Source organism: Macadamia integrifolia, unplaced genomic scaffold (assembly GCF_013358625.1).
Source record: "Macadamia integrifolia cultivar HAES 741 unplaced genomic scaffold, SCU_Mint_v3 scaffold1208, whole genome shotgun sequence".
NCBI lineage: Eukaryota > Viridiplantae > Streptophyta > Magnoliopsida > Proteales > Proteaceae > Macadamia > Macadamia integrifolia.
Genome location: NW_024868120.1, coordinates 36,577 through 108,665, shown reverse-complemented (window position 1 = coordinate 108,665; position 72,089 = coordinate 36,577). Strand labels below are relative to the sequence as shown.

The following is a 72,089-nucleotide window of genomic DNA, read 5'->3' as shown; positions in this document are numbered from 1 at the left end:
AAGAATCACTATAGTGAAAGCTGATTTCAGAGTACAAATAGCTTCTAAGAACAACTAACTTTCTTTTTATGAAGAAAGCATGAAAACCCTACGTAATGCCCCTGAAAGTTGAGGTCCTGCATTGAATGGTCCCCGAGCAATATGTGCTCTAGTTGGTATTATAGGGTTAAATAAAGGGAAGGCAGGGGTCCTTCAATCACATTTTACTCATTAAAGAATAGATGCCCAAAACGGTTAAAGAGATTGCCATGGAGTGGAGTAAAAGGGACCACTCTAGTATCAATGACCATGGAGGAACTTGCTTATTCAACTCTGTGCCATGATAATCAGAATAAGAACAATGGGTGGATGCTTGCATCCTAGCATATTAGGGGGTTATCCTTCTGTATGGTTATGGATCTTTTGATTCTTTGACAAGTCATCCTGATTTTTTTTTTTACCAGTGAAAATTATTTTGGCATACTTATATTATTACTTATTCTACTACATTCTCATTTACTGCTCTAGGTCAAGCCCAAATTATAATGCAGTAGCCAGTAATAGTAGTTTGTGAGAGCTTCCAAATCATAACACCTCTTTGTGCAATGTAATTATTCCTTTGTCTATATGCCAATTGCTAGCAAACTAGTTATTAGCCATGCATTCTGCATACACTTTATGTTAAATAGAGTCCCCACCTTTGTTGATTCTCCCAAACTAAATAAAATATCAGAATCAATTCATCTTCTTTTTTAAAATACCCAATATACATAGACAAGAAAAATGAACTTGTTACTAAAACAGGGGGAAAGGAACTCTATATCATTGTTTTCCATTCCCAGTGATCTTTCTTTTGACCTCACAAGAACTTCCAGATTGAGTGGGTGTATATATACATAACTTTCTTCCAAATTATAACACTATCTTGAGTAACTTTGTTATTTATCCAGTTATATTTTGGAAGTCTTGGAATGAAAACAAAGACTCAAGCTAATAGGAATACTATCGTTGCATCTACGGGTGGTATGGGTCAGGTAAAACTCACATGCTCAAATGAACTTTTGATGAAGTATTTGATGTTTAAAGCTATTCTAATATGTATTGCAATATAGGAGGATGAATTATGCATCAATGAACAAAGGAAGAACATCACGTGGACTGAGCAAATGGATGAAACAATGATTTGATGCTTCCAAGTCCAAGTATGGGAAGGAAAAAAGATAGGAAATTCTTTCAAAGAGACGACATACAATTTTCTTGCTAAAGAGGTGAATTCAAAGCATTCACAACACCATAAGGAAGTAACAAAAGACAATGTGGTCAATCACTTTAGGACAATTAAGCAGACCTTTAGAAACCTTCTTTTTTGTCTAGAGCAAAGTGGGTTTAGTTTTGATCACACAGAGAAGAAGCTGAAGGTAGAAGACCAAATATGGTTTCCATTTGTTGTTAAGGTATATGTCTTAATGATTAATTGCACAAGTATTTAATTGATTTTGTGGTTCACTGATATTATTATCATACATTAATATTTGATTTTCTTTTCTTTTGATTCAGAAAGGAAAATAGTTCATGAAGTTGAGAAACATGACTTGGCCCCTATTTGAAGAACTTAAGGAAATTGTGGGTGAAGATCACGCCACAGGGGAATTTTCTCAATCAAACAGAGATTCTTTCCATCAGAGAAAAGATAGGGAACAACTTCTGAAGAACCTAGATCATACATCCATCCAGTGGATCATATGGAGATTGATGAGACCGATGGCAGCGAAGATTTAAACACCCAAGTCCCAATGTCCACATCGCATTCTAGAGAGGGGAGTGGAGTTGGTGCACCTCGAGAGAGAAAGACAACAAAGGTAGCATTGGATGGCCAAATATCTATTGTTGCCTCTTCTATAGATCATTTGGCAACTGTGGTTCGAGAGAGGCATGTCTCTCCTAAAGCATTGTTTGATGCTATACTAGAAGTAGATGGATTTAGCAAAGATACACTTGATATCGTCTTTGATTTCCTCATAGTAAATGAACCTCAAGCAAAGGCATTTTTAGTTGGGGATGTGGAGCAACGGAGGAGGTGGGTCTTGAAGTTTCTTGATCAAGGCCATTGATGTGGTAAGATAAATACAATCATTAGCTGTTTCATTCAGGTTTAGGATGCGATTGGTTGTCACTTGGAACAGATTGACCTGTTTTTAGTTGCCATAGCATTAGAGTTCATATTGTTTACACCGAAATGAACACATATCCATTTATCAATTATATTTGGATGAGTAATAGAATTTGTTTCATTCCCTAAAAATGTAGAATGAATTACTTTTTACTAAACTACTAGCATGTCTGAGATGATTCTATTTGCAATGAGAAATTCGAATTCAAATTCTCATTTTCAGAGTGGCAAAAGCTGTCTCACCTTAAGTTAAGAATCATGGATAAAGAAATGTTCACTAAGGGTGGTTTTGTTGGTGAAACCTTGTACTTATGTCCTTTAACTTGAACAACGTTTAAATTCTACTTTTTTATGATCAGAAAGAGTTCTCACAGTACATGAAAATTGTCTTTGTAATTTAATAGCTAAATCCTTGCATTTCTTAAGTGCCTTCCTCTTCTTTTTCTTCTTCTTCTTTTGTTTGTTTGTTCTATGCAGAGTTCATCTAGGAGGGATACTAATTGAAGGAAATGACAAGGGATTCATAGAAGTGCAACCAAGTTTATATAATGTTGTGCTTGAAGATGATCCTTACAAGGGCGAGATCAAAATTGGCTTTAAATTCAAGAAAATGTATGCATTTCTGTTTTTCAAATCCATTTATGCATGGGTTTATGTCAACCCTTTGAATCTAAAATTAAACAAAAGTCAACACTAATGATCTCTTAATTTGCAGGTAAAAGTGCAAAAGGAAACAAGAGTATGTACTGAGTTGGACAAGTAAATACCGGAGTCAATATATGGAACACTCTTTAGTTTCAGGAGAATTCCTTGGTTGAAATTTTGAGTGTATATACATATAAAGGACTGGTTGCTAATTTTTATTTTATGATCAAACGTGATTAGATGAAAAGGGTGTAACTGGTTACAATTTAGTAAGTTTGGTTGGATTACTAGTTTTAAAAAATTTTACATCTATTTTACATCAAAATTTTACATCCAATCAAACAACTCTGGAAAATTAATTTTCACTTCACTTCTGTTGCAACCAAACGACTCAAAAAGGAAAAAAAAAATTCCTTCACTTCCCTTCCCTTCCTTTCCCCATTTCCCTTGCAACCAAATGTAGCCTTATTGATTTTCTATGACAAACGTTAATGTCCTAAAGTATCGACTTCTATCAAAGGAAAACTAGAAGACAACCTCCCTAGACCATTTTATGGTTGTGATAATGAGTCTATTATTTATTTATTTATTTCTGGTGAGTTTGCTGCTAGAATCTTGACTTTGATGTGTTAATGGGCTGGGTTGGGCTGGGGTTTAAACTACCCAAGCAGGTGTCTTAACTCAACTCCTGTCTAACCCTAAGTCGGGTTAGGATATCTCAGCTCAAGCTCAATCCCGTCGGGTTTAGTCCGACCCAGTCCAACCCTGATGGACCCTAATTGGACCAGATTTAACCCAATTCTACCAACCAATTACTATTGATTACTTGGTTGCTTGATCTTGATCCATTGAAGAGAACAAAGACCAAAGTTTTTGTATATAATGTAAATTGTGGAAAACGAAAGTCAATCTGCAGACCTATTTCTATAATTACCCAATTATAATTATTAACATATTTATAATATCATTTACTTAATAATGGGTTGGGTTGAGACCTCAACCCAAGCCTAGACCAACTTGGCGTCGATCCTGAAATTCTCAACCCTAGCCCATCGTATGGGCTGAAATCTCAGCCCAGGCCCTATTTGGGCTCAGGGTGGGTTAGGGCGGGTTCGGGCTAATCTGGCTTTTTTGACACCCCTAGTGTAAACTTTAACAGCTGTTATTAAACAGATTTTTCTTCATTCTCATTTAATCAATATGACATTTCGTGGTGTTTCAGTTTGTTTGCAATGGCAATCTATATCTTATGGTTGCACAGAAATAATTTTATTGAAAAAGAAAGACTGACCTTGACTGGTTCATGATTCAAAATGTAAACCAATAGATCTCGGATCTCAACCCATCTATTCACTTTGATAAATTGGTTGTTCTATTATAGATCATCCAGAAAGCATTTTAAGATGTCCATCTCTTCCTTTTTTGAATTATCCTGTCTTGGTTTGTGCTGGTGTTACTACCATTTTGGAAGCATAATCAGGATTGGATTCTGGTATTCTTCTCCAAGGGTGCTTTTCAGATAATCAGGTTAGGCTTCTCAACAACTAAGAAATAGGTGGAGACAGAAGCTTTTGGAATCCTTCAAGGCCTTCGGGTGGCAGATAACGAGGGATAGAATATCACTAAAGTCTGATTCTGTCTCAGGATTTACTTCAGCTTATTCCAAAGCCTTCTAATAGTTCCTGGCCATGACAATCCTTTTCTACTTTTTGGGAAATATATTCACACTTTAGTTGTCTCATATTATTATAAATTTATCACATCTAATCTTGCAATGCAATGTATGTTTGCGCTTGCTGATAGTGCCAGATTAGAAAGAAGATCTCATGAACTTCATGGAAATGATGTTACTTTGCCCTTGTTTTTCAATGAGTATTTTTCCTTTTCTCATAAAAATAAAATAAATGAATAAAACCTCCCCAAACCATAATGATGGCAAAAGACTATCATTCTCAACCTAAATGTCTTATGGCACTCAAAGATCCCATGACCATAGAAATTGAAGGAAAATCGATTTAACGAGCCAATCAAAGTTCCCATAGGTGTTGCTGCAATAGCAGCATTGTGGGCTTGTTGGGCCTTTGTGCTCATCCCTTAGTGGGCCAATATATTTATAAAGTTAAAGATATATATATATATATATTTATTTAGTTTTTCAGTTTGGCTAGCCACGCTTAAAACTGCAAATTTTGAACCTGTATTTTAAACGTGTTTTAACTAACAAATACCCAAACCCCAAATGGGTGGTAACTTAAGCTATTAGCTTTCCAAGTTTAACTTCTCCTTAGGTTGAAAAGAGATCTATTCCAATCTTACTCATTTGTGGGTTGTCCAGATGGTTAGGGCGAATTGGGGATTGTGTGAATAGGCATACGGTCTCAGGTTCCAATCTTACCTATCTGTGGGTTCCTGATCTGTGTATTTGCGATTTAAGTGGAGACCGTGGCGATGGGTTGTTGCGCTATTTTCTCCGAGGATTAGTCGAGGTACGCGTAAGTCGGTCCGGACACCTTGGTTAACAAAAAAAGAAAAAAAAAAAAAATCTATTCCAATCTTAAAAACATGACTACTTACCTTGGCTGTGTTTAGTAGGCATTCTTATAATAGATTTTGGGTATATAGCATTTTAAAACTCTATTTTCTCTATTTTTTGCTTCAAAATGTGTTCTAAACCTAGAATCTATTCCAAGAAGATATGCATACCAAACACAATCTTAGAATATAACATTGGATTGAGATCCCACTCCACACATTGCCTCTCCACATATTTCTATCAAAATATTGGGCAAAAATCTGATTGGCAAATTAAGCAACTATTCCCTTTAAACAAAATCTTGTCAATTGTTCAACAAAGAAAAAAAAGGGGGGGGGGGGGGAATAATTATTTGTCCATGAGGTTGGTTAAGAATCTCTAATGCAAGCAAGGTATCAGCTATTGGATCGTGAGAGATTCTTAATAATCGTCGGATCAAAATTGTAAAACTATATTACAATACGCAGCATGAAGAATAAATGGTCTAGAAACCAGTCTTTACCTTTACCCTCGTAAGCCAGAGGGAATCTTCATTCTTCAAAGAGATCGAGAATGAGATTTCGGAAGAAACAAAGATGGCAATGCGAGGAATTCAAAATTTTGTTTCTTTTTGTCCAAGTGAAATCTGTTTATGAACAATTTTTTCTTTCTAAGTTTTTAATCGCTCCAACATTTCTGTGTGTCTTCACTCCGCCGTTTTGTGCGAGTCTCTACTCCACCATTTATATGCGTAACTTTATTCCATGATTTTGTGTGTGTCTTCTACCTCGCTGATTACATGATGATTACAATGTACTTATATCTGTGATATTTTCGAGAACGATCAAGTCCTCGTACGAGAATCATTCTCATATGGAGCTTATCTGTATATATGGAATCCACTCAACAACCAACTCTGTGGTGGACTCCATCTATGTGGATCAACTCGTATAATAATGATTTTCAAGAACCTGATCCACATTCGATCTTTTCAACATTCTTCTCCATATCTGTTACATCCCCAATCATCGTCCTATCAATCTCTCTTTCTACAACACCTCCCAATCTCTCCCATCCCCATCTATGGTGTTTTCTTTTCCACTTTTTTCATTGATTCACATCCAAATCATTTCACCATCTTACCCAATCCATACCCAATCATTTCACCCTCCTTTCCCCACAATCAATACCCAAACATTTCTTCATCTTTTCCCATAATCAATAACAATTGTCATTTTCATTCTCTTTAAACCATTTCCATGCGTTCTGTAAACCATTACCCTATAGGTCACAAAGCTGTGCGTGACAAGATAAACCCTATTGGTGCAAATAGAGAGAGAGAATGGTTATTATTTGCTGATTTCAATTCTCATCTAAGTTAGCATGAGAAGCATGGTGCCAATAAAACTTGGTAAAGAGATATATGATAAATTTTCGATCAATGGTGCATATATACATTCCAATTATTGGATTTGGGAAATCATGGACCTACATTTACTTGGCGTAATCAGAGATATGGTAGTGCTAACATAAGAAATCTGATTAGATAGAGCATTATCTAATAATGCTTGAAGGACTAAATATGGTGATGTAATAGTTTTTGTCAAACCAGCAATTGGTTCAGACCAGTCACCATTATTGATAGATACAATGGGTGGTATATTTTATGGGAGAAGACCATTCCACTTTGACTTAATGTGGTTTTATCCATCCTGTTAATCTATTTCATCCAGTGCATGGTCAAGATCTTTCTAAGGATCACATTTGTCGATTATAAATGACTAGCTGGATACATGCAAGAAGAATAATGTTGAATTTGGGAATGTCCAAAATAACATTCAGTTACCAAAAAAAAATAACATTCAGAGATTAATGGAAGAAGTTGATTGTCTCCAACATTTAAACATTAGCAGGATTGGTTTCTTTACAAATTGGTATACTGCAAAAATAATTGTCCGCACATTTAGCTAGTGAAGAAATGCTATGGAGATACAAATCCTGAATCACTTGGCTTAAGAAAGGGGATAGAAATACCAAGTTTTTCCATGCTACCATACTTCAAGGAGAGGCAACACAAAATAAATTACAAAACTTATAAACTTCATGATGGTACTTGAATGGAAAATGAGAAAGAGGCATATGCTAATATTCTTTTAAATTTTGGGAGGGCTTTCCAATCTGAAGGAGTTGATTTGGACTCTCTTGCCACTATACTTGATGTTATTCCACAGTATTTCTCAAGACACCAACACTAGGGCTCTCTGTATGGTAACGTTGTAAAAAATCAATTATGGTGTTCTTCCCTCTTTTTTTTTTTAATGAACGGGGCACTTGGAACAGTTTTGACCCCCATTTGAGAAACACTGATTTGGTGATTTTGTATATGAGAATCGGCACCTGGTCAAATAATAGAAGAGTTGGGAATGTTCAAGCAATGCTTGATAGGAGTTTGTGCAATGAGGCATGGGTAGATCGTATCTCAGGTTATTCCCAAAGGGTTAAACCTCGCAGGTATTTTGATCAGTCGCCTATTATTATCTCTTGTAATGAGGTTCCTCGGCCAACAAACATTCCTTTTCTAATGCATAGATTTTGAGCTGACAACTGCAATTTTAAGGGTGGTGTGAGAGCCTCTTGGGAGGTCCTTGTGAGGGGCACTCCTATTTTCATAGTGAAGAGGAAGCTTAAGAGATTTAAAGGTCCCCTAAGGGCTTGGGCTTGTGAGCTTTTCCCCAAGTGGATCTCGAAGTTGCAAGAACTAACGTTGGTTTGGATCAAATTCAGAATTCAATGGAGGTAGATGACTTTTATGAGATTCTTTTTGACTAAGAGCAAGCTGCCAGAAGGGAATATGATTCAGCTATGAGTCTTTATGAGAAGATTTGGGCAAAAAAATCTCGCATTAAATGGGTGAAAGAGGGTGATCGTTGCTCAAAAATTTTTCATCTTTCAGTCAAGATGCGTCGAGGGTGGAATACGATTTGGGAGTTACAATCTGAGGATGGGGTGGTTCATGCAGACCAATTGGTCATTGGTGAGAAGCTAGTTGAACACTTTGAAAATTTTGCACAAGCTTGGAAATTTCACCAGAGTTGATGATCTAATGTCGGTCATTCCTGAGCTGGTTACCCTGAAGATAATGCTATGCTGACAAGGTTTCCTGACTCTGAAGAAATTAAAAAAAGTTATATTTGATTTGGATCCATCTCGCATTCCAGGTGATGGTATCCCAGGTACACTCTTTCAGATTTGCTGGGATTTTATGGGGAGGAAGGTATTGTTGTTTTATGATTGTCCTTGTTGGCAATCCGACCATGTGGCGGTGATGACGTGGCTAGTTTGGGTGACATTGATGGAAATGATGATATGATAGTGTCTAGTGTCACCGATAAGATAACAGAGCCGCTTGGTATGCATGGAGTGGTTTAATATATCCTTAGTATGTGGTGCTGGTTTTTGAGTCAAAACTAGTAAAATTGGCCTATTTACGCTCGGGGGGCATTTTCGGCAGTGATTGAAAGATTATTTCTTCATGAAAAAGATAGATTGTAATTTATTTAGTTTATTGCATCTAATTTTGTCATATTCTGATACCATATGAAGAAATTACGACATTTGTGGCAGTCGAGGAAAATTTTGGTATTGAAGATGAATTTTTTAAAGGAAGTGTTCTCCATGTGACTATACGACAAAAATCCGATCTTTCCAACGGTTCTGATTTCATCGCGTTCTGATTCCTTATGAGAAAGATGCTTCATTGGAAAGGACTAGGGGCATTTTGGTTTTTTTACATGGTTGAGTTAGATGATCGAGTCTTCTGGAAAGTCGTAGAGCGTCCAGTCACAATTCCAACGCACTTCGTTTCATCTTGAACAGATATCGTATGAAAAAGTTATATGTGTTTCTGTGAAGCCGGTTCGAAAATCCAAACTAAAAATTCATTAGTTGCTCTCGGTGGGGTGGATTTTTCAGAATTTATTTTTGAAATTTGAAGGGCTTTTATGTAATTTCAAGTTTTTGAAGGTCTGAGTTGTAGGGGGTCTTTAAGTATTGAAATATATGAAGGCAGGGCCTTGATTGTAATAAAGAGGAGTAAAGGGAAGTGAAATGGATGGTCCAGATTCGACCACATAGGCTTGATTCCCATCTAAGAGTGCTCACAAATTGGCACTGGATCGGATGCTTAATATGCTTGCACGAGATTTTCCATTAGTCGAATTTATCAAGAACCATATGCTGGCACTGCATAGGATCAAGGTTACTATGGTGTTACGCACATGCAAAAAAAGGCATGGATAGATGTTGTTTCTCATGATCTCATGAGATCTGATTTAGACCAGATCTGAAGATCTCAATCTAAGGGCTAGAAGCCGCCTATACTTAATGAGACGTAGCTGACAATCCATCATGAATCATGCCGATCTAACCAATAGGATGTCGACAACATTTTTGACCGCTGACGCAATTGTTGACCGCCTACATCATCATGACGTCATATGATCCTAGATCTATGGTTCATGTTCACTATCAGTTATGGGAATCCGATGACTCATATTATTAGATACTTTTTGATGAGATCTACGGCCAGATTTGCGCCCCCTATTATGCGTGCCGCCGGCATAGCCTATGCCACTCATACGAAGATTCCATTTTAGGCTATCTCATTTTCAACTTCAAATGGTCATATCTCTTTCATTTTAACCTGGATTTAGGTGAACCAAGTTTCTACTTCTTCGTTTATTCAAGCCTTTACACCATAGTAGCAGGATAAATTAGTTTTTAGTGAAGGAAGGTTACGGTTTTGGCAAGAGAAGCTTCGTCCTCTTTGTTGGTCCTTGAATGAACATGAATACTTGATGATAAATGTTTTTAAGCCATTAAAGGAGGTAAAAGAGGTGGTTGAGGTGTATTAATGATACATTAACTCAAAACCAAGGAGGAAGAGAAGAAAGCAAGGATGTGTTTGCTTTAAAGAGCAAGAAACCCAAGAGAGAGAAGGTGTGAGTACCAAACTTGTCAATATAAGTTTCCAGTCATCCTAGGCAATCGGTTGTGAGATTCTCTAACCTTTGATTTACATTATATACATGTATGTATGTTAGGGTTAGTTGTGGATGAATGTTTACATGCTAGGTTAGTTGTGGATGAACTGTAAGTATACAAGCTAGTTGTGGATGTATTTGCTAGGCAAGGCTTAACTATAGAGCATTGATATAAGCCTAAATTTACTGTATTCTTTATTAAGTGCTTAGTGGGTGCTCCCATGTAGTGGATGCTATATATTGTACTGGAATTACGAGTGCTATCTTAGCTTTGGCTTGAGAGAATTGGGTGTGGGTGCAGTCAAAATTAGTATATTGAGTAGGTACGAAGCCTTTACAGGCACTACTCCGGGGATGTAGGCAAAATGCCAAACCTCATAAAAATCCTGTGTTGTGGGTGCTTGTTATTTGCATTTTATATTGAAGTACGTGGAATGTGGAATGGGTGAGCATACTTGAAAGTGCCTATGAGAGGCTGAGTGTGCATACGACTGTGTGCAAACAGGGATAGGTATATCAAGTTTTTCTTAGCTAGACATTGGACAGGTATTTGAGGATCAGAATTAGACTCACTGATTCACCCCCCTCTCGGTGACTGCCGGGTTACAATAGGTATGTCTTGCCATTAAGAATTTTTTTTACTAAAGAAGTGATTACCAAAGGCATAAATTATAATTTTTTGACATTAATCCCAAAGGTGGATGATGCACAAAAAGGTTGGGCAGTATCATCCTATCTATTTAGGGAAATTTTTCTTTAAAATAATTCCCAAGATTCTTCTAACTCGCCTTTCTTTGGTTTTGCATAAGCTGATTTCGAAAGAGCATGGTGCATTCCAAAAAGGAAAAGTAAAATTTTTTAATATTGGAATGGAGGTCCTTAGGGCTCAAACTAGATGTTCAAAAAGCATTTGACACTGTGAAGTGTGATTCTTATTCGATGTGCTTCAAAAATTTGGGTTCTCTCAGGTATAGATCGGCTAGATCCATCAGATTCTTGCATCATCTAAGCTTTTAGTTCTTGTAAATGGAGGTCCGGCGAGTTTTTTTGAGGTGGAAAGGGGTTTGCGCCAGGGAGAACCTATTTCTCTATTGCTATTCATTCTTGCAGAGGAGGTATTGTGTTGTGGTTTGAAAGATCTTCGTGATAAAGGAGTGGTGAAGAGCATTCCTGGTCCTAGAAATGTATATACTCCTTCTCATCTTCTATATGCAGATGACTTGCTGATTTTTATGAATGTTGAGCTAAGAGGAGTCAAGAAGCTAAAGGAGTTCTTGAATTCTTATCAATCTTATTCTGGACAGTAGATCGATATTGATAAAAGCAAGATCTTTTTAAATGTGATTCAGCCAAACAGGAAAAGAAGAATCAAAGAAGTTCTTGGAATCCCTAAGTGTGCATTCCCCACTTGCTACTTAGGGGTGGATATTTTTAAAGTTTAGGTAAAGAAAGATTTTATCATGCCTTTAATGGATAAATTTAAATCAAGACTCGCTGGATGGAAGGGTCATATTTTATCAGTGGCAGTTGATCTGGTGAAGTCTGTTATATGCAGTATTCCTGTTCACACATTTTCAGTATATCTTTGGCCTAGTTCTTAGATTTTATTAATGGAGAGGTGGATTCGGAATTTCATTTGATGTGGGGATGTGAAATCTTCTAAGGTTATTAGAGAGAAATGGAGTTCACTTTGTAAGCCTAAACAAGAAGGGCGTTTAGGCATTCGTCGATTGAAGGATATTAATCATGCTCTCTTATCTAAACTTTGCTGGTTTATTAAATCTGAATGTTCTATGTTTACTTCCTTTTTGTGGTAGATTTGTAGGTAGCAATGGGACCCTAAGAAAGACGGATATCTCTTCTTCAATCTTTCCTGGGTTAAAGGTATGGGCCTTTGTCTGTGCCTCAGAAAGGTGGATTATTGGTCACGGTATGTCTGATAGTGTCTAGTCATCGCTAGTTTAGTGATAAATACCCATATGATATCATTTATGATGGTCAATCATTCTCTTTTATTTTAACAGTGAAAGTTTTAAATTTTATAGATCAAGGCAAATGGTCACTTCCTCAAGTATTCTCAAATGAATTAAGGACAATATGTGATCTTGTAAAGGAAATTCCTCTCCTAGCGGTGGTAGCTCGTGACGAAAGAGTTTGGGCTCTCTCTGAGTTAGGAAAGTTTTCTGTTGTCTCTGCCTGGGAAAGCATTAGAGAGAAATCTCTTGGCCAAGCTTGGACAAAGCTAGTTTGGAAAAATGGACTGCACCCAAGATCATCTATTTTTGGTTGGAGGTTATACCATGAAAGCCTCCCAACTTATGACAAGGTTTCCAAGCATAGTGTGCCATTGGCGTCTCGATGTCATCTCTGCCTCAATAATGTGGAATCTATTCAGTTTTTGATCTTGGACTGTCATTTTTCAGGTCTGATTTGGTCTAAGATATTGATTTTTTTTTTGGATCTGAAATGGAGTGGTTTTTCTTCTCTAGAAGAGTTATTGTGATACCCTACTTTCTACACCTAGTCTAATTAACCGCATTGACTTGGTTTGATCATATAGGGGCTAAACCGGAGAGAACCGACCATACACCCTCTTCTCCGGCTAAACTCCTCTTCTGACCATCCCTCTCCTCTAGTTTGAACCTGTTGTAACTAAAGATACAGCCTAGGCCACGTCCTTTTGCAAGTAATCCCTGCTTATGGTTCCTACTGGCAGAAAAAGACCCTTGAGCATTGTGGGCTTTTAGGCTAAGGATGCCGTTTAGTGCCCTGTTTAGCTCGGGTTGCTTTGCAGTCAGGTACTATGATCAGGGGGTTCTTGATCGGCCTTGCCTAACTGTGTCTTTACCTACTCCAGTTTCTTCAATGAGTGGTGATGGTTCAGATCTAGATTTTACCACCTCTTTTGCCTTGTTCATGGCCTCCCCGTCCTCTTCTTTGTTTTCTTCTCCCCGTCGATCTTCTTCTTCTCGATCGTCTTCTTCCTCTTTACATTATCTTTACGAACTTTCATATGTTCCTGATGATCAAGTGATCCCTACTACCCCCACTCCACTCCTTAATCCTTATACTGTCTTTCCAAAAACACCTACCCCATCTAAGTGGACTGCTCTTCTTAAACCTAAGAAGACTCCTCCTTTAAAGGAATTGGCCCAAGCTTCACGTTTTGATCAACTTCAAGTTCCTGCTACTGATAAAGAGCAGCTTTTTACCCTTGAGATACCTTCGAATCTCATCCCCCAATGGATCCAACAAGGTTATACTCATCTCCATCTAGGAGCCATCAAGTTTGCTCTCTCTTTCCATGGTAGAAAATGACTTCTAGTGGTCTCTAGAGTTGCCCTGCTAGACAGTCGCTTTTTACGATATCAACATGCCGTGATTGCCATCGTCCAGACTACGTTAAATGCTGGAACAGTGTTTTTAACGCTGTATCCAAACTTTAATATTCCTCTGTCTGACCCTCTTCTTCCCACTGCCCTAAAATTCCAGATTCACATTACTGGTGTCCCTCAAAATCCTATTATAAAGGCTGCTACCTTGCACTAGCAGATGGCTTATCGTTTGCAAAATCATGCATTGTAATGCGTTGTTCATTACAATGGACTCCAACCAAGTCCTTTGCTATACCTATGTCCCACGAAAAATCTCTAGAGATGAACTTCTTCGTCTCCTTCCCTCTTATTGGGTTACAGGGTATGAACAACAAGTTTTAGCTTCCCAACCTCAGGCCCCTCCTGACCCAGTCCAGTCTATGGATCTGGAATATATCACTCATCCCAATGGTGAGGTAGAAATCCATTTTCCTGCTCCCTCATCTCTTTTAGTATGATTCAAGAAAAAATCCTTATCAAATCTTTTGATTCAAAGGGTAATCCGATCTACTTCTTTCAAGATCTAGTTTCTGGTCATAAATACTTTGACATTTGTGACTGTGATGCTTGTCTACAAGACTCTGAGGATGATTTCCCTGTTTCTCATCGTTCTTCTAGACGAAAGTCTATCCAACAACAGTTACAAGAACGATATGAGGCAGGTGATTCTTCTGTTGGACCCCTAAGTACTGAATCCAAATATCCTTTCTTTGTTAAATATGGGAACCCCAAGATTTCTTCTCAATCTTCATCCTCACCTTGTAAACCTCCTCCAAAACCTGATATACCTCCCCCAATCATTCCCCCTTGTTGTATGTATACTCCAGGCTCTTCCTCTTCCTCTCCCCATAAACCTTTTCCTGGTTTACATGATACTGGTCCAGATGTTTATGGTATTCGCCAAGTCTGGAAGGTTAAACCTTCTGTCCAAGCTACAGGTCGCTCTGACCCGATTTCTCCTGCTGAAGCAGCTTTGAATTGGTAGGCCAAAAATGCTACTATTCAAAATCAGTACCTTGAGCGAATCTTGGCTCAGACTTAACAAACTCATGGCACTTTGTCCCATCATGATCACCTTCTCCAATCCCTTCGACGAGAAATTGATCAGGTCCATATTGAACTTATTGAAATAACTTCTAGTGTTGTTGATACCACTACAGCTTTTGCCCTTATTGGTAAAAAAGAAAAGCACTTTCGGTACCTTGAAGCCCAACTTCATCAGATGCAACAACAATTACCTCGTGCTCCCTCTTTTGCTTCTTCTCATAGGTAACAACAACCACTTCCAGTAACTGTGCCCAGTTTTGTTTCTCAAGATCCGTTTGCTATGTATGCCTCTCCTGCACCACCTGTTGTCTCTTCCTCAAGGATTTTTCCTACTGAAGAATTAAAAGAACTTCAACGCCAACAGCGTGCTCTTTCTAAAAGAACACGAGCAACCAGAGGCCATGCTCGCAATAGATTACCACCAGCATGGACATCCACTGCTACACTTATGGATCTCAATGACTATGAGGATGAATTTGCAGATGCCCTACCAGCACCACCTCCCTTTACCCCTTATCCTATGTCAGTTTCATACCCTGCACCTCCACCGCCTAACCCTCTTAGGACAAGTGCCCCAGTTCCCCAATCTACTACCCCTATACCTGCAACAACTCCTCCTAAATCCATCCATACCATCATTTCTCCTCCAGAAAATACTCTCTCTGAATTTCTCACATCTCTTACTATCCCAAACCCTCTTCCTTCTTTCATGAATGAAGGACCCCAACCTGCAACCCCTTATGTCTCTGAAATGGATGATGATCCTGAAATCCAGAATCCTGATGAAACACCTAGACGACCCCCAGTCCCTCCTACTTCTTTTACCCCTTATCAAAACCAAGACCCAAAGCAGTTTTTATCTTGGATGATATTCTTGTTTCGAAATGGGCGTCTCGGATTGCTGATTTTCATGCCTGGATTAATGCTGAACTCCTTCAGGAAGGAGCTTCATCTGTTATTGTTCTGTCCAAGTTTATTGCCCGACTCCAAGGAAAACTCAGGGAATGGTATTTAGCTCTTGGTCCTTACAGACAACTGCAGATTGTCTAGCTTACTGAGAGCCAGTTTGTTACCACTCTCTATCAAGAGTTTCTTGGTCCTATTTCAAATGATCTCTCTAAGGCCAGGGATGAATTCCTACAGATGAAGTGTTGTTCTCTTTTTCGACCAGATCTTGATAAGCATTTTTCCAGAATAACCAATTGATTTCATAAAATTGGTGGTATTGATGATGAAAATTTAAAGCAAGTGTTTTTGAACTCCTTGCCAGAACCACTTGGCGCAGATACACAACAGTTCTTGAAGAACCAAAATATTCCATTAGCCTCATACATTATTGGTTCCTTATACAACTATGCTCTAACTGCCCTTGACAAACTTTGCAACATCAAAAAAGTCTGGAAAGATTTACAAGATCATTCTGATAAGGTCTTCTTTGCCTGTGATACTTTGTATCTCAAAATCAAATGCAAAGGTGACAAATCTTGTGACTGTACTACCAAGAAAACTTCTCATCACAAAAGGTTTCCCCCTTTCTCTCAGAGATGGAGGCCCCGACTAAAAAAGAAGTTCTCCTTTCGTTCCTCAAAGAAAACATGGAGATTTCTCAGAAAAAAACAATTTAGGGGAAAGAACAAGTCAACAGCTTGTTATGTCTGTGGACAAAACAACCATTTTGCCAAGACTTGTCCTTTGTCTCGAAAGAAAGATAAGGTCATGCACATGCTCTCTTCTCTTCACCATGAAGATCTTCAAGACGGTGACCTGGAATCTTTATATTCTCTTGATGAGACTCCTATAGACCTCTCTCTATTTGCAATAGATTTCCCTACCACAGACTCAGACCCAGAGTTTTCTCTTTCAGAGTCCGAGGAATCTGATCCCCTCTACCAGATGATACCTTTCCTTTCTCCTACCCAAACTAAAGTCCAACCCCCTCTCCTCTAAAGTCAGTCAGTCTCCCTTCCTCATGTCTCAGTCCAAATAATCCCTGAGCTATATGCTAAACCCATACACCTTATTGCTTTTCTCGACACAGGAGCTGTTACAACAATCTTGAATCCAAAGGTTCTTCCCAGACCTTTTTGGAAAAATCAAGATCGACCCTTACCTTTTATTGCAGCAAATGGTGAAATCTTTCATATCACACTCGTGTCTCGCCATCCCATAAAGATCCAACTTCTTCCTACCCTGTCTGTCACCCATACAGTACTAAGAACACATTTTCTCGAAAAAGACCTCATCATAGGTTTTGATATCCTTAGCCATCTTCCTCTCAGATGGACTCCCCAAGGCCTTGTCTATAAACATCAGCTTCTCCCTTGGTCCCTTATTTCTAATCTCTTTTTTGCAGGTCCCTCTCTGTTTGATGAAATTAAAGCACACATCTTCACCACATCTTGTGCAGAATCTCATTCGGAGTTCCTTACAGAGTGTTCTCACCCTTTACGGCAGAATTCTGACTTCTTCATTACACTTCCATTCAAGAAAAATGAATATGTCAATCCGACAAAAGCCAGCCATCCAGGTCTCAATCCGGAGCATCTCTCCCTGGCTATCCAAGAGATTCAACAACTTCAGTCCCAAGGTCTTTTGGAATCAACCTTCTCTCCATGGGCATGCCAAGCATTTTATGTCAATAAAAGAACAGAATAAATTCTTGGAAAGTTGAGAATGGTTATGAATTATCGACCTTTAAATTTCTTTTTGGTTGATGAAAAATTTCCTCTCCCAATAAGTCCGGCGTTGCTTCTTCAGTTGGCCCATGCCATTGTCTTCTCCAAGTTTGATCTTAAAGCAGGTTTTTGGCAACTTGGAATTGTCCCCGAAGATAGGCCAAAGATAGCCTTTTGCATTCTAGGCTATCATATGCAATGGACATTCATGCCTTTGGTCTCAAAATAGCACCTTCTATCTTCCAGAGAGCCATAATTAAGATCTTTGCTCCCATCCAAGACCATGTTCTTATATAAATTGATGATATTCTCCTCTTCTCCAAGAATGAGACTGATCATCTTATGCTTCTCCAACAATTCCATCAAATTGTTCAAAACTATGGTCTAATGCTCTCTCCTAAGAAGATACAAATTGGCGTCCCTTCTATTGATTTTCTCGGTGTTACCATCTCCAAAGGACAATATCATCTGCAACCACATATTATAACATCTTTACAGTTATTTCCAGATGGTCCTCTCACCAAAAATCAAGTTCTCCAATTTCTTGGGATTGTCAACTATATGACAGAGTTTCTTCCACAACAGACCGTACATACTTCTCTATTACATCAACTTTTGCATAAAAAGGATCCTCCATGGTCTACGGTTTATACTTCTGCTATCCAAGCATTAAAGAAACTGTCTGAGAATCTCCCCACTCTTCAGATTTCATCCACAGGAAAAAGAATCTTACAAACAGATGCCAGTGATACTCACTGGGGTGCAGTCCTTCTTGAAGAACAGACTCCCTCTATAAGAACTGTTTGTGTTACAAAAGTGGATCTTTCAAGCCTTCTGAAGCTCATTATCATTCTACTTTTAAAGAAATCCTAGCAGTCAAGCGTGGTATCGAGAAATTCCAATTTTATCTAATTGGCCATCAGTTTCTTATCGAACTTGACATGTCCAGTTTCTCGCACATGCTTGAATTTCGATAGAAGATTCTCCCTCATGCACAACTTCTTCGATGGGATCAGTGGTTCTCCCAATGGTCTTTTGATGTTAAACACATTAAAGGAAAAGAAAATGTCTTGGTAGACTTCTTCTCCTGACCTACCTCAACCTTTGCCATTATACCTTTACTTTTCCCTATTACCGTTGGTGCCTCTTCCTCCCATCTTCCACTACCTGGCCATAACCTTTGCTATTCCCTTCCTCTAGATCTTCCACCAGAAATACTCCAGGACCTTACTTTAAGAACAGTCCTTTCTTATAGCAAGTCTACAACCCTCTAACTCTTTGAAGTTTCTCTTCGACAATATGGACTTCCTATCTTAGGCCTTTGTTTCCATCCTAACTACCCTTTTTTAACCATGTTTACCTTTACCTCTCCTGCTGAACTCTCAGACTTTCCTCTCATATACAAGTGTATTTTCTGGCACCTCTGTTCCACTCACACCATTGCCCTTAACTTCCCCCTTATGACCCTTCATTGGTTTTTAGGACGATGGACTGATCCTCTTCACCACCATCAACCAATTAATCCTATCCTTTAGTTTCTCCAACTATTTGCTCCACCAGAGCATTGGCTTGACCTCTTATCTAGTTATCTTCCTTCTTCTGATAACCCATACCCGAATATCCCCCACATCATAATCCTCTTTCATCGACCCCCTATCATTCACCAAACCTTTAACCAATATCAACAACCCTACCATCACATTCAATATGTATCTGATTTCCATATCTATGGCCTCAAACCATATGACCCCTACCAAACCCGCTTCAACCATCAAGACGAATGGCAACGTTTTCTTCTCACCATGTGTCGTGCCAATGACATTCTACCCTAACAAGTTTTGGCTCCACTCCTTGATCGTCTCGATAAGGCTTGGGATCTCCATCAAACTGGATAACTCACTGATCCTCGAATCGAGCGTCTCCTCGATGCACACAATGACTGGCTCATTGATCATGCTATCTTTTATCCAGCCAGTAGCACTGATAGTTCTGACAACTACTAAGGGTTATCTTCTTGTGCGTCGTGTGATGTTATCTTCTCGTATGTTGTGTAATTTGTGTTATTTTCTTGTAATTGGAATCCTATGTAAAGTGTCGGTAGTAAGGCCTACATGTTTTAACCATGTGACATATGGCCCACATGTTTTATGCTTGTTTTGTGCTACTGTACTCTTTTCCCCTATAAAAGGGGCTAAGTTAATGAAGATGGATCATCAAATCCTTGGTACCATATGGAATATGGTAGCAAGGGTGACCTTGAACTCGGGTTGGCTTGACATGACCGAGCGGGTCCCAAGTGTAATACGTGCACCCAAGCCTTGAATTTGCACATGCCACGAGGTCATGTACAAAAAGTAAAGGTACATACTAGTATTTGTGGGTGCTAACGTAATCTAATATCATGTGGGAGTTTATTCCTATTGAAGCTCACCTGAGATTTAGCCCAACTGAGATGTATCCACCTGAGATATACCCACATGAGATCTACCCACCTGAGATGTACTCACCCAAGATATACCCACCTGAGATTTAGCCCACCTGAGATCTCAAAGATATTTTGGGGGGCCCAAGTATTAAAGGGGGAGACATTAATTGTTTTTTCCCTCATTAATGTTAGTTGGTCGGTGGGAGAGAAAAGAAAAGAGAGAAAGAAGAAGAAAGGAAAAGAGGAAGAAGAAGAAGAAAGAAGATGGGAAATCGACCGTAAAGCTCCACCGGAGCTAGGTCTTGATATTTTGAGCCTAGATTATGAGTAGCTCATCGAGCTCTTCGATTTGAGGTAGGTATTGCACACATTCCAAGGATTCTTAGGAAAACCCCATCCTTAAACCCTTTTTTTGATTTTTGGGAAAGAACTCACTTGGATCTTACTAATCCTACTTGGATAATCAAATCTAAGGTCTAATGGAAAGTGTGTATAATGATTTTGAAGGATTTGAAAGGAGTGTTGGTGAAGATCTAGAGTATTTGGAGGTTCTTGAGCAAAAGAAGTGAAATTTGGGGTTTCATTGGCCATCTTAAAAAAGAGGTAGGAATCTTCATTTTCTTTTGATTTGACCTTAGATCTAGGTTGAGACTATGTGATTGGACCTTAGATAAGTGATTTGAGTCGTCAGATCGTCCCCAAACAAGTTCCCCAAGCTGGAGGAAAGTTGGGAATAATGTTGAAAAAATTTCGTTCAAAGGGCAGGTATTTTTACCCCACCTGTCTTCTGGTTTTAGCTCACTTGAGTTTCCAGAACTCAGATTCTAGGCTCTGGAGTAATTAGGGGCTGAAACCATAGCCTGTCGATCTTCTGGTTTTAGCCCAGAGTGTCAGAACTCAGTTTTCAGGTTCTGGAGTAACCGGCGGGCTGAAACTGACGGGCTACATAGCCTATTGGTCTTTGGCTCTAGCCCACCTGTCTTTCCAGAAATTTCTAGAATTGGTCCAAATTTGATGGGTAACCCCCATTTATGATTCACACCTCAACTTTATTATTCAAACATGATGATTTTGACCCCAATATAGTGAAATGATAAACCATTATGTTCATGATAGGTTACACTCAATATACGCATACCCACACGTCAGATCTTTTTTGTACCGGGTACAAGCACCATGTACACATATATGTAAGTGGGGAGTGGACTTTGATTTAAATTCAAAATGTTATGCATCATTTGACATGTGTTAGCCTAGCCATGTCATCATATTACTTTTGTGTAGACAAGACATCACATATGCCATATCACGCATTGTATGTGCATTTTTATAACATGCTATGCTTTGCTTTATGATGAATATCCTTTATGTCTTAATGTATGTGATGGAATAATTTCATTTGGACATAATGTATATACTAGACTAGATCCTGTAGTCAGCTTGAAAACTAGTGCATGGTGGCTCGTGGTATGGGATGTGATGCCATTGTGTAATCGTACTATGCTCATATAGAGGCATGTGACTAGAATGTGATTTACCCTTGTGCTACGACCCTTCCCAATAGGGGTTTACGTATTGGGGGATCATTGGAGAGAAGCATCAGGTTACAGTTGTCGAACTCTTACAATGGCTAGAAGTACACACGACTGATCGCTAGGACAGTCGGTAACCCTGGTGATATATTTAGAGAGGCGATCGTATTACTTTTATTTTTGGTGGAGTCACTCATTTACTTTTTGTCATTTAAATTTGTCAGGAGCCAGCTTGCATTTTAAATTCTGGTACCAACGGTGGACCTTCTCTGACAACCCTATGGACATATTGCGGGATGGGGTTCGCTGCTCGTACTAGGGCTATACGTGCACTGTGGTTGTGAGTAGTACAAAACCTATAACCTAGTAATGCTGTTAGGCTAATAGGGTTAAAATGAATTACATATAGATGCATCTATTTGGTGACTGTTTGTGTGGCTTACCTTGTGTGGTCTTTCTTTCCACTTACTGGGCTAGTAAGCTCATCCTATGTGCACAACTCTTTTTAGGTGATTTTGTAGGTTATCCGCTTGGGGATCAGGTGTCAGGCCCACTATGGAGTTTCCATCTGAGAACTGGTGGGTCCTTATTGAATTCGAGCATGGTGCCGATTGCACATGCGAGGATTGTGTTACACTGTAGCTGTGACTTCTAAGTGATTCTTTTTTATTCTTTTGATGTACTCCCTTTTGTTACTTGATGCTTAAATTGTTGTATTCTGTATATATATCATGCCTTCGGGCCCAAATGTATATAACTTTTACAACTCAATTTGGGTATCAAGTATTTGGGAAACAATTACAGGTATTATTATGAACAAGTCTTCCGTTGAAAATATAGGTCCTATCTTAGATTGATAGATGTATGTTGTATGACAGTTACTGCATTGTTAATACTGGCAGGTTTGTGAGTTAACTGATGTTAACTCGATCACCGGTTCAGTTTAGTGTGAGCGGGGTGTGACAACGGTGGTATCAGAGCGTGATGCTCTGCCTGCCTATAGCATACTACTTCGACCCCCTAGAAACTATAATAGATCTGGGGTGGGTGAAGATAAAAACCTTATGAAAAGTTAAAAAGCCTTAAATTTAAAATGTAAAGAATTATAACCATTGCATTCATGGCATGCATGTATTGTTAATATGAATCTTAGTTAACTAGTTTCTGAATTTCATAATTGAATTACTTGGTAATGGAAGTTTTAACAAAATTTTAGCAACATAACCGCGTAAAATGAGAAAACAAAAAATTTTCAAACATAAAACCTGATAGATAACAAGTATAATAAGATAATAACATATAAAGGTCGTGTCGCCAACCATTAAACCACACAGTTTAATATAAGCAAACCATTCAGGAATCCACAATTTCTATCAAGATCACAACTCAAACTTTAAATACACAAAATGAAATAAATTACAAAACGAATCACATATGCCATACCAGTTCGATCATATAAGTAAAGCATAAAAGTCAGCTATGAAACCCACAATAGGTAAGGCTATCGAATAAAGTAAAAAAAGTCAAATGGAAATGACAAGTAAAAAGGGCAGGAGAAGATAATAGGTCATCAGTCTAGAACACTAGTCGGAGTTGTCGCTAGATACATCGAAAGGCTCTCCTAAGTGGACCCGAGAGTCGATGCTGAGGCGTGTGTCCCAATGAGTGAATCGATCATGGAGGTGCACCACTCTCCTCTATACATGACGAATATCCATAGATATCACCCTAGAAGAGTGGTACATAACTTAGGTAAGTCGCTGAAACCTGGGCTCCATCTCTCCAAACTACCTCCACATCTGGAACTCTCTACTAGTGTTCTCCTCCACCCTCCTGAGAAGCTCCTGCTCCCTGGCTGCACTCTCTCCAAGATGACCTCTAAGCTCAGCCTGACTCTCTCTCAGGGACCTCAGCTCTGATAGGATATTCTGTAGAATAGGTGCCTCTCTAGCAGGTGGCGGTGCCAAAGTCTGGGTGCCAGAAGCACTAGGCATGTCCGAGCCACTGGCTCTGGCTGATCTGGAACTACTAGCTCCATGGAAGACGGGATCTGCCGCCCTTCGCCTTAGTGTCCAAGGGCACCTCCTCCATAACCTCCTCCTCTCTGATCTCTCCTAGTACGGGAAGGACTCCCATCATCTCTGGTACGCCCATCCTCCTCCATGGGCTCACCCTCCTCTTGCTCTACATCCTCTTTCTCCTGCTCGCTAGCCTCCCGTGGCTCTATCATCAAGGCATACAGGTTCATTTGCCTCAAATTCTTGGTAGCGAACATCCCTCGGGACCGATCCCTCCTCCCAAGTAAGGTCGACTGCGAAGTGCTCAAAGACTAGAGTAAGAGCTTTGCCATATGGTAGGTTGGCATCCTCGGGATGTAAGGCATAGTGATGCATGGACCTCAGTATGAAATAGGGGAGGCATAATCTAGGCACATTGCCCTTAAGGGCAGATAGCAGGCAAGCAAGTAGGTATGTGGGCATGAAACCTACCTAGTTCTGGTGACCGCTCCTAGGAGCTAAGTTGAACTACACCAACCTAGTAAACACCCTACCCTCAGGGGAAAAGTCTAACTCCGATGCGTCATTGCTGGTGAACCACTAATCACCTCATAGATGTGCTCCAGCATGTCCCGGCTCATTTGTGGGCCTATGCCTTTGGTCCTGGGAGGACTGTAGTAGTGCATGCCCTTTGAGGAGATATTTAGAATCTCTGCCAGTCTGTTCGTAGTAAGGATGACCTCTACACTCTTCACCATTTTGACTATAGCGAACTCCCCCTCCTCCTCTGTGGCCTCCAGGTTGTAGTAGAATCTCCTCACCAAATCCTTATAGTATGGCCGGTCAAGGTTGAGAATGGACTCCTAACCCAGGGCAGAAAACCTCTCCAAGAGGTGAATGCAAGAAAAGTGCCCCACATTCACCTGTTCCTCCAATATTACTGATAGTGAACAGAAGGTACTCCATGATGATGTAGCTCTTGCACTATAGTAGACCATCTCATCATAGTCGGATGAGTCCTCCCATTCCCTAGATGGTGATGGGGCTAATGAGCTAGACGCCACCTCTCTCTTCTTAGCCTTGGAAGTCTTTCTCTTCCTTGATGGCTCTATGGGTTCTTTGCCTCTTCTTGGTGGCATCCTGAAATTGCAAAGGAGAGAGCTAAGTACATGATATGAAATAAGAGGTTAAGGTATAAGAGTACCAAGTTGAGACCGATAGCAAAAGAAATGGAATCAAAGGGATGAAAATGATGAGCTAATAGCATGTGAAAAGTTTTAGGAGATGTGATCTAAGCTAGTACATTACAAGTCATCAAAAACCCAGATACCTAAACCGGCCAAGTGATTCAAAATACATAGATGAGAAGGAGTATGGTGATGGAATCCACTAAGCAAAAACAAGTGAAGCAAAGTGATGAATAAGAAATACATGGGTGATTGCCGTTTACAATGATCCCAAATAAGAGGTAGTCTTAATGCATGAAGCAGTCCAAGGATGTATACAATGAATAAATCCTTTCAAGAGAACACGAAGTGCCATACTAGGTTAAGCAAGAGATAGCATATCCTTAATCGGGTTTGGGGATAAGAAATTCAAGGATTTCAAACAGGTATATCGATCAAGTAGAAAAAATTTCAAATTTGGGAATTTTAGCCAAATGAAGGGCTTACCATACAAGGGAAACAAATAATCATGATTCTAATATACTTAAGGATTTATGATTCAAATCTAAACAATGATTCAAGAGTTAGTCGGATAAAATTTCCCTAATATAGATGCCCTCTTTTGAGCAAGTTACATAAGGGTTTTTGGAACCATCATGCAATCAAATTGGGGGAAAATTTCAAAGGACTGGTTACGGAACCCAAGAGAAGCCTAACATTGCAATGTAAACAAAGGAATTTATAATGTGGAGGCTAGATTGACATAGATAAGAGAGATGCACAATAAAATCCCTAAAATCATATGTTAGGGCATAAAAAGGGGAAAAATTTCTCCAAGGCTCCCATTTCATGGATCAAACTACTTAGAAACTTAAATCTAAGCTTTACATTAGAATATGAATCATTTTTCATGGAGAAAATCAAAGGATAAACCAAATCCCCAACCACATTGGAAGATTTTCCATTTCAAAGGGAGAAAACCTAGAAATTTGAGAAATGAAGGGTTTAGGAGTTACCTTGAAGATGGAATGATAGTGATGGCAAACTTGAGCAGATCGTTACGTCGATTCAGTGAGTCGAGTCGTAGTAAATCGCCCAAGGTCACCTGAGTTCAAAGGAAGGGGAAAGGAAGAGAAATTAGGCAGAAAACATGGCCTCAAGTAACTCCGATGGGCTGAAACCGACGGGGTTCAGCCCGCCAAGCCCGTCGGTCTTTAATCCGTCGATTTTGGCAGTAAGGGTCAGACTCCACCGGTGGGTCCTACATGGCCTGCTTTAGTGGGTTTGAGTGTCGTTTTTAAAAAAAAATTATGGGTATATGGAGAAAATTTGGCCGACATGTTTACTGAGATACAAATTGGAGGTTGAATTGATATATGCATTTTCCTCAACTGCTTTAAGGGTGTTAGTGCACAGGGATGCTCACTAAAATTCGATCTATTATGTAATGAGTTACAATACTAACTCATATGAAATTTTCGTGCAAATTAGGCACACTTAACGATGGTACGCACTAGATCCGAGGGTGTCGCTCGGGATGCACCACGAGGTACTCGTCCTGTTGGTAGGCCACCAATGAATAGGAGCCTCAACCTACAGGGCAAACATCTAACCCACAACCTCAAGAGACAACTCATCAGAATGTGGATTATGAGGATCCACCCATAGCTACACATCCTAATCCTCCTCCAATACTTACCCCTGGTGATGTTGAAAACTTGATTCAACAATCAAATCAGAATTTCCATCAATAGATTTTCCAACAACAGTAGGCATTTATGACCGCTATGCAACAACAGTGTATGCTACACTACCAAGTCATCCTCCGCGGGTAGATATTCCACAAGGTCCAATTGGAGGGCCTGGTGTTGGGGCATAGGTTGGAGGTACACCACTTGGCATCAACCCTCAGAACTAAGTTGGAGGTACACCACCCATACTACCTCAGGGTACACCTCCGTATATGATGCCACCTCCTTACCCGTACCATCCGGCGTATGCACCATATTTTTAGTCGGTGGGCCATACCAAAAGAGTGGTGGAGTCATTCCAAAGGAACCTACCACCTACATTCACTAAGGTGGGTAGTGACCCTTTGGAGCTTGATCGATGGATCCAAGAGATTGAAAAGATATTTAAATTGATTGAGTACACTGATGCTCAAAGGATTATTTATGCGGGGTTACAGTTTAAGAATGAGGCCAACTCCTGGTGGCAAGCCTCAAAAGCCATATTGTTTGCTTCACACCTGGAACCCACATGGAAACAATTTAAGGAACTATTCTTAGCAAACTAATATCCTCATAGTTTTAGAGAATGCAAGGAAGCGGAGTTCTCGGCCTTGACTCAAGGAAGCAAGTCTATCCTTAAGTACCAGCAACAGTTTGAGGCCTTATTCCCCCTCACATGAAGTCAGTTGAAGAGAAGGGCAAGAAATTTCTAAAAAGATTGAATGTGTCCATTGGTACGATCAAGGATTAAAGTATCGGTATCGGTCGCCGTATCGGTCGGTCAAAATTAAGATACGTATCGGAGGGTATCGTATCGTATCGGAGATACGCTAAGATATGCTAAAGATACGCACATAAATGGATAGGGAACATATTTTTATACACTTTTGCATAAAAAAAATAGTTAAAAAAAGCTATATATAACATGTAGAATGCATAAATACTTAAGTAGAGGGTATCGTATTGATAGACAAATATATTGAGTTGAAAATGTTCAAAATGATGAGGTTTGAGTTTCTTACAGTTTTTTCTTTCCTCATTGCCATTGCCACTGTGATGAGTGCCGTGAAGAGTGTCGTGGTGGTTCAAATCCTTGGCTAGGACCTTCTTCTTCAATAGGAGCAACTACGATGATATTCTGCACTTGTCGAATATAGGCACAATATTTACCCCAGTCGAAATATTTATGGTAGTGGGTCTCCCATTCATTGTAGAAAAATTAAATTTTTTTTATAGAAGTTGTAGATTAAATGTTTTTAAAGAACATATAAAAAATCAACAAAGTGTGGACCAATATATTTGAGTAGATCTGAGAAATAAAAAAAAAAAATTGAAACCCTCACTTTTTTGGGGAAAAAATGTGGGTTTCATTTGAAATCATGTATTTAGTAATTATAAGTTATGACATTATTTTTAAGAGTTGAATGAACTAAATTTTCTGAAAGAAAAAATTTTTTGGGGATTTTTCTTTTCTTTTTTTAAAATTAATTTCGAAATAAAAAAAAAATTAAAAAAATATATTTTTTTTGAGAAAAATAAAAAATTTCCATGGAAGTTGTAGAACACTTGTTTTTACATAACATATTAAAAATCTAGAAAACTGTTGGTGAGAGTGTGAAGTGTTTGTTTCAAACAACAAAAAATTCACACTTAAGTAGCCGTATTGTACCGATACGGTACGATACTGCACGATACCTTCGATACATATCGATACGGTACCGATACGTACCGATACTCTCGGGAATTTTCAGATTTTCAAAAGTTCGTATTGTAGAGTATCGTACGTATCGGTACCAATACGGTACGGCACGATACGATACGACACGATACGATACGTAAGATACGCCGATACACAAAAAGAGGCCCAAAATTCTCCGTAGTGTATCGGTATGTATCGTGCCGATGCCTACCGATACGGATACGTATCGACCGATACGGCACGATACACACCGATACTTAAAACTATGATCATATCATAACTGAACCCATTCAAACCATATCCAGCCCAACGTACCCTCCCCCTACTCTGCTAAACACCCCATCACCTTACCACATTTAAAAAGATTCTTTCTCCTCCCTGAGAAACCAGCTAACTTCATAACTTTGGTGCTATTTTGTCAACCCCCACCATGAATACTAAACCTCCCCAAATGAAACACAAATGCAATACAAATAAACATCCATCATTCCCATGTCACCAGGTCTACACTTCTCACAACCTTAACGAGAGGTATCCCTCCCACAACTATCACTACCCCTTGAGAAACCGTAGGAAATGATACGACAGAATTTGTCACCCAATAAAGCGAAGACATATGGCATCCGAGGGAGAGATGCGTGTCGCCCATCCGATAGAGGCCGCAAGGCTTCAAACCACGTGAGGAGAAGATGCCTAAGGGGGGTTCCCAAAACCCTATAAGAGGGAACCCAAAAGTAACTTGGGGGAGGTACGCCGACACCCACCATTACTCCTGTAAAAACATTGTTCTGTCGCTCACTAACTTGAGCATCGGAGGACTAATCCCAGAGATACCTCCAAGCCTCTGCCTTCTGTGCTTATGTAGGGTCGGCTCATACGGATTTTTGGCAGTAACAAATTGACGCCGTTCGTGGGAAAGACAGTAATGGTGGGAAAAACCTACAATCGTAAGAAAACAAGAGCAGCGCCGAGTATAAACATGGATGAGGGGGAAGCTTCAGGAGGGCTCCCCCCTCGACGAAAATTGACGAAGAACGGGGAAACAATGATCGGGAAGGTTCCGCGAGGGACCGGTGCTCGGCTGGATATTTGGTACACGGAGATAGTAATCTTCCACCCCCTCCTAATATGTGACAAGGGAGCAGTTTGACGCCCTTCAGGAGAAGTATGACCGAATGGCCGAGACAATAAAGGAGGTCTCCAAGGCCGTCTCTCAAAAGACCGGCGGAGCACCGCGAGGCTCCCATGTCCAGCCAGAGCTAGCCCAAGACGAGGATCGAAGTAGTTCAGGATCGATAAGGTTTGGTCGGAATCCTCGAAACCAAGCCATGAGGGAAAGCCCCGCACCCAAAGAAAGGACGCGGCGCAACACCGGGGTTAGGCATGAGGAACCACACCAAGGAGACGGACATAGACATGAGGACTCGGGGTTGAAGTAGATGATCCTAGACAGGAACTCGCAAACTGGATCTCACTGATGACACGACTCTAGCCGATGAGGTCATGAGGGACCCGCTCCCGGTCAATTTTCGTCTATCCAAATATGACACCTACGACGGGTCTGGAGACCCTGTCGATCATCTGGAAGGCTTCAAGGTTGCGATGCAGTTCCACCGAGTCTCAAAAAACATCATGTGTCATGCATTGCCTTTAACGTTCAGAGGAGCAGCAAGGTTATGGTACAATCGTCTGCCGACGAAATCGATTCATAGCTTCAGCGATTTGAGTTACTTCTTCGTGAGGGGATTCTACAGTAGCCAACCCCTTTAGAAGACCACATTGAACCTGACCAACGTCGAATAGCATGAAAGAGAGTCACTGCGAAGCTACATGAAGCGCTTCCAGCAGGAGAAGATCACGATCAGAGGTTTGGACCGAAAGAAGAGTTCACGGCCTTGTTGGGAGGCGTCAAAGATAAAGAGATGAAAAGGTCTTTGGTGAAGCATACACCGAAGAACCTAGTTGAGTTGAGGGCTCGGTGTGATAAGTATATTCAGATAGAAGAAACCCTCCAAGCTAATGAGGAAGCTGAAGTGAAGACAGGGAGGAAAAGGACCTCAAGAGATGATGACAAACCTTCCAAGGGTAAGAGATGAAAGTCCGAACGTGATCGGGCACCCAGTCTGTCGAAGAAGTTCGAGAGATATGCACTGCTAAACTGGAGACGGACGGACATGCTAATGCAGATAAAAGACACCTCAGACGTCGGAGTCATGAAGTGGCCTGGGAAGATGGGACGACATCCTGAGAGATACAATATGGACAAGTATTGCCACTTCCACAAAGACCACAACCATGACACCGAAGATTGTTGGCACCTGAAGGGAGAGATCGAAGGAATGATCTGAAGAGGATATCTAGGCCGATTCATAGACCGTGAAAAGGAGGATGCTTAAGATGGCAATGACCGCAGGGATAACCGCCAAAGAGACGGCAGTGGCCACCGTGAAAGAAGGGGGCTAGCCCGCAAGGGCAATCAGGAATGGCAAAGGGACCAGACACCTGAGGAAGCTCACCATCTCCCCCGTGACAATCATAAAAGCCCAACTAGGGTTATAGCAACTATCAGTGGAGGCCTAACCGCTGTAGATAGTTCCATCTCGGCCAAGAAAGCAAAAGCCTATGCGAGAAGCATGCATGTGGCCGAATGATCAAATAAGAAGGTAAGGACGGGGATGGTTATCTCCTTCCCGGATGAAGACCTGGAAGGGGTGCAGACGCCATATGATGATGCCCTGGTAATCACCATGACCGTAGCTGAATGCAAAGTAAAAAGGATCTTGGTGGATAACGACAGCTCAGCTAATATCCTATTCCTTGAAGCCTTCCAAAATATGGGTCTAGATAAAGGAAAGCTGAAGAAGGTCGAACACCTGTTGCAAGGGTTCTCGGGTGCCCCGGTCAAAGTAGAAGGGTCGGTTGAGTTGTCAGTAAGGGCAGGCACTGGAGACAGCCAGGTAACAGTTATGATCAACTTCCTGGTAGTAGACATCACTTCAGCGTACAACGCCATACTGGGAAAGTTGACTTAAACATATTAAAGGGTGTCGTCTCCACACCACACCTCAAGATGAAGTTCCCAACTAAGAATGGGATTGGGGAGTGTCAAGGCGATCAGGAGGCGTCCCGGAAGTATTACGCCACCACCTTATAGGGAAAGGGAAAGGTGGGCAAGGTGCTCCCAATAGAAGATCTACGCGATGATACAAATTATCAGAGGGGAGAACCAACTGAGGACCTGATACAAGTCGTAGCCGAAGAAGGGGATAGTACTTGCCAATTCCAAGTTGGGGCTACAATGCCAAGACAGCAACGGGAAAAACTCATCACATTCCTTTGAGGCAATTCTGACGTCTTCACCTGGTCGGCCTCAGACATGCCTGGGATAGACCGAGAGGTAATAAATCATCGTCTGAGCATTGACCCAACTAAAAAGTCGGTACAGCAGAAGAAGAGGACCTTCGCCCCCGAGAGGCAGTAGAAGATAGATGAGGAGATAAAGAAGTTACTAGAAGCAAAGTTCATCTATGAAATCTAATACCCCGAATGGATATCCAATGTGATTATGGTCCCAAAGGCAAACGGGAATTGGAGGATCTGCATCGACTTCACAAATTTAAACAAGGCCTGCCCGAAAGATAACTACCTCTTACCAAAGATAGACCTTCTCATCGATGCCACTTCAGAACATGAAGTGCTGAGCTTCATAGACACGTACTCGGGATACAATCAGATCAAGATGTCACACCCCGTTCGCACAGAATCAGGCCAGTGACCGGGTTAACACTGGTTAACCCAAACCTGCTAGAATCATCGGATACAGTATTCCACCACAACATACACATAACTAAGAAAGAGCTTATCAGTTCAGCGGAAGACTTGGTTTACCTATGAATATTCCCATAATACTTGATACCCTAATTGTGATACAATAGTTAAATACATGTGGGCCCGAAGGCATGATATTTACACAATAAGAGTACAATTCACGTATCAAGTACATAAAAGAAATCATTAAAAATCAGAGTATACAGCTCGGCTCGGTATCAAAGCCTAGAGCTCAGCTCGGTATCAAAGGTTGAGCCCAGCTCGGCTTCACAAGGTAGAGCTCGGCTCGGCATCAAAAGTGGAGCTCAGCTTGGCATCAGAACTGCGGTCCCGCAGCACAACTCTCGCACAAGCAATCAGTGTCGTGCTCTAACTCCTTAGGGGCCCACAAGTCCTCTTCAGGGAACTCGACCGTGGGACCCACCCCGTGCTCATCTGGTTGATGACCTGCAAAATCATCTAAAAGAGGTGCACACGTGGGATGAGCTCACTAGCTCAATAAGTGGAAAGATGGACCACACAGCAGTCCACACAACAAATCACAATCATATGCACTACATGCTATGCAATACATTTTAAATCACATCCACCTAAGCAACATTACTAAGTCTTTGGTTTAGTGCTACTACAGCCACAGTGCGCGTATGCTCCGGGTACGAGCCACGAACTCCATCCCGCGATACGCCCATAGGGCTGTCGGAGAAGGCCCACTGTGAGTACTCGAAAAAATAAAACATGCCGACCACTGGCTCTCAACATAAAATAAATGACAGAATTTAAAGGTGCTGACTCTAGCAATTTAAAAGCAGTACGATTGACCCTCTTGAATATACCACCGGGGTTGTCGACTGTCCTATTGACCAGCCGAGCGTAATGTCTAACCGTCACAGTGACCCGATAACCGCGACCACTGCTTTCTCCCAAATGGTAACCCAATAGCTTAACCCTTGCTGGGAAGGGTCGTAGCACGAGTAGATGATAATCCTAAACCACATGCTCCTATATGACAATAGTACGATTGTATAGTGCCACCGCGTCCCATACCACGGGCCACCAATGCACTCGTTTCCAAGTCGACTACGGCATCTAGTCTATTAATGCATCATGCACAATGATGTCAACATTCATCATAGAAGCATATTATCACTTGTCATTTAGAAAATAAACACAACACCCATGCATAACCATGTGAGGATGACTAATCTACATAGTATTTTCATGATGGCATGGCTAGACTAGATACAATTAAATGGATGCCAAACAATGCCTTGAAACAAGGCCAAATGTCATCTCCCCACTTACCTGTAGTGTACAAGGATTCACGCTCGATACGGGTGAGATCCGGTGCGGGAAGCGTAGGATTTGGTGAACCTATCATGAGTGAGCGGGGTTAGTACTTCACCACTTTAGAATCAATATTAACATGATCCAATGACAAGATCATGTTTAGAATCCTAAAAGAAGGTCACACGTCTGATTTGGGTCCAATCGGACGCAAGAATCACATTTGGAGCCTCTTGGGTGGGTCGGACAACCCACCTGTCTGACCCACCGGTCTGGATCGACGGGTAGGTTGGCCCGCCTGTCTGGCCCGCCGGTTGGGCCCAAGGCCCTGCCCTCTCAGGCGGGTGCCCACAGGCGGGCCAGATGGCCCACCGGTCTTGGCGGGAAACCTGTTGTATCTTCCCAACTTCCCCTAACCTTTGGGGATTCAAATGGGGCTTTTCCAAACCCATTCTTCACACATTCAAGGTCTTATAGGATGGTTCTAACCTAGATCTAGGTTATATTTAAGGAATGGGAAGCCATCTTACCTTCTTTGCTCAAGAACACCTTCAAACCCCAAAATCACTTAAAATCCCCAATGCTTCTCCAACCTTGTAAATACTTCTTCAAATCCTTCAAGATCAACACATAAATCATCTATTGAACCTTAGATTCATCATTTCAAGGGGGATTTACAAGATCTCAAGAAACCCTACCCAAATCAAGGGTTTCACTTGGGTATGGTGAAGGTTTAAGGAACCCAAACTTTGCTCACCTCCAAACGTAGATCTAGTGTTGGAGATCACTCTTCCGGCGTCGGAATGGAAAGATCAAGCCTCGGCGCCGTTGACATCCATCTCTTCTTCCTCTTCCTTCTCTTCTCCTCTTCTTTCCTTTCCTTTCTCTCTCCTCTTTACTCTTCTCACCAACGTACGAGTGTCATAAATGAGAAAAGAAAAGAAAAACATAAATGCTATTTATACTTCTTAAATAACTAAGTAATTCACATGGGTGGGTCACTCAGGTGGGTAGATGCGCCCACCTGTCCGCCCACCTGAGGGCCAAAACTTGGGATTTTAATAGAATTCGGCCCTCGGCACGAATCTCACTCTTGGCATACGATGTAATATACGTATGCACCTTAATATACGGCTACATACCTGCTTTATCCATACATGGCCTTATGATAGGTGTATGTACACGGATTAGGTACACCCGTCTCTTCTGGTACTGGCTCGAACTTGTCGGGCCAGCCGGTGTTTAAGATCACCCTTGCCATCATAGTCCATAAGGAACCCGCTCTAACTCTCCGGTTCGGGTCCTGCATGGTTAAACCGGGTTTAAGAAGTAGGGTATTACACAAGATGTCACACCCCGTTCACCCTGAACCGGAGCGGTGACCGAGTTAACACCGGTTAACCCAAACCTGCCAGGATCATCAGATACTGTATTCCACCACAGCATACACACTAACATCAATTCATCAGATCAGCGGAAGACTAAGTTTTACCTGTAAATAATTCCCATATACTTGATACCCAAATGGTGATACAATAATTATATACATTTGGGCCCGAAGGCATGATATATACACAAAAAGAATAAAGTTCAAATATCAAGTATATACAAGAATTCATCAAAATCATCAGAGTACACAGCTCGGCCTCGGTAGTGGAGCTCGGCACGGCCTCCAAGGTTGAGCTCAGCTCGGCCTCAGAACTGCCGTCCCGCAGCACAGCTCTCACATGCGCAGTCTACGCCGTGCTCAAACTCCTCAGGGGTCCACCAGTCCTCTTCAGGAAACTCGACTGTGGGACCCACCCCATACTCTTCAGATGCATGACCTGCAAACACATCTAAAAAGGGGTGTACACGTGGAATGAGCTCACTAGCTCAGTAAGTAGAGAGGTGGACCACACACAACAGTCCACACATCACAACACATCATATGCACTACATGTCATGCTATTCATTTTGATTCACATACGCCTAATCAACATTACTAAGTCTTTGGTTTTAGTGCTACTACAACCACAGTGCGCGTATACTCCGGGTACGAGCCGCGAACTCCCTCCCGCGATACGCCCATAGGGCTGTTGGAGAAGGCCCACCGTGAGTACTCGGAAAAATAAAGACAATGCCGTCCACCGGCTCTCAACAGAATGTAAATAAATTAAATGACAGTGCTGACTCCAGCAATTTAAAAGCAGTACGATTGGCCCTCTTGAATGTACCACCGGGGTTGCCGGCTGTCCTACATGACTCGCCGGGCGTAATGACTAACCGCCACAGTGTCCGACAACCGCGACCCCTGCTTCCCCCCAAATGGCAACCCAACACCTTAACCCCTGTTGGGAAGGGTCGTAGCACGGGATGGTGAGAATCCTAATACCGCATGCTCCTATATGACAGTACGACTGCATAGTGCCACCGTGTCCCATACCACGGGCCACCGATGCATTCGTTTCCAAGCCGACCACGGCATCTAGTCTATCAATGCGTTATGCAACATGATGTCCACATTCAACATATAACATCTCATTCAATTTGCATTTGAAAAGTAAACATAGCATATATGCACATCAAAGTGTGAAATGACTAATCTATATAGCATATTCATGATGACATGACTAGATTAGATATAGTTATATGAATTCCAAACAAATGCCTTGAAACAAGGCCAAACGTCCTCTCTCCACTTACTTGTAGCGTACAAGGAGTCCCACTCGGTACGGGTGAGATCCGGAGCGAATCGGGTAGGCTTTGGTGAACCTAACAAAATTGAGCGGGTTAGTACTTTACCATTTTAGAATCAAAATTAATGAAATCCGATGTCAAAATCGTGTTTAGAACGTCGAAAGAAGGTCACACGTCCGATTTGGGCTCGATCGGACCTACGGATCACCTTCGGGGCCACTCAGGTGGGTCAGACAGGTGGGCTGTCTACCCACCGGTCCTACCCGCCAGTCCTACCCGCCGATTTGGCCAGGGACCCCCCTGCCCTCTCAGGTGGGTGCTCTCAGGCGGGTAGGGACCCGCCGATTTTGGCGGAAAAACCCCAGTTTCTTCTCAACTTCCTCCATTCCTTGGGGACCCAAATAGGGCTTTTCTCAACCCATTCTTCACACCTTTAAAGTCCTATAGGATGGTTCTAGCTTAGATCTAAGTTAGATTCGAGTGAGGGGAACCATCTTACCTTCTTTGCTCAAGAATGACTTCAAACCCTCCAAATCACTTCCAACTCACAATGCTCCTTCTACCTTGTCACTATCTCTTCAAATCCTTCAAGATTAACACATAAATCATCTATTAAACCTTAGATTCATCATTTCAAAGGGTGTTTACAAGATCTTAAGAAATCATACTCGAATCAAGGGTTTAAAGCGCGGGTATGGTGAACGTTCATAAAACCCAACTTTTCTTACCTCCAACGGTAGATCTCGAGTTGAAGATTACTCTCCCGGCACCGGAATGGCAAGATCTAGCTTCAGCGCCACGGAAATCCTTCCTTTCTTCCTCTTCCTTCCTTCTTCCCTTTCTTTTCTCTCTCCTCTTTACTTTTCTCACCAAACGTACGAGGGTAATAAATGGAAAGAAAAGAAATCATAAAGTCTTATATACTATTCCTAATTAAGTGAATAGTGTCAGATGGGTCACACAGGTGGGTGGGTGTACCCACCTGTCATACCCACCTGTCATACCCACCCGAGAGTCAAAACTTGGGATTTTGACCGGGCTCGGACCTCGGCTCAAACCCCACCCCAGGCATACATTGTAGCCTACGTATATATCTTAAAATACAGATATAATACCTGTTTATCCGTACATAGCCTTATGGTAGGTGCACGTACACGGTTTGGGCACTCCCGTCTCTTCTGGCACTGGCTCGGACTTGTCGGGCCAGCCGGTGTTTAAGGTCACCCGTGCCATCATAGCCCATAAGGAACCCGCTCTAACATCCTCTGGCTCGGTTCCTGCATGGTTAAACCGGTTCAACCACGAAATCAGACCGGGTTTAAGAAGCGGGATATTACACTGGTAGTATTTCAAATCGATTAAGTTTTCAAGTTCAAGTAAGTAGACTTCTACATAAGTCTTCTCACCCCCCTCTCATTCCCTCTTCTTTCTACCCATCATTTTTAAATTAGGCTTTAAATTTTTAGTTTTACATTATTGCTTTCCCTTTCCCCCAAGGTCCTTGGCTAGATGCATGCGTTGGCTTTGCCCTTCTCTAGCTATGGAACCACCCTTTTACATTGATTATTTATATTGCATCCCTTCCCTTAAAGCTAAGTAGAAAAGCCTTGTAAGAGTACTCTTTGGTCAAGTAGGGAACTCATATTATTTACAGTGCATCCCTTGGGCTAAGTAGAGATACCTACTTGTGTGCCTTTCTTTACCTTTATTCATTTTTTTAATTTTTTTTATTTACTTTTTAATACTTTTTATTTCAACACTTTTACTTTCAGTTATTTACTTTTTAATTGCATGATTTGAGTATTTAAATTCATAGATGACGAATGGTTAGGGTTAGTTGTAAATGGTTAGACCGTTCAATTTTTAATTTCAATTGCAATTACAATTCCAATTTCCCTTGTTGTGTTGATTAGGACATTTTTAGATGCATTTGTTTTAAGACAATAGTTAGAAGTAGATCACCATAATCAGTCGTTACACTTTCGCATTACTAGAAGATGCTTAAAATAAAGTGACTGCTCTCCTTGTATTCGACTCGTTAACTACACTGATGCAGTTACTTTTAAAATTCAAGCAAGTTGCCGTGAGCCAAAACTCGGTGGTGCTTTCCACTTCTGGTCCAAGACCTATCACAATAGTTCAATTTAGACAGGGTTAGTGTCTGAGTGTAATAGTGTCAAGGTTCAGCAAAGCAGTTAGTGGAGATGGAGGTGGAGGCAAGGCCCCTCCTGCTGGTCGTACTTGGCCATTCGCTTGCTTGCAGTTCTTTCCTTGATCCGGATGAGACGAGCCCATATGTGGGCGTTAGTGGAGGAAGATCCTCGACGTTCACTTGACCTGTCTGATTTTCTTGTCCTTCTTGCCCCTTTTGAGCAGTGGGAGGAGGAGATATGGGATGTCCGCTACACAGATTCATTGTTCGAGTGGGTGGCTTGATTAGTAGCATTTTCCACGGATGGCACCAATCTGTTGTGGCAAGAAATCATCGTACGTAGCTTGTGGAACTTGCATAGAGGAGAAAGCCCAAGAGAGTAAGCCTCGGGGACTGCTCCGGTAGGGGACTCTCTAATGCCTAAGTCAGATCTCTCTACAAACAAAAATTCTAGTAAGAATGGAAAAATCGCGATCCCCTAAAAGGATAACTTACCGGGGTATTTACAGCTGAGGAAATGCAGCAAGAGAAAAAGAGAAAGAGTCCCAATTTGGCATGTTTCCCAGCACCGGTAGGAATCCATACGTAGCGAGTTATATTAGGAGAGCAAATTGGGAGGATGTTCTAAGCTATGGAAACTCCATGGAACCACGTATCTCGGGAGATATCCATCTTCTCTGGGAGGATCAAGGGTCTTACTAAGAATCCTTTCCTACTCAAGATCGGACTAGGCTTTGCTTGGAAGTTACATACTGGATTAGGAAAGCAGAGGGGCATATTTCTTTGAGGAATTTTGTAATTGTTGAGTGCCGAGCGACCCAGACTTTGTAGATTGGTTTTCAACCTACTTATCTAAATGGGCTAAGTTTTGTAGTAGCTGTCGTGCTACCCATCTCCTATGCCTGAGGGCATATCATTCGTTGCTGGGCTTGGGGCTTTAGGATGGCCACTAGATCGTGTTTCTATTGCTCTCTCGAGCTACCAGTAGTAGTTAGGCCATGGTGTGGCTGCCTACACGTCATCACTCTTGTGCTAATGTAGGCCAGTCATATGGTAACTGGTCCCATCACCATTACCGATCGGCCAAACCATACCCAGACAACAGCTCCCCACCGAGGATGTAGCTGGGCTAGGGCTAAGTCAGTCGTCTAGGTCCGACTGGGGCCGCTGGACCGTGCTGCTCGACCCAAATGGCATGCTCTCAATGGTGGGTGCATTTTGCTATAATAGAGAGAGGGTTCCTTGAAAGGCAATGTGGTCATGCACCACCACGGGGCCAATGGAAACACATATAGAAGCATAAAAAAGATAGAATTTTTACCTTTCACGAGGGTAGGGTGGTAAGGATCACGGTTCCTTTCAGGCTTCTTTATACCTTAATATTTTTTTAAATGATTATTACTATACTTTCCTTGAAGCAGCTCACCTCCATGGAAGCATCAACTTGGCCATGACGCAAGAGCATGGATTTAGGGAAAGGTATCAGTATTATCGATCTGGATTGGATCGGATCGATGGGTATCAGTCGATTTTGCCCCTGCTTTTTTAAAAATATTAATCTTTTATTATTTTACTATTAAAACGATACGGATAACCGATCCAAATTGGTCAGGATCAGTCTCAGCCGATACCGATCCGATACAGCCGATGCAAGGCTGATACTTTAAACCATGCGTAAGAGTCACGAACACCCATCCACCCGAAAATTTTTCTCCCCATCCAAATTCCTTGCGGTTTCCCGGATCTTTCACTTTCAACCACGTTTCTTTCCGGTTGGTTTTACTTTTGGGTCTCTGAATATGTCATCTGACCCATTTGTTTTCCTGAATTTGGTCTCTCTGTCTCTCTGTCTCTCTGTCTCTCTCATGGTAAAGTATCAGAAAACACGCCACCTCACCTTTGAAAGAATACCTTTTTCGAATTTTTCTGATCAATTATGACTTCATTAATTTATTGATACTTTTCATATTTTGATTTCCAACATGGAATACATCGGTTTGGATTTTTTTATTTTATTTTTCTTTGGGGATGAATAAATTATTTCTCTTTAGCATTTGCTTCTATTGAAGTTGGTTTGTTTCTTTAGATTACTGAATTATCTTGTGGGTTTGAGCTTTTTTTGGCGTCTAAAATTGCGGTGAGAACACTTTATAATTTGGGAATCAAAGGATTGTATGGCTGCGGATGGGGGAAGAATATTTCAGAAAAGAAAGGGATCCCCAAATAAAATGAAAAGAATTAGGTTTTAGATGAATACGTGGTAGCTGAGATTCCTTCTCTTCTTCTGGGTTCTGTATCTGGTGAGGTTGGAAGATTGAGAGATTCATTTCCTCTTCTTGGGTGGATGAGGAAACTGTTTCCCTGGTAAATTCTCTTCTGGTTTCTCTGATGATCTCTGCTCTGTTGAGTATTATTTCATTATTTTGTTTCTTCAATCAGTGCTTGTTGTGATACCTTTGCTTTGTGTTTCTTTGGTGTGCTTTTTGCAAAAGTTTATGCTTCTTGAAACAGAATTTTTTTTTTTCCCTTTTTTTTTGGATGTGTATCTTCTTATTAATATTGATCATTCCCTGAAAAAAAAAAAAAAAAAAAAAAATGCAGCAAGTGGACAAACAGAATTTAAGGAGAATCCTTTCATTTGGTAAGACTTTCTCTTTGTCAGTTTTCATCAATGGTTCTGCAGCTTCAGCTTGTGCCTGTCCACATAGAATTACATACTCCTACAACATAACCTTGAATTTGAGTGTGGCTTAAAGACAGTGATCTGTGTGGTATGTGGAATATGTCTGAGAAAATTGATGGATATATCTTACCAAAGTTTCGGCTAGATCAGATGGTCAGATTCTGAGATCTGACAGAATTTAACTGAAGCAAGGAATCTAAAAACAGAATTGTAGAACCAAAATAAGAGAATTTAAATTACTGAACACCCAAAGACTTGGAATATTTAGGAGAACAAAAGCTCTGGTCAGAGACTAGGAATATTTAGGAGAACATTATATCAAAATATCAAGCCCATCTGATGGTTAGATAGCAGTTAATGAAGATTCTTAGTAGAGAAAGGATAAGTCCATAATTGATAATTGACAGCAGAAACAATAACTTCAGTACAACAGCCACTTAATACTCATATTGGAGAAAACAGCAGGAGGAACTAAACAGTAGCAGAAGACCAGAACCATGAAACTATGAACCAAAATTAGAAACCAAAACTGACAGAACAGAAAATGTAACGCCCCAAATCCGGGTGAGTTAAGGGACATCACCCACCTAAGCATCGACCCTTAAGGCCACATATATTCATATAACAAATTAACAAAATCCTGGATCACACATAAACATAGCGGAAGCTAATATTACAAACCATTTACATACGCTGATGGCTACAAGTCTTACTGCTTTGTACATAACAAAAAGATTTAATCACGCAACTGTTCGGTCATATACTAGAATATGCAACTGTTCCATCATCCATTATACTGCTCATACAAACAAAAACTGACACACATAATCTTCAAAATAGATCTCAAAGATTCTAATATCCTAATTATGATTCTCAACGCTCAGCTCTTGGAGCCGTGAATACTTCCTCTCTAATCTCTTCATCCGTAAAATATCAGCTTATACGGTGTGAGCTGACGCTCAATGAGGTACATGATCTTATACACATAAGCATTCAAAAGAACGATAACCAGAATAGAGAAATAAATGAAAAATCATAGAAGTTATTTTATTACTTAATTAGGTTGGGTCTTATCCATTAAGTGAACTACTAAAGTGCACCAACTGTTGAGGGTGATAGTTGACTTCATACATTCCTAGGCATTGAAGCCCAACATTATAGATGCGCTCTACTTCCATGTGTCCAAGCACCATAGCCCTGGGAAAGGACCCCTCATTTGTATAAACATCATAATAGACACGCTCTACTCCCATGCGTCCAGGCACCGTAGCCCTGAGGGAGGACCCCTCTGTCACATCTTGCCAAAATTTAGCCAAGGTAGGTGGCACTAGACACCCATATCCAGTCATCCAAACCTTCAGGATCACAGATGCAGTATCTTAATTTCACAAATTCCACAAGACCACAACTAAAATCAGAATATGCTAATAAAGTCTCATAAATATCATTGGTGATGTACTAAAATGATAAATTACATAATACAATTTGCATTGTCTGGAAACAAACACAGGCTACAATACTACTTACTACACATCCACAAATATATACATTAAGAAGAAGGAACTGAAATAATAGTGAAGTGCATCAAAATCCCAACATCTCGCTGACATAAGCTTCACAACCGCTGCTAAAGTCCAGTCTTGCCTCAGCACCGGTTTCCATCATCTGAAAATAGTATGCCACAAAGGGCGTGGCCTCGGCATCTGGAAGGGAAAATATGGGGTGAGCACGGGTATGCTTAATGAGGGGTGGGGGCAGGCAAGCACACACACAAATAAATAATGCAAGCACAAGCAAATGAATATGCAAGCACAAGTAAATAAATAATGCAAGCACAAGCTGATGAATAATGCAAGCACAAGTTGATGAATAATGCCATGCATACTCAAACAAACTAGAACAAATGCAACAATGCATACTCAACCATCCATATGATGCTTATGATCCAGTTTTATTATTCATTACCTGGTGACAATTACTATGTCCAAGGTATTTGTGCTATACTGCAACATAGATCGTATCACTGGTCCCGACAATCCCATTGGTCACCCTATACACCCCTAATGAGTAATCCCAATCCTATAGCCTCGGTCTCGGTAGTCCTATCGGTTACCCGAGCTGCAGAACAGTAATGGTCCCGGCAATCCCATCGGTCACCCACACTATGAAGGAATGCAGCTACGGTCCCGGAAAACCCATCGGTCACCCGCATTGCATCACCCCCTGGGATTAGCCAGTACCTAACCCCCTACTGGCAAGGGTGTAGCCACCAGGGTCTGTGAATCCTAACCATGCATTGCACCATCAGTGGCCATCACTGTAATACCGATCCCTAAGCCCACGGTTGGCCAAGCCGTGTCTCAGACCATCCATGTTACAATCACTACCACCCATTATACATCGCACACCCTCTGACCTCTAGGCCCACGGTACCTGAAATGCACCTCGGCCACATCGCACCCTAGACCGTCAATATCATAATTATAATTGTGAATCTAATCCATATAACCACATTCCATATTCACTACACACAATCACATAATCACAATGACGTACCTCACTTACCTCTATAGTCTAGAAACCTATCCATAGTCTTACCAATCCATATTCACAAGGTAACAGATATTAAAAGCAACAACATGCATAGCAGCAACATAACAAATCATACATACACATAATTCATGCAAAATAGAAAATAAGGTAAAACACTCCGTAAAATAAAGTTAGGCACCCCTCACCTTGGTAGTCAAGATCAGACAAGTCACTTCCCTGAGTTGGGTAGATTCCCGCACTGTGATTCAATTTCCCTATTCCATAATATACTTAGGTTATCAGGTTTGTAACTAAATTCCTATTGTTAATCTAATTTAATTGGTTATTCTTATTCCTATTCCCTTTTATAATTTTCTGTTCAAGTAGGAATCCTATTCAATTTCATAATTTTTAAGACTGAAGCCCATTGATAAACCATCAATTGAGGGCTGCACTGTCCTTATTCCATGTATGTAGTAGGTTCAGTAGGGTACAGGGCAGTACAGTGGCCTTTCCAGCCTCTGAAAGCTCAACCGGCTGGAGACTTCTGGGGCCAACCGGCCTGCCTATAGTCTCCCCCCTGTTGGGTCAAAACCTGCAGAATCCGATTCTGCCAAGTCCTCTATTGTTCCTGCTGCGTTTTAACTTGGGATTTCTCTAGTTCCTGATATCGGAAGTCCACAAGGAAGGTGTATTTCCCAATTCTTTCTTCAATTGACCAATTAAATTAGATTTTTGGAGTCTCATAAATTCTGTTTACATGGGTAAACTCCAATTTTCAGCAGAATTACAAAAGAGGAATGAAATAACTTCAAAGTCACTCTTAAACTTTCAAATTTCTGTTCTAAGGGTTTCATAACTTCCATTAGACTTTGCAATATAGCAATAGGGCACTTTAATTACAATTATAAAGAAGTTAAAAAGCAAAATACCCTTCTCTAGGTTAGGGTTTTTATGAAATTCTGCCCATGTAACAGTTTCCCATTTGTATTTTAACCAAACCAGCAGGTACCTAGACCAATTCAGCCAATTAGGTCTTCATCCAAGTTAGGATTTATGAAAATTTTAGGTCTTCTAATACTATAGGCCATGCATGGTACATGAAGCCCTAATTACTCCCATTTGATAAAATCCCCTTCTTCTTCTCATGTAAATTTTTCCTTTCAACCCTATCATTGTAAGAAGACTGAACTACTACTATAATTAATTACTTCATTAGAGATGGGATACCAATGTTTGACTTACTAATTTGGTGTTCGTTCTCCAATTCATCTTGCATGCATCAAAACTATAAAATCCCCTTTGAAATCTTACCTCAAATCATGAATTAAAATTTCTGTTTTAAGGTTTTGGTAGAACTTTTGTCTTCCCAGCCCTATTTTAATTTTTTCTGCTATACTAACATTGATTCTAGCAGTAATTGAAGGTTGCACATACCTGTGGGTACACTTGAACCAAGGTATGTTAACTATCTTCCTTAATTTCTCTTTCTTCTTCTTTCTCTTCTCCTTTTTCTCCTCTTCTTCTTGCTGGCTTTTTAAGATGGCATTCGGTCTCTTCTCTTTTCTCCTCCTCTTTTCTTCCTTCTCTTCTTTTCTTCCCCTTCTTCGTTCTCTCTTCTTCTTCTTTCTTTTTTTCTTTTCTTCCTTCTTTTCTTTTCTGGTTTCGTTCTGTTTTCAGCAGTAAAGAGAGGCTGAACCGACCTTCCCTCTATTTTGATTGTTGAACGAGTCTAATTCATGCATCTCTCTCTTCTCCATTCTTCTTTCTTCTAAGTAAATATTCACCAGTACTGATCACAGTCACAAAACATCCCTCTTATCTCCTTTCTTTTTTCTCCCTCTGCAGGCTGCTGGAACATACAAACCAGCAAGCTTCACAGCCCTTGTCTTGTCATGAAAATATCCTAAACTTTGGCCTGGGAGGATGCTTGTTGTATTTTGAGGTATCTCAAAGGAGCACCTTGGAAAGGTCTTGTATATCGACGTCGTGGTTATAGAGATATTATGGGCTAGTCTGATGCTGACTGGGCTGGTGCTGATAGTGACTGTAGATCTACTAATGGATACTATATATTTGTTGGCAGAAATATTGTTACCTATAGCCTATAGGAGTAAGAAGCACACTATTTTGGCTCAGTCAAGTGTAGAGGCTGAATACAGAGCTATGGCACATTGAAATCTCTTATTCAAGAGTTGTTTTTCCTTGCTAAACCTATGAATATTGTGACACTCAAGCTGTCATTGATATTGCCAGTAATCTGGTTTTCCATCAAAGGACTAAGCATATTTAGGTCGACTATCACTTTGTGAGAAATGCAGTCTACAGAAACTAATTTCTACTCCGTTTGCCCACTCGTCCAATCAACTTGGTGGTATGTTCACTAAGGTGTTGTTCAGGCCTGTGTTTCTCAATGGTTGTTCCAAGCTAGGTATGGGTGATATATATAAACTCCAGCTTAGGGGGAGTGTTAGAGAACACATATCATGGGCAGTGTGGTGTACCATGGTACAGTATATGGTGTACCGTGGGATAGTGTTTAAGTTGTAATTTTAACTAGATTAGATCTTCATCTGTTATTTCCTTTTCTAGTTTTGTTTCCTTCTTGTAGTTGGACCTAGTGTCTTAGTAGGATTCCTATACAATACTTTCTGTTATATAATAACATTACTAGTATACGATAGATACTTTCAATCTATAGTTTTCTAGCTTTCCTTCTCACTCTCATCTCAAATGCACTCTCTATCTTCTCCATCTTCTCCATCTTCTTCTTCTTCTTCTTCTTCTTTTTTGTTCTCTTTCTCTTTTGCAGATACTGGTTTACAGATTCAGCATACTCTCACAGATTCCAAATCTGGAATTATGATTGGCTGGATGCATCATAACCCTTGTCGTGTCAACCAATCTTTGCAACTAATGCCCAGGCAAGATTCGATCTGGGCTTTCCCAAACTTCAAATATTTGCAGTGCACCAAGAGGTATTGTTCAGTCAGTCTCTTACGGTCAAGCATGAGGAGATGATGAAGGGAATCCTCTATGAAGAAGAAGACCCTTTTTGGCTTCGAGTTGGAACCCCTGGCTGGGTAGAAATCCTCCTACATGAGCTCTGTCTTACCTTTAGATTGGTTCCACCATTGCAAGAGGTTCTTTCAAGCCCTCTTTGGAAGGCACTAGGATCCACTCTCATGAGAGTGAGCAAGAGAGAAAGAGAGAGAAAGAGAGGTGCACCATATTCTTACCATGTGCATTTTTTCATGGCCAATTTTTTAAAGTATTTGGAAGTTCAGGCCCTTCTAATATCCATACGTATCCGTATCCTTTTGTTTTACCATGCGTGTATTTGCTAACTATGCCTTGTAAACTGGTATGTTGGGGCTATCAATGGAGTGAATGAGATCTATTTTAAGATCTGATGTGATTAAGCAAATCTTATCCATGCTGATTGGATGCGCATCCCATTCCACCCCCACCTACCCCCCCTCTTTCTTTGCTACTATGCAATTGAGAAATTGATGTTCAATTCCAATATGAATATGATTTAACCATTCGATATTAGAATATTTGCATTATTCATGTATGATCTATTTGTTTATGCTTGTGATTTATGTCTACTTGAGAGAAGCTTTTGACATTGCCTTTACCATTAATCTGATGATGATTTACTGATAAATATTTAATCTAGCTTTTTATACTAATGGATTGTTGGTGTATGATGTCTTGTATTTCATCGCAGTTTAATCCAGGGAGTACTGGTGCAGCACCTAGACAGGCAGGACGGCGGTCCCGCTCGAATTTTTTATTTGAGGGCAATTGTGTACTTTCCGGATTAGGGGTTTTTCGCTATATATTTGTAGCGATGGTTTCTTTCTCTGTAATGCAAGCAATACTGAGAGGTGTGAGGACGAGCGCTGTAACCCTATTCTCCATTGATAGTGAAGCAGGATCTCATCTCATCGGGGACGTAGGCAACCTTGTCGAACCTCGTAAAAATCCATGTGCATTGTTTGTTTTGTTTTTCCATTATTTTCTGCATTGTTTTAGGGTTGCGTTTCTACAAATTGGTATCAGAGCTCTAGGTTTCCGTTTTCTAGGGTATACTATCACGATGGCAGGGATGGGATCGAATGTCAAGTATGATATCGAGAGGTTTAATGGGAAGAACAATTTCACCCTTTGGCGTCAAAGGATGAAGGATCTTCTGATACAGCAGGGTTTGGCGAAAACGTTGTTGGGAAAGTCGAAGAAACCTGCAAAAATTAATGACGAAGATTGGGAAGAGATGGAGGAAAAGGTGGTAAGTGCTATCCGATTAAATCTTTCTGATGACGCCTTACAATATGTTGTGGGTATCGAATCTGCACTGTAGTTATGGGCGAAACTTGAAAGCATCTACATGAAGAAGTCCTTAACGAACAAGTTGTTCGTGAAGAAGCAATTGTATTCTCTATAGATGGAGGAAGGTACGGATCTATTAGAGCATCTTAACATATTCAATTAGATCGTAAGTAAACTTGCAAACCTGAAGGTTAAGATCGAGGATGAAGACAAGGCGTTACTGTTGCTATCGTCGCTTCCAGAATCATATGATCACCTAGTAACGACTCTCTTGTACGGGAAGGAGATCCTTGAGATGGATAAAGTCGCAACTGCCCTCATGTCTAATGATACAAGGAAGAAGGCCAGTAGTACGAAATCTTAAGGAGAAGGTCTTTTTAGAGGAGACAAGGAGTAGGAAAGAGGGAGATCAAATCAGAAGGGATCTAGGAAGAGTCGATCGAAATCAAAAGGGGCAAAGACAAAGGTCTCTTGTTACTATTGCAAGAAGGAAGGCCATCTGAAGAGAGAGTGCTTGAAGAGGTAGGCGGACTTAAAGACGAAAGGTGTAGATAAGGCATCTGAGGAAGTTAGTGTGGCTGACAGTTCAAATGGAGATGATGAAGATGTACACTCTATATCATCAGATAAGAATCAACCTTCTGATTCTTGGATTTTAGATTCTGGATGTTCATATCACATGTGTCCACATAAGGATTGGTTTGATACATATCAACCATATAATGGTGGGTCTATCCTAATGGGGAATGATGCTGTATGCAAGACCATTGGGATAGGCACTATCAAAATCAAGATGTTTGATGGGATAGTAAGAACCTTAGCAGATGTGAGACATGTACCAAATTAAGAAAAAACTTAATATCTTTGGGGGCACTTGACTCAAATGGCTGCTAGTACATAGTAGAAGGTGGAGTTCTCAAAGTTATTAAGGGTGTAATGGTTGTCATGAAGGGACAACTAACAGGAAACCTATACAAAGTCATAGGGAGCACAGTTATAAATGGAGCATCTGTGACTACAGATGCAATATTTGATACAGATGATACTTATCTGTGGCATATGCGGTTAGGGCATATGGGAGAAAGAGGATTGATGGAGCTTCATAAAAGGAAAATGTTGAAGGGAGTAAAAACTTGTAAACTAAATTTCTGCAAGTATTGTGTGTTCGGGAAACAATGCAAGGTTAGTTTCAAAATTGCAAAACATAAGAGTAAAGGGGTGCTTGATTATGTACACAGCCATGTATGGGGTCCTTCAACAACAAAATCTAAAGGTGGGGCAGAATACTTCGTGACCTTTGTTGATGATTATTCAAGGAAAGTCTGGATCTACTTCATGAAGCATAAAAGTGAGGTGTTCACTAAATTTAAGGAATGGAAGGCTGAGGTAGAAAGGAAGACAGGAAAGAAAATTAAATACTTGAGAACAGATAATGGAGGAGAGTACACATACAAGCCGTTTCTAGAATTGTGCAAAGCTGAAGGGATTACACGTCACTTCACGGTTCCAAAGACACCACAACAAAATGGTGTAGCTGAAAGGGTTGACAGAACACTTCTAGAAATAGCTCGGAGTATGAGGCTGAATGTAGGGTTGAGCAAGAGATTTTGGGCAGAAGCAGTGAACATGGCATGTTTCCTCATCAATAGGTCTCCATCAAAGGCGATTGATTGTAAAATTCCTGAAGAGGTATGGACAAGAAAACCAGTAGATTATTCTATTCTAAAAATATTTGGTTGTCCAGCATATGTGCATGTTGAGAGTGAGCAGCGTTCCAAGTTAGACTCAAACTCTAAGCAGTGTATCTTTTTTGGTGTTAAGAAAGGTGTAAAGGGATTCAAGTTGTGGGATCCAAGTTCACAGAAAGTTGTGGTGAGCAGAGACGTGTTTGATGAGTCTCATATAGTGAAGTCAAATTACAATTCACAAGCAATTGATGAAAATAAACAAGGTTCTACTGTGCAGGTGGAGTTAGGTGAGTTAGAAACAACAAGAGATAATGAGTCATCAAGTGACTTACCAGGACAACAGGAAGCAGTAGAAGTTCCCTATACTGTGGCAAAGGGTAAAGGGAAGCGTACTCACAAAGCACCTATGAGATACAGGTTCGAGGACATGGTTGCCTATGCCCTCACTGTAGGTATAGGTGATCCATCTTCCTGCCATGATGCTTTGAGTGATGCACAACATGATAAATGGATGATAGCTATGATGGAGGAAATGGAATCTCTACAGAAGAACAAGACTTGGGAGATTGTGGAAAAACCCAAGGGAAGAAAAATCATTGGGTGTAAATGGGTCTTTCGTAAGAAAGAGGCAGCATCTGAGAAGGAGCGTGAAAGGTATAAGGCCAGACTTGTAGCTAAGGGCTATACACAGAAGGAGGGGATAGACTACAATGAAATATTCTCTCCAGTGGTGAAACACACTTTGATCAGGGTACTACTTGCTTTGGTGGCCATGTATAATTTAAAGCTTGAACAACTTGATGTGAAAACTGCATTTCTTCATGGTAACTTAGAGGAACAGATTTACATGGAGTGGCCTGAAGGTTTCAAGGTGCAGGGAAAGGAAGATCATGTTTGTCTCCTTAAGAGGTCGCTTTATTACCTGACGCAATCTCCTAGGCAGTGGTACAAGCGCTTTGATTCCCACATGATGAAGATTGGCTACACAAGAAGTGAGTATTATAGTTGTGTTTATTATAAAGTGTCAAGTGATAATTCCATTATTTTGTTGATGCTTTATGTTGATGACATGCTCATTGCTGCAAAGAACAAACATGATATAGTCTCTTTGAAGTCTTTGTTGAGTGCTGAATTTGAGATAAGGGATCTTGGTGCTGCTAAGAAGATCCTTGGCATGGAAATCCTTAGAGATAGAAATGCAGCTAAACTTTGAGTAACTCAGAAAAGGTGTATTGAAAAGGTGCTAGAGCGTTTCAATATGGAAAAGGCTAAGCCGGTTAGCACTCCTTTAGATAGCCACTTTAAGTTATCTGAAAGGGAATGCCCTACAACACATGAGGAGGTGGAGCAGATGTCTCAAGTCCCTTATGCTAGCGCAGTTGGGAGTCTCATGTATGCTATGGTTTGTAGGGGGTCGGACTTGTCTCATGCAGTCAGTGTTGTTAGCAGATACATGAGTAATCCAGGGAAGGAGCATTGGAATGCAATTAAGTGGATCTTCAGATATTTGAGCAAGACTAAAGATATAGGTGTTATGTTCAGTGGCAAGGGAAGTTCTACAAAATTGGCAAGTTATGTTGATTCTGACTATGCTGGTGATTTAGACAAGAGGAGGTCTACTACAGGGTATGTGTTTACATTGGCTGGTGGGCCTATATCATGGAGGGTGATGCTTCAGTCTACAATTGCATTGTCCACTACAGAGGCAGAGTACATGGCAGCAGTTGAGGCTGCCAAGGAAGGAGTCTGGTTGGCTGGACTGGTTCGTGAGTTGGGGTTGGAGCAAGGAGGTACAGTGTTACATTGTGACAGCCAGAGTGCCATACATTTTTGCAAAGAATCAGGTGTTTCACGCAAGGACAAAGCATATTGATGTGAGATTTCACAAGATCAGGGAGCTTGTGTTAGAAGGCAATATTCACTTGAGAAAAATTCATACAGATCTCAATCCTGTAGATATTTTTATGAAGCCAATTACTAAAGAGAAGTTCGAGTCTTGTTTGGACTTGATTAATATTACTCATTGTTGAAGATGATGGACGCACCAAACAGGTGCGGGTTTGTACCTCTAATGAGGTACAATGATAAAGACGTCTACAAGTTATCTTTACAGGAGGCTCGACAGAATTCAAGCCAAGGTGGAGATTGTTGGTGTATGATGTCTTGTATTCCATCGCAGTTTAATCCAGGGAGTACTGGTGCAGCACCTAGACAGGCAGGACGGCGGTCCCACTCGAATTTTTTATTTGAGGGCAATTGTGTACTTCCGGATTAGGGTTTTTTCGCTATATATTTGTAGCGAGGGTTTCTTTCTCTGTGATGCAAGCAATACTGAGAGGTGTGAGGACGAGCACTGTAACCCTATTCTCCATTGATAGTGAAGCAGGATCTCATCTCATCGGGGACGTAGGCAGCCTTGCCGAACCTCGTAAAAATCTGTGTATTGTTTGTTTTGTTTTTCCATTATCTTCTGCATCGTTTTAGGGTTACGTTTCTACATGGATTTCCTTTTTCATAAAGTTGTGTTAATTATCTTCAACTTGAATTTATTACTGAATAGCATTTGTCATTTTACTGTTGCAGTACTGAAGATACTCTGTTGCACATGGATGAATGCAATGGTAAAAGAGCTGTTGGTGGGCTTGGTGTTGCTAGAAAAGGGTCTGGCCTTGCTTTCAGAGATTCATCAAATAATGAGGATTGAAGCATCCAATATTGCAACCGACTAGGATGCGGCACCAGACATAATTCAATAAAGGGCAGTCAGAGTAGTACTGTAGATAGAGCTAGATATTTAAGGCATCCTTTCCGTCTGCAAGTGGCAAAGCAATATCTGGAAGCTCCTCTAAGATTTACTCTGGTGTAAGTGGCACTAGAAAGTCTCAGCGAGAAGCCCAGAAATTGTCTTCTAACAACGACACAGTTCCCTCTGGAACTATAAGTGAGGAGGGAGAGACACAACTTTCGGAAAGAATAGCTTCATCTTCTGTCATTCAAACAAGACTTGAGCCTGAAGATGCTGAATCTGGTGTTCTTAAGAGTCTTTCTGTGGGTACAACAGAAGTGGGCAGTGACAATATGATATCTAGAAACACCATTCACATTGCAAAACTTGCTTCTCGTGTTCAAACTTCTAATGCAAACCGGAATGGTCTGAGAAATCTTGGATTCACATCTGTATCTGACATTCTTCCCTCAAGTTTATCATTGGAATCAAGTCGCAGTAGGACTGACGTGAAAAGGAGAAATATGGATGGAGAGAGCTCTGCTTCTAGAGCAAAGAGCATATGTGGATCATCAACAGGAGGAAGTTTTAGAATTCAGAGAAGTTCCATATCTTGTCCTACCCCCTCACTTTCTGAATGCCCATCATCTCAACAGCCTTCAAGGAGGACCAGAAATTGGGTCCCAACCAGAGATGGTATTACATCTGTTAGAACTAGAAGGATTATCAATGGTGAGGCCAGAGCAAGGGCCTCTGAGCATGGGAATTTTAATGATTTAACACTGCCTGAGTCTCCGATAATGGTTCCACAGCTGCCTAAGGCTAAAATTCCTGCTAATGATATGGCTCCAAGCTCATCACAGCAACTTCCAGTAGAACTTCTCTCTATTTTTGACAGCTCTAATGGTCAACCAGGTAGTAGCAGTGAGAATGTATGTAGTAGACAGATTGCTCATACAGAAGGTAGCATTCCCTGCCCTTTCCTTGGATTTTCAATTGACGGGGATGGTGTCCAAAGATTTAACATGAATGGGATTGCTGAGGTACGACTCTTTTATTTTATTTGAGTACTTGGACATTGTAAAATAAGAAAGAAGAAAATAGAGAGAGAGAGAGAGAGAGAGAGAGAGAGTCATGACTTTGGGTAAGGGAGTCCCAATTGGCTGATTTGGGTCTGCCCTCTTCTTCTCATTATATAGAAATGTCTATTACAAGTAAACTATGAATAGGACAGCAGTCCTAGTAGGACTAGAAATATAAAGACGTAATAGAAAACTAATTAGCTAACCAATCCTAGTTGGACTAGGATAACTAACTTCTAGAGTTACATACCAATCCTAGTTGGACTAGGATAACTGTTGTAATAATGGATTTTAGAGAAAGTGTCAGTTACCAAACGGACCCTAAGGGGTTTAATGGTCTTTGTAATTCTCTAGAATCTTCTCTCCATTGTTATAAATAAAGAGGGCTGGTTCATATTAGACACAAGTCATTACCCCATTCAACATGGTATCAGAGCCTTAGGATCCGAAACCCTAAGGGCTCTCCCTCTTCTCCATCTCTTTGCCTTTTTCTCATTTCACTCTTTCTCTCTCCCAACGCCTCCTTCATCTGCGCCTCCCTCCATCTCTCTTTATCTGCTTCACTCTTGTGGTGGGAGCTTCTTAAACCACCAAGAGGGTTTCTAGCCTCCACCCATCTTTCCCCTGGTCTCTTAGACTCTCTTCTACAATGATCTGAGAGACCCAGAACCTTTTTTCATCACTTTTTCAGGGTTCTCCTTGAGAACATCTTTTCATTGTCGGGATGCTTTTTACCCGCTCAATGCTCCGATTGTCTTGATGTTTGTTACGATTAGTGCCTCTTATCCTTGAGGTGGTATGTATCGACAATTTTTTTGTTTGAGGTATTTGTTCTAGAGTTATCTCCAAAATCGTTTTCTCAGGGTTTTACCCTTTATCGATTTTTATAGCTTTTTCTGGTTATTTTGGTGCTTTCTCTATCTCTAGCTAATGTTTCTTCTATTTGCATAGCCCCCTTAATTAGCAACCATGTCTACCATCTCATCTGCTTCTATTGGCGGAGACACCACGGCTCTTTCTACCTTTCCTCCTTGTGCTATCAAGCTTGATAGCACAAACTACCTTATGTGGTCACGCTCCTAGTTAGCAATTCGGCCGAATAGTTCGCGAATTATTCGGACGAACCGAATTTTTCCGAATTAAATAAAAACTTCTGACCGAATCCGAATTAAAAATAAATTCGGTAAAAAACGCGAATTTTACTAATTTGAATTTAAAACGCGAATAATTCGGGCCGAACCGAATTAAACCGAATTATTCGGTCCACTTAAACAATATTTAAAAAAAAAAACAAAAAAACAAAAAAAAAAAAGTCATATTCGCTTTTTTGACCGAATCCTTAAATTAATCAATCAAATTATTCCGAATCCGCCCGAATAATTCCCGAATCCGAATTTGCTAACTATGGTCATGCTCGGTCTGCATCTCCATCAAGTCCCGTGGCTATTACGCGTACCTCACTGGAACCACGAAGCGTCCGACCACCTTGACAAGTGGGAGAGTGCCAACTCTCTGGTTATGGCCTTCCTTAAGTGACCGTAGTGCCCATGCTCGGGTAACCAGCCGTAGCAACAATTGTAGCTCCTGTTTGCGTCAATTCCATGTCACAGCTTTCGCGTGGCTATCTCCTCTTTGACTTTGCTGCGAAGATCTAGAAGTCTGTCTAGGATATCTATTCCCAAGCAGGGAATGATGCTCAGGTCCTTGAGCTTCGCAAGAAGGTTTGTGATCTGAGGCAGAGAGGGCTCACTCTGTTATGGTACTACTATGAATTGCGGTCACTATAGGCTGAGTTGGATTTCTATGAGGAGTATACTCCTTCCACCATTGAAGATGTCACCAAGTTTCAGAAGCGAGAGGACAAAATCAGGGTCTATAACTTTCTGGCAGGTCTGAATATGGAGTTTGATCAGTTGCGGTCCCAGGTTTTGAGTCGTGACTCCTTTCTTGCCTTGGATCAAGCCTATGCTATGATCCAACTTGAGGACAGTCAACGTACCACTATGATTCCACAACAAGCTGCCACTCTTACTGAGAGATCTGCACTTGTTTCTGGTAGTTAGTCCCTTAGTGCAGCTCCATAGTCTGGTGGCTCCTCTTCTAGGACTTCAGTGAAGTGGGAATCGTGCGATTACTATGGGAAGGAGCGTCACACCTAGGAGCACTGTTGGAAGCTTCATGGTCGTCCTACTGATACATCTGGAAAGGGCGAGGGAAGGGTTATGCCGGTACTTCTGGGTAGGCTAACCATACTGAGAGCCCTGACTCTGACTCTGCTCTTAGCTCCTCAGTAGCCTTGCTATCATTCATAGTTGTCACGGCGCCAAGGCGAACCAAGGCGCTGGAGGGCTGTCTAAGCGCTTAGGCGAGAAGGCGCCCGCCTTACGGCGAATACGGCGCCAAAAAAGACGTTACTATTTTTTTAATATATCTATAATATCTAGTACAACTGTATAACAATGATATACTTAATTTTAAATTGCTTGTAAAAAATCAAGCCTTTAAGTTATATCAAAATACAAGAAGCACGACTTTAAGCAACATCAAGGGAAAAAAGTACACACTTTAAGCAACATCAAGAGACAAGAATCAACATTCAACATGAAATTCATATCAATGCAAATTGCAAAGTGATATATGTTCTAACATGAGAATACACAACAAAAAATAAAAAAATTATTCATAAAAAAAAAGCTATAAATTAAACAAAAGGCATAAGTGCATAACAATATATAATTCCTAATGAAATATTATAAATAATATAATATTTAACTATTTAAGTATGTAGTTAGATATACTTACCTCTATGATGCCCAAAACGAGATCCACAAAGTCCATCATAGACCATGAGTCCATGAACCATGATATTTTAATGTTTAACCCCCTGTCAATCAATACATATAAGTTAGTGATACTAAAACACTAAGCAACAAGAGAAACCTTGTTCCTTAATATATGAGTCATGACTCATGATAGGTGATAGGTTATGGGTTCCAATCCTACCTGGGGAGAATTAAAAACACCTAATGGAAATTAAGAAACATAAAAATAAACCAAAATGCTAAACTTTAGTAAGCTTTAAAGTATAAATTTTAAAACAACAAAATAAACCATCAATCTAAACTTTGTTCTTGTTTAACCATAATCAAGCTAACAAATCAACATCTAATTCTTCTCCCTCCTGTTGTTGTTGATTCATAGAATCAGTTGGCCCATCACCAAAGTCTTCTTCAATATCTTCATCATCACGCACCACATCGTGGACCTCTTCTTCAACTTCATCATCTGATGATTCCTCAATAGTGACCCTTCCCCTACCACGACGTGTGTAGCAAATATTGGCTGCACTTGTTGATCCTTGAGCCCTCCTAGGTAAATTACGACCCCCCACCGATGTAGATGCACCAACTGCTCTATCAACATCTCCCCATGTGAGGTCGTCTCCAGGATGGACTAAATCTCTATCTTCTTGATCCCCTGTTATCCATTCACTACTCCAATTCATTTCATCAAGAATTAATGGATCACAATTGCTGCCTTTTTCCCTTCTTTCTTGGAACCTTGAATGAAGCCGACGATTGTATTGGATATAGACTAGATCATTCAAGCGTTGATGTTCTAGTCTGTTCCTCTTCTTGGTGTGAATCTGAATCCATAAATACTCTTTATTTGAGTCAAGAAATAGATGTAAAAAATATAATTACAAACTAATATACAAGATCATACGTACAAAATCAAATGTGCTCCAATTGCGCTCACAACCGGAAGCGGAGCAACAAAGGCCTAATATGCGTATTGCATATTGTTGAAGCGTAGGGGCCGAAGATCCATGTGTTTGCCACCAAGAGACTATATATAAGGAAAAAATTAGATACACATATTGTTAAATACTTATTAAAATTAAAAAAAAAAATACTTAGTACTTACTAGGATCCAATGCTCCTTCACCGACTATCCGTTGTTTAAAAGCCAAACTCCTTGAAAAGCTACCTTCACATTTTCTGTACAATTGAGACTCACGTATGATCTTGTCTTGCACAGTTAAGTCGGGCACCATTCTTTCAATAACTGACATGAATGCATCTTGTATTTTACATGATTCTTCAAAAGGGGCATCATTGATGTAGTCAAAATATTTGCTAGCATTTAGGTAAAAGGCAGCAGCATATAAAGGTCGATCCATTTGGACCTCCTAACGATCATCAATAATTGCTAACACCTTCTTCCATGACCGTTCTTTGTTGGCAAAATTTACTTTTATCTTTTTTTTTGCTATTTCCATTGCCAAATAAACTTCAGGCAATGCAGGCCTCTCATCACCATCTACTAACCTCAAGACAACTAAAATTGGTTGGGATGCTCTTAAGCAATCTAGTACACTGTTCCAGAATGTTTGTGCAAGTATTGTCTCAAGTACTTTCTTACCTGCCTCTGTCTTGGACAACTTAGAACTATTCCAATCATCAGATACAAATAATTGCTTCAAGGCATCCTTGTTTTTGTACAAACTTTGTAGTGTCAAGAATGAGGTAGCAAATCTTGTAACACCAGACCTCAGCAGATCTATTCCATTTGTCTTTTTCCTCAAAGCATCAACAAGTTTGTAATGTCTGTAGATAAAACTTGTCATTGTTTTTGCCCTCTCTATTGTTGTTTTATAAGCTTTCAACTTGCCAATGTCCTCTAACATGAGGTCCAAACAATGAGCTGCACAAGGAGTCCAATGAAGCTTACTCCGTTTTTTCATCAACATTCTACCAGCTGTAACATAATTAGCTGCATTGTCTGTAACTACTTGTACCACATTATCCTCCCAAATTTCTTCAATTTTACTATCAAGCAGCTGAAATAACATGTCTGCATATTGAGACTCACTAGATACATCTACAGAGCCTATAAAATAAGTCCTCAATGGACAATTGACAAGAAAATTAATCAAGTGTCTACCTCTCTTGTCAGTCCACCCATCAGACATAAGAGTGCGCCCGTGCCTTTTCCAATAATTTTCATATTTCTTCTTGATACAGTCAATCTGAGCTTTTTCATCATGTAGCAAGGGCACTCTCAACTCATGGTAAGAAGGGGGCTTATATCCTGACCCAAACTGTGCAATGGCTTCAACCATCTCCTCAAAGCTCCTTAACTTGACAGTATTGAATGGGATGCCAGCTTCATAAAACCATTTTGCAATATATGCATTAGTTTTCTTTCTGTCTGCATTTGATCTTAAGCTGCTTTGTATTGTTGTCTGGGTAGAACCTTTAGACCTCCTCTCACCAGCTATTTCTTTAGGAGTCCATCGAAGATAAGAATCTATCGGACCCTTTACTGCCACTTGTGTAATAACATTAGCTTTATTCCTTTTGGAAGATGTCCCAGAACTTGGTACAAGGTTCTTTATTGAGGAGTCTATAATTGGGGGCCTTAGTACACCAGACTGGAGTTGCCCTCCACTTTCTATCTCTTCAGGCAAATCCTCTTCCTCCTGATGACCAATAGAATAATCCTCATCAAATACATCAGGCTTCCTCTTCTGATTTCGCATGATAGCTTCATGCATCTCTCTAGCGATTGCTGCAGTTGTTTTTGGGCACTTTGATATATCTCCATACCCACCAATTAAATGTTGCTTAAGCCTTTTGATTCCTCCTTTGGCATCTTTTCCACAGAGTGTACATCGCATTAAGTTCTTATCATTAAGATCTGACCAATATCCATACTTCCACCCGGGGTCTTTTGATTTGGCCTTCCTAGTTGGATCTTTGCTTGGATCATATGTTGATGCGCCAGTGCTAGCAGATGGCCCGCCACTACCACTAGTAGCCATATCTATTTGAATAAACTACAACACTACACAAACATAAGGAACAACAACGAGAGAAACTAAGTAACAAAAAATAAGAAAAAGCATAGCCCTCTACAATGCACTTTGCAATCTAAAAAATAATAACTAATGCACTACAACCTACCTACAGTAGCAGGGAAATGCACTAGCAGGAGAAGAAGGAATCATGCAGTAGTAAAAAAAATTCATAAGAGAAAAAGCATAGCACTAATGCACTAATGCACTAATGCACAACAGTAATAATCATGCAATCATAAATTCATAATACAGAATTACAGATTACATCTACGTTTACTTGCAGGGGAAAAAAAAAAGGAAGCACTAGCAGAGAAGCAGAGAAGAAGAAGAAGCATAGAAAGAGCAGGCAGCCTCCATAAGAAGCATTCGAGAACATCAGACTGGAAAAAGAAAAAAAAAAAAAAAAACCAAGGCGGTCACCTTTGGTATAAAGGCGTCCAAGGCGACCGCCTTTTATACTTCAGCAATGGCGTCCCTCGCCCTGGCCCTAAAAAACCGCTTGGACGCCAAGGCGTCGCCTAGGCGACGCCTTGACAACTATGCTATCATTTGACGAGCTTACTGCCTTCGGTGCCTCTTGGCACATCCAGACTCTCCTGCACCTGCCACTACGAGCTCTGCTCATTCCACCTCTTCTAGGTCAGGTATCTCCTTTTGTGGCCATACTATGTCTGTCCCTTCTTACCCTTGGATTATAGACTCTGGGGCTTCTGATCATATGAGAGGCCGCTTGTCTATTTTTTCACAGTACACTACTTGTTCTGGTAATGGTAAGGTCAAATTGGCTAATGGGACTTATTCTACTATTCTGGGCAAGGGCTTTGTTGGCTGTAGCCCCTCTTTATCCCCTTCTACTATATTGTATGTTCCTTCTTTTTCCACAAACATTTTTTCCATTAATAGTCTTACTTTCAGTCTTAATTGTGAAGTCGTATTTTTCCCGTCTCATTGTGTTTTTCAGGATCTGGTGACAGGGGCAACGATTGGCTCTGGTAGGGTACATAGTGGTCTGTATCTACTTGATGATGACTTGGCGTTGGTCTCTGGTCAGGCTCTTCAGACATCTTCTACGTCACCTCCCATCTCTGAGTTACTGTAGTGGCATCATCGGTTGGGACATCTCCCTTTGGGAACTTTAGCTAGAGTTTTCCTTCCTTTAAAATTGTAATTCGAGTTAGTTTTTTTATGAGGCATGTGTTTTGGCCAAACAAACTTGAATCACTTATTCTGTTTCTAAAAATAAAAGTGCCACTCCTTTTTCATTAATACATTCTTATATTTGGGGTCCATCCCGCTATGTGTCTTTCAATGGTTATCGGTGGTTTGTCTCTTTAATTGATTGTTATTCTCGGACTACTTAGGTTTATATGATGCGAACCAAGGGCGAGACCTTCTATTGCTTTCAGCAATTTCACCACATGGTTCAGACTCAGTTCAGTGCTACCATTAAGATCCTTCGAAGTGAGAATGGCTGGGAATACTTTAAAGGGTCCTTTCAAGTGTACCTTTCCGATCATGGGATGATTCATCATACTAGTTGTGTGGATACTCTGGCTCAGAATGGGGTTGCTGAGTGGAAGAATCGCCAGCTTTGTGAGGTAGCATGCTCTTTTATGTTTGAGATGCATATTCCTCCCCAGTACTGGAGCGACGCAATTCTCAGTGCTGCCTTTCTTATCAATCGAATGCCTTCTCGGGTCCATGCCTTCCGCTCCCCTTTGAATCTTCTCCAAGGTTCTATTGCTTTTCCTGTTCCTCCTAAGGTATTTGTTAGTGTTTTCTATGCTCGCGATCATCATCCTCGTGGAAAGTTTGATCCTCGTGGTCTCCGATGTATTTTTCTGGGTATGCTCCTACTCAGAAAGGCTATCGGTGTTTTCATCCTCCTACTCAGCGTTGGTTTGTCACTATGGATGTTGTCTTTCACGAATTTGCGTCATACTACACTGCGACACCTCTTCATGGGGAGTCTCCTTCCATTATGGAAGATGTGCCGCCATCTCTTGAAATTGCTATCCCTGCTAGTATCCCGTTTCAGGGGGAGAGTGACACTCCTACTTCTCCTACTGAGCCTCGGCCAGAGATACATGAATAGTCATAGAGAGCAGACTCAGACCACTACACATCTAGCATCTACCCTACCATGCCAGTTGTCTTCTCTCGAGACTGATCTTGTCCCCTTGGACCCTGGTAATTCTCCTCCTTCTGTTGTTCGTAAGGGCATTAGGTCTTGTACTTTACATCTGATTGCTAAAACTGTTTCTGATGACTCTCTCCTTCCTACTATAGTTTTGTGTCTTCTCTTTCCTCTGTGTCCATTCCTCAAACCTGGCAGGAAGCGAGTGCAGACTCACAATGGCAAGCAGCTATGGTTAAAGAGATGCAAGCTTTGAAAAAGAATGACACATGGGATTTGGTGTGTCTTCCCTCACAAAAGAAGACAGTTAGGTGCAAATGGGTCTTCACAGTAAAACGGAAGGCTGATGGTACAGTGGATCGACACGAGGCCAGACTTGTTGCCAAAGGCTTCGCACAGACTTATGGGATTGATTATCAGGAGACTTTTTCTCCAGTTGCTAAGATGAACACAATTCGTGTTATCTTAGCTTGTGCCGCCAACTTAGATTGGGATCTCTAGTAGTTAAATGTGAAGAATGCCTTCCTTCATAGGGAACTTGAGGAGGAAGTGTATATGGGACATTCCTCCTAGGTTCACTTGCTTCAAAACCTAAGGGAAGGTATGCAAGCTAAAATGTGCTCTGTATAGGCTGAAGCAATCCCCTCGTGCTTGGATCAGACATTTCCATAAGGCTATGGTTGCTATAGGTTACTCTCAAAACAATGCCAACCGCACTCTGTTCATCAAGAGATCTGGTGGGAAGATTGCTATCCTAATAGTCTATGTAGATGATATTGTTGTTATTGGTGATGATCTGACAGAAATGTCTCGCCTCAAGAGATACTTGAGTGAGGAATTCGAGATCAAAGACCTAGGACAACTTTGTTACTTCTTCGGCATTGAAGTTGCCAGGTCTTCTCGTGGAATCTACTTGTCTTAGCGGAAGTATGTGCTTTATCTTCTCTCTGAGATAGGCATGTTGGGGTGTAAGCCGACAGACACTCCTATTGAAGCTAATAGTCACTTGAGTAGCAAAGAAGGTGATCCGATAGGGGCGGTTGATTTATCTCTCTCATACACGCCTTAACATAGCATTTTTCGTCAACCTAGTTAGTCAGTACATGCATGATCCCTACTCGACCCACATGGAAGCTGTGCTACATATTCTCCGGTACTTGAAATCTGCCCCAGGACGTGGCATCATTTTTTCTCATCATGATCACCTTAGGGTGGAGGCCTTCACAGATGCTGATTGGGCAGGTTCCCCTGATGACCACAGGTTTACTACTACTTATTGCACCTTTGTTGGTGGTAACTTTGTAATATGGCGTAACAAAAAGCAAGTCGTGGTTGCCCGTTCAAGTGCTGAAGTAATGTTCCGTGTTATGGCACATAGCATTTGTGAGCTCCTATGGCTTCATGGTCTTCTCACTGATTTGGCTGTTCCTGCTACCCTTCCTATGAAGCTCTTTTGCAACAGCAAATCTGCCTTTAGGATTGCTCACAACCCTGTTTAGCATGATCGAACCAAGCATGTGGAGATCGATCGACACTTCATCAAAGAGAAGGTGGATATGGGCCTTATCACTGGGCCTTTTGTTCCCAGTAATGAATAACTGGCTGATGTATTTACTAAAGGTCTGTATTAAGATGTTTCATCCTATTATTATCTGCAAGTTAAGCATAGTGATATCTATGCACCAACTTGAGGGGGAGTGTTGTAATAATGGGTTTTATGGGTTTTAGGGAAACTGTCAGTTACCAAACGAACCTTAAGGGGTTTAATGGTCTTTGTAATTCTCTAGAACCTTCTCTCCATTGTTATAAATAAAGAGGGTTGGTGTCATAGTAGACACAAGTCATTACCCCATTCAACAATTACTAACCTCTAGACTAACATCAGTCCTAGTAGAACTAGGACTTTCCTAGTTAGTTTAGGAAAACATCAAGGGAGGAGTCTGCGCAGCCCGCAGGACTCCTTCCTTCCTTCTCATGATAGTCTTCTAACACTCCCCCTCAAGTTGGAGCATAGATGTTAATCATGCCTAGCTTGTTAAAAATGTAGTCCACTTTACCACACCCCAAGGACTTAGTAAAAACTTCTACAAGTTGTTCTCCTGTACAAACATGACTCGTAAAAATAACTCTTTGTTGTAGCTTCTCGCGAACAAAGTGACAGTCGGCCTCAATATTTTTCGTCCTCTCATGGAACACTGGATTAGACGCAATATGAATAGCAGCTTGGTTGGCACACCATAACTGCATTGAGGAAGTGTATTCAAATCCAAGTTCCGTCAAAAGCTGCTTTACCATGTTAACTCACAAGTAACATAAGCCATGGCACGATACTCAGACTCGGTGCTAGACCTTGCTACAACAGCCAGTTTCTTCCTCTTATAAGACATAAGATTTCCACCAACAAAAGTATAGTATCCTGTAGTTGACCTCCTATCAACAGGAGAACCAGCCCAATCAGCATCTCAAAAACCTTCAAAAACCTTCAATACGATTATGTCCATGATCTGAGTACAACATACCACGTCCTAGAGCTTTCTTAAGATCTTAGAATACGAACAATGGCATCCCAATGTGAAGTTCGTGGAGACGAAAGAAACTGACTCATAACACTGACAGGGAAGGCAATGTAAGGTCGAGTCACAGTCAAGTAATTCAGTTTTCCCACCAGTCTCTTGTATTTCTCAGGATCTTCTAAGACATCACCTCCTTCAGACATAAGCTTCACATTTGGATCCATTGGAGTGTCAATGGGTCTGGTCCCTAACATTCCTGTTTCTGAATGTAAGTCCAAAACATACTTTCTCTGAGACAGAAATTCCCTTTCTTGACTGAGCAACTTCAATTTCCAGGAAGTACTTTAACCGTCCTAGATCCTTAGTTTGAAGGTGTTGCTGCAAATGTGCTTTCAAACTTTGGATTCCTTCGACATCGTCTCGGGTAATAACAATTTCATCAACATATACAACCAGGAATATCCTCCTTCCATCGAACTTCCGATAGAATACTGAATGATCACTGTCACATCTTAACAGCCCAAATGCACAAACTACATCAGTGAACTTTCCACAATGCCCGAGGAGACTGTTTTAGCCCATACAAGGACTACTTAAGCTTGCACACTTTTCCACACTCCCCCTGAGCAACAAACCCCAGAGGTTGCTCTATATATACCTCCTCATGCAAATCACCGTGAAGAAATGCATTCTTCACATAAAGCTGCAATAGTGGTCAATGAGATGAAGCCACAAAAGAAATAAAAACATGAACAAAGGCCAATTTGGCAACAGGGGAGAAGGTATCCAGATAATCAACGCCATAAACCTGGGCATACCCCTTTGCGACCAGCTGAGTCTTCAAATGAGCAAGAGACCCATCAGGGTTAACTTTAACCACATAAACCCAACGACAACCAATAGCCATCTTACCAGGGACAACGGTACAAGATCACAAGTCTGGTTTGCTTCCAAGGTAAGCAGTTCACCTTTTATAGCTATCGTCTAGCCAGGACTAGATAATGCCTTTGCAAGATTCTTAGGAATAGGATGACAAGAAATAGTGGAAAGACAGGAATGAAAAGTAGACGATATGCCAAAATAAGACACAAAGTCAGTAATAGGATGTTGGGTACAGATCCTAACACCCTTACATTCTGCATTTGGAAGGTCTAAGTCAGAAAGAGGAATACCTGGCGTAGGATCCATAGATGATAAGGTAGTTTCCACAGAGAGAGGGGGTGTTGATGCTTCCCGAACATGACGAGTATAAACTTGTGGAGCAACTGCTGGAGGAGGAGCTGGTGGTGGCAATTCTTCCTCTGTGGCAACCTGTGGATTAGAATGATGGATAACATAACGTGGAAGATCATCATCCAACTCAGACAAAACAAAGGGCTCATTTGGGTTGGGTGTGGACTCAAAGGACACATCGGCAGTAACAAAGTATTTTTTAAGAACATGGGAATAACACCGGTATCCCTTTTTGGTACGTGAGTGACCCAAAAAGAGCCAATAACTCGAGGTTCCAACTTTGATAAACCTAGATGATGATTAAGAATAAAGCAAACACAACCAAATACTAGAGGGGGAAGAATAAAAAGTGGGTCAGAAGGAAATAATAAAGAATGGGAAATTCCACCACATAAAACAGAGGAAGGCATACGACTAATAAGATAACAAGTAGTGAGAACAGCATCAGCCCAAAATTATTTGGCTACCTACATTTCAAACATAAGTGACCGAGCAACCTCCATCAAATGATGATTCTTTCTTTTAACCGCTCCATTTTGTTGAGGAGTGTCTGAACAAGAAGACTGATATATCATGCCACAACCAGCCATAAACTGAGAAAAAGGACCAGAAAAATACTCTTTTGCATTATCACTTCGGAGAATTTTGATAGTCACATTACATTGATTTTGAATTTCAGCAACAAATGTACAAAAGATAGCAAATAATTCAGAACGATTTTTCATTAAATAAATCCATGTCATCCTGAATAGTCGTCAAAGGTAACGAAATACTTAAAATCCAACTTGGACGTTATAGGACAAGGGCCCCATATATCCGAATGAACCAAAGCAAAATGGGGTGCAAACCATTTATTGACCTGAGGGGAATAACCGACACGCAGTTTCTCAAACTGACATGACTCACATTCTAAACTAGAAAGAGAATTAAAACTAGGATCAAGTTTCTGTAAACTTTATAAAGACGGATGGCCAACCGGTAATGAACCTGATGAGGAGTTAGAGTACCCGAATAGGCTATGAAAGGTGAATTGTCTTAAAAAAGATACAGTCCCCCAATTCTACGACCTCTACCAAGCATCTTCTTCGTTGTAAGATCCTGAAAAACACATGAGTCAGAAGAAAAGGTTATAGAACAATTGTAAGCTTGTGTGAACTTGCTTACGAACAGAAGGTTGAATGGTAATTGTGGCAAATAAAGAACAGATGATAACGATAAGGAGGAATTAAGACAAACAATGCCAATACCATTGACCTTAGCAATTGAGCCATTGGCCAATGTGACATTAGCAGAGGATTTCTTAAAAGAAGAAAATTCAACTGAAATACCAGATATGTGATCCGATGCACCTGAATGAATTATCCAGGGGCAAGAAGAAGAGGAGAGACATGAAATGGCATTACCTGTCTGAATAAGAGTAGCAGTGGAAGGATGAGGTGCTTGAGTCTGAAACTAATTGTACCGTGTAAATTTTTCATCAGTCATTTTGACCATCTTACCTTAGATTGTCTAGGCTGAGAAGGTTCATCAATTGTAGCTGAATTGGAAAACTGCTTTTAAGGAGGTTTGCCATGAAATTTCTAACAGAAGCATTGGATGATCCTGGTTCATCACAATGGTGTCATGTGCGTACTGCCCCTGAACTATCTAAGGAGTTTCTAGTAAATTGTTCCTTATTACCACCATTACCTGTACTACGTGAAGCTCCACGATTATTACTCTGTGTTGCAAGTGCGGAGTTTTCCACTAGAGTGGACTCATGAGAATTCTCTCGAGATACCCGTAGGACTCAGGAAAAGGTATCTGCAAGAGATGCCACCTTGTCAGGCCAAGAATCTGAGAACGAACAGAGTCATGTTATGTTCCAAGACCTCCCAAAAAGCCTATAACTGCAATTTGCTCCTGCTGGTTTTACATCTTCACATCACTACTAATAGGGAGTATAGAATTCAGCTCTTCATACATTTTCTTGAAATCAGCAAAGTTCTGAGTTAGAGGCCGACCCTTCCTATCAGTCCAATAAAATTCCTGAGACAACTCATAGATGCGAGAGAGGTTGTTCTGTCCAGAATACAGAACATTCAAATAGTCCCATAACTCCTTCACAGTATCGATGTGAGTAACAACATCAACTATGGAGTTATCCATTGAGTTCAATATCTGTCCCAAAATATGTGCATCAACCGTATCTCATGTAGTGTCATTAGCAGGCAAGGATTAAAGTATCGGTATCGGTCGGTCAAAATTAAGATACGTATCGGAGGGTATCGTATCGTATCGGAGATACACCAAGATACGCTAAAAATACACACATAAATTGATAGAAAACATTTTTTTAAACACTTTTGCATAAAGAATTTGTTAAAAAAAGCTATTGATAACATGTATTATGCATAAACACTAAATTGAGGGTATCGTACTAAGAATTCAAGGTCTGTAGTTGTCTCATAAATGTAAAATCCTTGTTCTCAACCTTGATTTCCACTTTAGTTAGAGAGAAATATGGCTGACAGCAACTTTGGAACAAAAACCCTTCAAAAAATCGTTTTTTTTCTGAAAAATTACCCATATTGGCCATTATATGACCGTAGCGCCGATACGTATCGATACTCACCGATACGTACCGATACGTACCGATATATATATATATATATATCGATACTCACCGATACGTGTTGATATATACCGATGCGTACCGATCGATACATACCGACACTCACCGATACGTACCAATACATACCGAAACATACATTTTACCTCAATTTTATATTTTTCATAGAGTCGTATAGAGGCATGTCGTATCGTATCGATGTGTATTAGTGGTGTATTGATGCATATCGGTATGTATTGTAGGATATATATCGATACGAAATGATTTAAAAAATTCAATGTATCGTATCGGTGTGTATCGTATCGACTGACTAAATTTAAGATACGTATCGGAGGGTATCGTATCGGTATCGGAGATACTTAAAACCATGTTAGCAGGTTTCTCATTTGTTAGATGATCCTGTTGATCTCAACCAGTCAAAACAAGCTGCACAATTTTCTTCCGCTGTTGAAAATTGGCAGCTCCTACAAGCTTCTTTTCTGTAATCTTATGTGATGATGAGGATATTACCTCAGTGACAACATTCTTTCCTTTCTTGTCAGCCATTAGTGCACAAAAAATCATAGAACAATAAACTAGAAAATCGATCTAACCTTCTTGTTAGACCACACAATTGATTGATCTATAATATTTGACCAATCAGGATAAGATAGCAAACCAAATCTCTAGACAAACTTCAACAAAATCAACAACCGAAGGGAAATCGACTCAGATCTCAAAACCTGCGGTTGGGTGTACAATGCTCCAATGATGCTGAATTTTGGACTGGATGTTCGTGATATGAAGTTAAAGAAAACCCCAAAAGGAATTTACAAACAAGGATCACACTTGGAAGATATGGGAAAAATTGATTCTGGCAAGCAGCCAAAACCTTGATAACTCCAATCGATTTCTCCAATAGTGTGTAATCCAATCTTCAAACCAGAAAACTCCAACCAGCGATCACTCCTAACAGTAATCTGAGTAGATTCTTCAAAGCATATGATTGATTTCAGTCAATCAATCCTCCATACACAAACCAGAAAAATAGGGGATGAAATCACCCCCTCTTAGAGAACCGTGGGTTCTTTTAAGAAGAACCGGTAACAGCCACTAATGGGATTCGAATGTTACTTAGTTGTAGGCTGATAACAGGAGCTGTACTTAATTATTTAGAGATCAGACCAATCTCTGATATCAGTGTAAAATAAGAAAGAAGAAAAGAGAGAGAGAGAAAGAGAGAGTCATGACTTTGGGTAAGGGAGTCCCAATCAGCTGATTTGGGTCTGCCCTCTTCTTCTCCTTATATAGCAATGTCTATTACAAGTAAACTATGAATAGGACAGCAGTCCTAGTAGGACTAGAAACATAAAGACATAATAGAAAACTAATTAGCTAACCAATCCTACTTGGACTAGGATAACTAACTTCTAGACTAACATACCAATCCTAGTGACTAAGATAACTAACTTCTAGACTAACATCAGTCCTAGTAGAACTAGGACTTTCCTAGTTAGTTTAGGAAAACATCAAGGGATGAGTCTGCGCAACCTGCAGGACGACTACTTTCTCACGATAGTCTTCTAACAGACATCATAACTGGCATGACATAATCTAACCTAAAATCTAGCATTTGAAAGTAAAACATGGTTTTTAATTTTTTGCAGGTACTGATGGCACTTGAGAGGATTGAGCAAGATGAAGAACCGAAATATGAGGTTGTTTTTCTTTTTCTTTTGATTGTTTGTTGTTTATCATAGCTATTTTATGAGCCATTGTCCTTAAATTTCTTCTTCCTTCTGATGCAGCAATTATTGACTCGTGAGACAAACTTGTTCATTGGGGGCCTTCGCTTTCGTGATCAGCACAGTGACATGAGACTGGATATTGATAACATGTCATATGAGGTGCTTATTCATTACAGTTTAACTTGGATTACTATAGTGTCTCTCACCATCTGGAATAGTTCATTGTTCAACAATATGAGATATGTTATATATAATTATTAGTGTAGGGTCTTGTTTTCAGAACTCTTTGCGACACGGACCCTTTGTGACAGGAACTGTTGGCTCTAGAAGAGAAGATCGGTAATGTCACCACAGCTCTCACAGAAGAAGCATTGGAAAAATGCCTTAAAGAGCAGCTTCTATATTCCACCTCTAGACACAAGCAGTGTGGCTTGTGGAGATGATGTCAAATGCAGCATTTGTCAGGTATTTTCCTAGTTGTTTGGCATTATCTCTGTCCGAATATTTCTTTTCATAGGGCAGTAGTTTTTTTTTTTTGGCTACTATTAGCCTAATTAAATTTTTTAACTGAACCATGTGACACAAAAGTCAACACTGCGTAGCTATGTGAATTCTTAGTGTAATTATATATAATATGGGAAAATTGCCAATGTTTAGTAGGCCTTGGCCAGCAAGGGTGGACCCATGGTTTGAGAAGTTGGAATCAGATTGCTGATTCCTGCTGATTCAAATAATGATCTTGATTCACTTTGCTGATTTCCTGCAAGATTTCTAGGTTCAGGCGATTCTGGCCGATTCCATTTGGAGTTGAATCCGAATCAGCAGAGGCCAATTCAGTTCCCGATTGTTATAGTCAGTGCTACAGACCTGGATGTCTACAATTGAAAACTATGGTTCTCAGCCCCTTTACTCATTGTTAAAAACCTGGAAAGCCCTATAGTTATCTCATTAAATGCACTCTGGTTCTGACTTGTTCTTTGGGAAGCTGCTGGTCACCTGCATTTCATAATTTTGAATGACCAATTGACCTTCCATGTAAGATATATTCTGTTGGATGTTATCATCAACACTGTCAAGGTTGATTATCTGTTTACATGGGATCCATATCGGTGGTGGATTCTTCACCTCCATCATCAATTTATGCCAAAATTTTCAGTTGGGCGAGCCTTGGCGCAATGGTTAAGTTGTGCTATTGCAATCTATTGGTTGCGGGTTCGAAGCTTGGAAACAGCCTCTCATGCGAAACAGGAGGTATGGCTGTGTACATTTTCCCCTCCCAAACCCTGCAGTAGCGGGAGCCTCATGCACTGGGTTGCTCTCTGGTTTTCTAGGATGAAATTGAAGGAAAGGATTGGTCTGGAAAATCACAACTTGATCAAGGTCCTATTGGATTTGGGTTGAAATGTTTCGAAAACACAACCCAGTACTAGCTTTTTGAAGGTTAATCTCAACCATCAAAGCAAAAACTTGGGTGGATTTCAAATATGTCAGACCTGGTTTGGCTAAGTTTAGTATCTTTGGGCAAAAAAATCCTCTCCAGTGAGCGTTGAGCCAGCACTGAGCATCCAATGGTTGGGGTGCATGCTGGGTCCTCCCATCTGTTGGATCTCATTGCCACTTATCGCTCACCGCAAAGGATCCGGACTCTACCTTTGGCTTATCTATTTTGTTTGTTTTTTGGATCCTCTAAATTTCATAATCCTATTTACTCTTGGTTTTACAGGAAGAGTATGTTGAAGGTGATGAAGTTGGTAAGCTAGGATGCGAGCATGGGTATCATGTGGTCTGTATCCACCATTGGTTACGGCAAAAGATTCGGTGCCCAATCTGCAAGGTGGAGGGAGCTCCCTCTTAATCTACTCCCTTCAAAATTAACCAATATCTGGTCATGGGGCCTATCTCTTTTGTACAATCCCTTGCATCATACATCACAATCCTTTCATCTTAACCAAATAAGCCACTACCTTGAGAACCTTGTATGCATCTTTCATGGGCTCCCCAGTGGGAAAACCATTTTCATTTTAAACATTCAATGAAAATGTTCATAAAGGCTGCTCTTCTTAAGAGATGTTTGTTATGATTTCCCACTTATGCAATAAAAGTTATTTATTGAGAGTTGTAAATTTAAAATACTTTTGGATTGAACATTATTGAGGTGTTTTTTTGGTTCACAATCCCCTGTTCTATCAACTCAATGAAGTTTGCAAAGATTCTATGTATATGCACATTCGTTCTAAGTATGCTTTCTAAGCCAATCGAAACGGAGAAATAAGGGACTAGTTTATTATAACAATAGCAAAATATATATATATATATGGACAAGAAGAAGAGAATGTTACTCTGAGCGATACACTTTAGTTTGCGGGCAAAAATAAAATAAATCCTGGAAGCGCTTCTAGGTGAACGAACATGTGGAACTGGAAGAGAGCGACAAAAAGAATGATTAGATGTTTGGCGGGCAAAAAGAGGCGCATCAAAGGCAAGGAAAGGAAAGGAAATGATGAAATTTTATGAAAAACATTCTAAAGTACGCCATGCATGATGCATCCACCTACTAACATAATTTGAAGTAAAGTCATTCAAAGTTTTAAACATTTTTTTATGGAAAAGGTGAAAATGCATAACCAATCATAACAGGAACAAAGAGTTAGTTATGCAGTTTACTGATTAAATTTTTGCCCTTCTATCTACCAAATAGGCCAAGACTCTGCACAGGGTGAATTATTTGCCGTGCGTGCGTCGTTGCTTAGTTACAGTAATCCGATTCAATTTATGAGAGAGATTCCTAATTAATATGATATCCCAAAGTATTGAAAAGATGTCCCAGGGCAATGCTCTGATGACACCCTGCTGGATTCGTCTTGCCTCAGGATTTTTGTGTGCTTCCTTCATAACCAAAGTCAACATTTGTCATTTTGATAATATATCATGCAACCCCAAAAGCTTTGACAGTGTTGGCGCACGATGTCTTGTATTCCATCGCAATTTAATCCAAGATGTACTGATACATTGTTTGTTCTTGGT

At 40.6% G+C, this 72,089-nt stretch overlaps 2 long non-coding RNA genes and 1 pseudogene across 2 annotated transcripts; all 3 read left to right on the top strand.

Moving 5' to 3' along the window:
* Positions 1-1,546: 1,546 nt before the first annotated feature.
* On the top strand, positions 1,547-2,969 carry LOC122063135. The gene is made up of 2 exons (XR_006135210.1): positions 1,547-2,761; positions 2,865-2,969. It is a non-coding gene; the product is annotated as an uncharacterized LOC122063135 (long non-coding RNA).
* Positions 2,970-20,082: 17,113 nt separating this feature from the next.
* Positions 20,083-21,068, top strand: LOC122063137. Its single transcript, XR_006135211.1, has 3 exons — positions 20,083-20,223; positions 20,377-20,472; positions 20,986-21,068. It is a non-coding gene; the product is annotated as an uncharacterized LOC122063137 (long non-coding RNA).
* Positions 21,069-39,810: 18,742 nt separating this feature from the next.
* On the top strand, positions 39,811-71,195 carry LOC122063138 (annotated as a pseudogene).
* Positions 71,196-72,089: the final 894 nt, after the last annotated feature.